The 72089-nt window shown below is 44.5% G+C and overlaps 1 protein-coding gene across 1 annotated transcript; it reads left to right on the forward strand.

Moving 5' to 3' along the window:
• The first annotated feature begins 3693 nt into the window (after positions 1–3693).
• LOC143988082 (uncharacterized) lies at positions 3694–48586 on the forward strand. The gene is made up of 8 exons (XM_077487348.1): positions 3694–3806; positions 16418–16516; positions 20583–20865; positions 21423–21589; positions 25626–25911; positions 26175–26353; positions 36933–37215; positions 47300–48586. The coding sequence occupies exons 2-8, from the start codon at positions 16462–16464 to the stop codon at positions 47463–47465; spliced, it is 1419 nt and encodes a 472-aa protein (XP_077343474.1). The 5' UTR covers positions 3694–3806; positions 16418–16461; the 3' UTR covers positions 47466–48586.
• Positions 48587–72089: the final 23503 nt, after the last annotated feature.

The following is a 72089-nucleotide window of genomic DNA, read 5'->3' on the forward strand; positions in this document are numbered from 1 at the left end:
GTCCTAAGCCGACACATCCTAAGGAGGTGGCCCTCCATTCCCTGAACGTGGTCCGGGCTCTAAGGGTATATCTGTTTGCCATGGCTCCCTTCCGGAAGTCAGATTCTCTGTTCATTTCGGTGACTGGTCCACAATAAAGGCTGGCGGTCTCATCGACCACCATTTCCAGGTGGATCAAGCTGATCGTGGTCCAGGCTTACGCCTTGAAGGGGCAGATGCCCCCCTTTCCTGTCACGGCCCATTCCACCAGGGCAATTCGGACCTCTTGGGCCTTCCGACATCAAGCGTCAGTCTCCCAGTTGTGTAAGGCGGCAACTTGGTCGTCCGTTGACACTTTTACAAAGTTCTACAAAGTTGATGTAAGCGCATCCTCTGATGCCTGCTTTGGCCGCAAAGATTTGCAGGCGGCAGTGTAATGTTGCAATTTACACTATTTCTTCTTGTTACAGAAAGTTACATTTTGATTGCCAATGCATTCTGATGCATATGTTGACTGCAAGTTCTGATGCGGTTGGTTCAGATGGTGACTCCTCCGTTGGGGAGCACCTCTGGTTGTGGGTGTAGTTAAGTTTGCTGTTCCCACCCCTCGTTATGACACTGCTTGGGGACGTCTCTACGGTCAAGATTAATGGAGCTGTGTCCATCATTGAATGAAAGAGAAAATAGAATTTTTGTACTCACTGTAAAATCCTTTTCTCTGAAGTTCATTGACGGACACAGCAACCTCCCCTCCTATTCGTTTACGTTATACTGTTGGTTGATGTACTGAGCTGCAGGAAGGAGGCTGAGGGGTTATTACCAGAGGGACCACCCCCTGGGCGGAACTGTACAGTTCTGTTGTTTTTAATATGTATTACATGTTCTGCCTAGTCCTCTCCTGAAGGTGGCGTAATAACACTACGGTCAAGATTAATGGAGCTGTGTCTGCCAATGAACTTCAGAGAAAAGGAGTACAAAAATCCTATTTTTTCATTCAGCCCACTGGGTTGAATGAAAAAAAAAAACTAATAGTGTGTACTAGTCTTAACCTGTGGACTTTTAGCACTCCATGAGTCTGTTCCACTAGAGTCTTGGCTTGCGGGAGTTGGAGGGGGAATCTCCAGGGTCACTTTCTTCCCCATCTTCTTCACGCCATTCTGTCACATTGCTAAAGAGGGAACTTTGGTTTTAGGAGCTCATCTAGGTTGCAGGGCAATCTTGCCAGTTACCTGTGGGACAGTTCCATCTTGTCCTTCAGCCTGTAAAACAAGGGAGACCTCGTAGTCTGAACACAGCAGCAGTGAGCTTCCTCGCACCCAGTAATCCTGCAAGAGGAGCTCCAGGAGCCTGGACCTGGAGACTCGAATTGACACAAGACATGTCTCTAAGTGTCACTAAGAGCCTCACAGGGAACAGTTCCTGCCAGGGGCTCCTCTCCTCCCCTAACCCTTCCTACTTCCCCACAGCCCTGCATCTCCCGTAACCTTCCAATCACAGTCCCACTACTCTCCTCCATTAACCCGCCCTCACAGCTCCGCCGCTATCCACCACTGGCCTCATACACACCTGCCACCCACCTTGTGATGACAGGACTGGCATCTGCTCAGTGACACCCGAAGCTGCGCTCCTCTCAAATTTGTAGAATAGAGTTGATTGCTTAGCCTGCAGTGGACCCAGCATACTGGGTATGGGGCGGCGGCACTGCCCCCCTAAAAAATGCCTCCCAAGGCAAATGCCTTGTTTGCCCCATGCTAGATATGTCACTGGCTTTAATCCTTCTTGATAGCCACAGCCTAACCTGAATCATTACAATTAACCACTTGCTTACTGGGTACTTAAACCCCCCCTATCCAGATCAATTTTCAGCTTACAGCGCTGATGCACTTTGAATGACAATTGCGCGGTCATACAACATTATACCCAAATAAAATTTCTTTTGGTGATATTTTATCACCTGTGCGATTTTTATTTTTTGTTAAATTTTTTTAAAAAGACTGAATTAAAAAAAAAAACATTTTTTTATTTTGTTATACAATTTTAAAACAAGTAATTCTTGTCTGTCATTGATGTACGCTAATGAGGCAGCAGTGATGGGCACAGATAGTTGGCAGTGATGGGCACCGATAGTTGGCAGTGATGGGCACTGATTGGTGGCATTGATGGGCACTGATCGGTGGCACTGATAGGCAGCACTTCTAGGTGGCACTGATTGGCACCACTGGTGGGCATTGATAGGTGGCACTTGTGGGCACTTTCAGGTGGCAATTATGAGGCATAATTGCCTCTTCCATTTCGGGACCAATGTCCCTTTAAGGTGAGCCGGTGATTGGCTTTTTTTTTCTCCTCTGCTGTCAGCGTGATGATCATGTGATCAGCTGTCATTGAAGCTTTCACCACCCCAGTGTGAAAGTAGCCTTAGTTTAAGTAAGCATATATAGTGGCAAAACTTAAGAGTAGAGCGCCATGCGACGGCTGTTGGTGGAGTAGGAACTTTCCAGCAAAAAAGTATTTCCCTGCATGCATAAAAGGTGGCCTAACAAATGGCTTAGCACAATGACCCATAACTAGATCCTCGAAAATATTCAGTAAAAGTTGTTTGGGATACAATTTAAGGGTTGAATCAGAAGCCTTGTTAATATCAGCCAGGGTTGTCTTCCATAGGGAGTGGAGAGAAGACCATACCATGTGCAAAAAAGACACTTCTGGCATATCACAGGGGGGGCAAGATAAGGGGGTAGAGGGTAGATGCCCGTCAACCCTTGGGCTCACGGAAAAAGTCTGATACGTAGCCTAGGAGTTAGCACGCACGCCAAGAGATCCTCCCCCTGGCCACAAGTGACGTCATTCACCGCCGGCTGGTCCGTGCATGTGAGACGCATAGAGAAGGACAGTGTATTTGTAACAAGCAGGCTAAATGAATGCCTGTTCAGCCCCACTGCAAGCCATTATAGGGAGCTTGAAAATCGGGAGAAGAGGCAGCCGTGGAGGCTCTTGACCCTAATGCCATAACAACATCGGCAATTTGTGAGTGTGATACTTGGCTTTTAATTTATTGAATTTAGTAAACATTAATGCACTAGGGCTGGTGTGCGCTCTCTCTTGCTCTGTACTTCATAAATGCCTTAATGGCATCCCAAGTGATAGAGAGAGGAACCAAGCGGTCCTGATCATTCCAAAAATGAATGATGTCACTCCTGTACAGCACATCAACCCTCGAGTTGGAGAGACAAAACTGGGGCATGGTTTTAAATACCACGTGGTAGTATGGAGACGTCCAAAACCATAGAAAGGACAGATCCCCCTCCCCCCATAAACTATATCATGGTTTCATAGTAGGCAAGTGTCATAGTAGCGGGGTGTCACCACTGTCAGACATCTGTGAAATAGCATCAGAGAGATCAGAAGTTGGGCCTGCCACAGCAGAAAGTCTGTCCATCTCAGGGACCATATTAAAGCGACCAAAGATTAAGATATTATCAGTAGACCCTCTCAGAGTTAATGTTAAATAATTAATGTGATATGCCTGCTCTAAATCTCAGTCAAATATAGCAAAAAGCCACAACAAATATTCACTACAGAGGAATTGTGTAACCGGTATAGCAATTGTGGCACGAGAATCATTTTAATCAAACTGGTTCTGCCCAACAGGAAAATCCTTAATACAAACAGTTAGGTGTTGACAGCTTTATATTTCCTTGATTGTTATGTGTGATTATGGCAGAAGTATGGGTGGCACACCGGTCTGGAAAGCTATATAAACATTGAAACATCAGTTCCCTCAGTAAACAGGGCTCGGCAGCAGGTAGAGAATCCCAGGCTGATTCAAGGTAATGATGATGTATCTCATACTTTGTTCCAACATCTACTGTATGATTTTTTTTTAATTACTGGGAAATAATGCATTGTTTTTTTGTACATTTTCTCTAAGAGCACCTACATTGTGGGTGATTTACTAAATAAGTAAAGGATATTCACTTATCAAAATGCATTGTTACTTAGATTGAGTGAACACAGCTTTACTTTATTTACTAATCATGACACAGCTTCACCTCATTCACTAAACTAAAAGTGAGTATATGCTTTACTACATGCTCTATTCTTTTAATAAATCAGCCCCATGGAAAGCAGCAGATCTATCTACCTATCTATCTACCTATCTATCTATCTATCTACCTATCTATCTATCTATATATCTACCTATCTATCTATCTATCTATCTATCTATCTATCTATCTATCTATCTATCTATCTATCTATCTATCTATCTATCTATTTATTTATCCTATGTTCAGCTCTAGGACTTCTCCATAACCGCTCACATGCCATGAAACTCCCTACCCCAATATTTTCTGTAATGTCCTGATCTCTCCACCTTTAGGTGATGCTTGAAAACTCTATTCAGTGAAGACTACCCCACCTCCACCTACAAATTATTATTATTATTATTATTATCTCTGTCTTCCATCTACCTAGGCTGAATATAGCATCTGCCTAATTCTCAATAGGATATTACACTAAAATGTGGGCATTATATTATATTTATATTATATTAGTATATTATTTATACTGTGGTTATACTATACCATTGCTTATGCTGCTGGTTTTCAAAGATTGTTAGCTGCCGCCGGCTTAGAAGAGGTTGCTGCAAGATGGTATCAGAGTGTAGCTTGATAATATAAAATATAGAGAGCAGCTGAGCATGTGCAAAGCAGGGTTGCCAACTGTCTGTAAATTTACAGACAGTTTATAAATATCAGACAATCTACAAGCTGCCTGAAATATCTGTTACGGATGGAGGCTGCCCAATTAGTTTTCGCCTAACTTTGGAACTGTGCATGTGTAGTTCAGAAGTCAGCTTGGTTTGGACAAGCTTGGGCTAGAGGAGGTCACTCAGGTCAGGTCAATGACAGTTCCCAGCCAGAAAGGACACACAAAGTCTGTGGGGGGAGGGAGTGAATAATACATTATGGTAAGGGGGACACTGATATAAAGGTTTCTCCCCCTTATATCACTAACCTTATTGTATCTACTCTGTGGAGGGAGTTCTGTGGTCACCAAAGTTCCCCCCCCACATAACAGTTTCCGATGTGCCCCCAGTAGAGTGCTCCCTTACATCAGGTGCCCCCAGTAGATTGCCCCCTTACATCTTGTGCCCTCAGGATAGTGGTTCCTTACATCAGGTGCCCCCCAGCAGAGTCCCTCCTTACATCAGGTGCCCCCACTACAGTGCCTACTTACATAAGGTGCCCCAATAGCGTGCCTTCTTACATCAGGTATCCCTACTAGAGTGTCTCCTTCCATCAGGTGTCCTCATCAGTGTCCCCCCTTCCATCAGGTGTCCTCATCAGAGTGCCTCCTTCCATCAAGTGCCCCCAGTAGAGTCCCTCCTTACATCAGGTGCCCCCAGTAGAGTGCCCCCTTGGATCTAGTGTCCACTGTAGAGTGCCTCCTAGGATCAGGTGCCCCCAGTAAAGTCCCTCCCTACATCAGGTGTCCCCAGTAGAGTCCCTTCTTACATTAGGTGTCCCTCCACACATCAGAGTTGCCCCCTCCCTATACTCACAGATCGCACACTCTGGAAAGAAGGCAGCTCCTCCTTCCTCTCTACAGTTATGTGAAAAGTCACATGGCAAGGAGAGAGAGGAAAAGGACAGCCTGTCCTCATTTCTCTATCGTCCCTTGCAGGTCAGAGGGAGGAGAAGTCTAATCCTCTCCCCAGCTATCTAAGGGAGCCGCAGTCTGGTCTGAATAATGTGTCTGGGTTTCAAGTGAACTGAAAGTTCGACACATGATTCAAAACATGAAATGTCCAGGTGGATCCCGGACAGGTGGCAATCCTAGTTTGTAGTGTCATGGCTAATTGATTCCCCCATGTCCATGCATTCACTCACATACTTTATCTCGTCCCTATTTGCCAATGGGACAGGCAACTTTTTTTATTTTGAGTCACACAGTGTCCAGTCAATGCCTTGCCATTTCTATGTGTTATATCACAAATATAGGAGTGCTAATGTGACAAAGACACATCTCTTTTCTTCGTTGCTGTCTGCTTGAGTTAGTTTCAGTTCTAATTATCAATTTTCACCTGCAGAGCAGCACTAGACTAAGAGACCCAGGGAATGTCAAATATGTTGTTTTTTCACAGAAAGTGTCAGTTCTTACACTACAGAGGTCATTCATTAACCTGTGCAGTGCCATGCTGCATTCCTCATGCTTGAAAATAGACATAAATTACTGGCACAAGAATGTTAATATTTACATTATTATAGACGTACAGGCCAACAAATGACCCCATCAAACTACATCAATGCACATTTATGCAGGTGAAAGACACAAGGCACAAATGCTGCAAACTGCAACCACCATCCATTAAAAATGATCAAACACAAAATTAGCTTTCAGTATAATGCCCTGTACACATGGTCGGACATTCCGACCACAAAATCTGTCTGACGGATTTTGTCCGAAACTGGTGTTGCATACACACGGTCGGACAAAGTTGTCGGAAAATACGATCGTTCGGAACGTGGTGACGTTCGGTGCATACGACGGGACTATGTAGACGCTAGTAGCCAATAGCTTTGGTCTCGTAATTTGATCTGAGCATGCATGGTACTTTGCCCCTCGTAATTCTCTACAAACGATCGGAAAAAGTCTGGTCGGATTTTTTTTGTCGGAAAAATTCAAAAAAGTCTGATAGAGCCCACACGTTTTCCGACAATATAATCCGATCAGACCTTTTCCGTCAGAATTCCCGACCGTGTGTACAGGGCATTACTGTATTATACATCTGCACCTCCATTAATGTGGTGTACCTCATTCAAAGCAACCAATGCAAATAAGAATGTTACATTGCTGAGACAGAACATTATTTACAAAAAAAATCTACAAAGACAGGGAAGATGATCAGTGCTCACCTGATCATTTCTCACAACCAGACCACTCTGGTGCTTTCTAGCAGACAACATGTTGCAGTCAACAGAAATTCAAGGTGAAACCTATTGCAGAAGCTTCTGCCAGGGCCTTGGTCAAAATGGCGAGGATGGCACAAAAAATGCTGCAACTTCTAGAGAGTGTCCTTGGATCCCAGAAGCAGCCACAGGGATAGTTCTGATGCCCCCGACCAATGCCACCACATGTTTTGTGTAGTGGAAATTTGAAGTTGTGCTCCAAAAAGAAAAAAAACTCCAAACCACCTCAAAGCAAATTACCAAAGGGAACCTAATCCACCTAACACAACTACATGGTTTACACATACCCTTACAATCAAGAATCAATTAAATTGTTGTCCATTAGGTATGAGCCGAACACCCCCCGGTTCGGTTCGCACTAGAACTTTCGAACGGACCGAAAATTCATACGAACTTTAGAACCCCATTGAAGTCTATGGGACTCGAACGTTCAAAATAAAAAGTGCTAATTTTAATGGCTAATATGCAAGATACTGTCCTAAAAAGGGTTTGGGGACCTGGCTCCTGCCCCAGGGGACATGGGTCAATGCCTAAAATGTTTTTAAAAATGGCTGTTTTGGCGGGAGCACTGATTTTAATGACGATTAAAGTGGAAAAAAAAGTGAAATATTCCTTTAAATATCGTGCCTGGGGGGTGGCTATAGTATGCCTGTCAAGTGCCACGTGTTTCCCGTGTTTAGAACAGTCCCTGCACAAAATGACATTTAACGGAAAAAAAGTAATTTCAAACTGCTTGCGTTTTTAATGTAATATCTGGTTCCGGCAATATGGATGAAAATCATTGAGAAAAATGGCATGGGTAGCCCCCCCTGCCCATTACCAGCCCCTTTGGGTCTTGTACGGATATTAAGGGGAACCCCGTACCCATATTAGAAAAAGGAAAGACGTGGGGCCCCCAGGCCCTATATACCGTATTTATCGGCGTATAACATGCACTTTTTTCCCCTTAAAATCAGGGGAAAATCGCGGGTGCGTATTATACGCCGATACTCCGCGATTTCCACACACTTTTTTGGGCTCTGGGCGGCTTTCAGCCGCCCAGAGCCCTTCTCGCGGCTTTCGGCCACTCTCATACCTTCTCGCGGCTTTCGGCCGCTTCGGCCCTTCTCGGAGGCTTTCGGCCGCTCTCGGAGGCTTTCAGCCGCTCTCGGACCTTCCGAGAGCGGCCGACAGCTGCCGAGGTCCGAGAGCGGCCGAAAGCCTCCGAGAGCGGCCGAAAGCCTCCGAGAAGGGCCGAGGCCAGCCGAAAGCTGGCAAGAACTTCCGGGTGCCGCCGAGATACACGGGACATCTCGGCGGCGCCATTTTTAAAAACATAAGCGGACAATCTGCATGTCAAGGCTCAGGCTGCAATGAGGACAGGCTTCATGACAAGGCTGCAATGAGGACAGGCTGCATGACAAGGCTGCAATGAGGACAGGCTGCATGACAAGGCTGCATTGAGGACAGGCTGCATGACAAGGCTGCAATGAGGACAGGCTGCATGACAAGGCTGCAATGAGGACAGGCTGCATAACAAGGCTGCAATGAGGACAGGCTGCATGACAAGGCTGCAAATGACGCTGACGAGGCTTCAGATGGACACTGATAAGGCTGCATTGATGGGCATTTAAATGTAAGATTTTTTTCCTTAAATGTCCCTACTAAACGTTTTTTCCACAAAATTCCCTCCTAAACTTGGGGTGCGTGTTATACGCCGATAAATACGGTACTCAGAACAGCAGTATAAACGGGCCCTGCTGTGAAATATTATATCAAGAATTGTAATTACATGCCCCTGTTAAACAGGGGCTGAAAAATTGGGCTGCTGGCACTGGTGCTGGTGCCACGACACTGCAACCTCTCCCATATACTCTAGTTGTGGTGCAGGAATGAGCCCTGCTGCAAAGCATTGCATCAAAAATTGTAATTAAACGCCCCTGTTAAACAGGGGCTGAAAAATTGGGCTGGTGGCATCACCTAGAACCAAAAATGTTCTTCCAAGATATCAGCGGAGGAGGAAGAGGATAGACAGTCAACATAACAGGACAGTCAATCAGCAACAGCATAGGCAGTCTTGAAGGGATGTGATATTTCCAAAAATATTATTCGGTTACATCAGCTTCAGGTGCTTGGTAGCTGTGGGTGATCCAAGACTGATTCATCTTTATGAAGGTCAGTCGATCAACCGAGTCGGTGAACAGGCGCACCCTGTGATCGGTAACAAAGCCACCAGCAGCACTGAAGGTGCGTTCCGAAAGAACGCTGGATGCAGGACAGGCCAGTAGCTCAATTGCATACTGTGCAAGCTCTAACCAGTGATCCATCCTCAAGACCCAGTAAGCCAGAGGATTTTCGGTGGGAAAGGTGTCCAAGTCTGATCTTGCCCCTAGGTATTCCTGCACCATGTAAATCAGACGCTGGCGATGGTTGCTGGAACCGATCATACCTTGGGGCTGCGGACTAAAAAATTGTCTGAATGCATCGGTCAGACGGCCACCTTCTCCACCGCTCCTTCTGACCGATGCCTCAGCAACACGTTGTCCAGGACCAGGAGTTTATAACCTCCCAGTCTCTGGGAACGCGTTGCACAGACCTTTCTGCAAGGCCTCCCGGAGATGTCTCATCCTCTGCTCCCTCTGCGATGGCAAGATAAGGTCGGCAACCTTACCCTTGTACCGTGGATCAAGTAGAGTGGCCAGCCAGTAATGGTCCCTCTCCTTGATCTGAAGAATACGAGGATTCTTCTGCAGGCTTTGCAGGATCAGGGAGGCCATGCAGGTAGGTTAGCTGAGGCATTCGGTCCGGAGTCCTCTGGGTCACTAAGGACAAAATGATCCGCAGCTACCTCCTCCCAGCCACGTACAAGTCCACGGGTTTCTTGGGACTGTAAATCATCCCTACAAGACTGCTGCTGCTGATGCTGAGTGCCAGGCTCCACCTCCATGCTGACACAATCCTTCTCCTCCTCCTCCTCCTCCTCTTCCTGTGTGATGGGTGGGACAGCAGGAACACTGTCTGGATAAAGGGAGCCTTGAGAGGCAAGGAAGTCCTCCTCCTTCCTGCCTCTGTTCTGCCTCAAGTGCCCTGTCCATTATTCCATGCAGCGTATGCTCCAATAGGTGGACAAGAGTTACAGTGTCACTGATGCATGCACTGTCACTGCTCACCTTCCTTGTGGCCTCCTCAAACGGTGACAGGACAGTGCCTGCATCCCTGATCATGCCCCACTGGTGTGGTGAGAAAAAACTGAGCTCCCCTGACCCTGTCCTGGTGCCGTAGTCACACAGGTACTCATTGATGGACCTCTGCTGCGCGTGCAGCCGCTGCAGCATGGCCAACGTTGAGTTCCACCTGGTGGGCATGTCACATATAAGGCGGTTCTTGGGCAGGTTCAACTCCTTTTGGAGCTCAGCCAGCCGAGCACAGGCATTAAATGATCAGCGGAAATGCACACAGACTTTCCTGGCCTGCTTCAGGACATCCTGTAAGCCCGGGTACCTGCCCAAGAACCGCTGCACCACCAGGTTAAGGACGTGAGCCACACAGGGCACATGGGTCAGTTGTCCCTGTCGGAGAGCGGAGAAGAGGTTGGTACCATTGTCGCAAACCATCATTCCTGGCTTAAGCTGGCGTGGCGTCAACCACCTCTCGGCCTGCCCCTGCAGAGCTGACAAAATATTTGCCCCAGTGTGGCTCCTGTCCCCCAAACAAACCAGCGCAAGCACGGCATGGCATTGTTTTGCCTGCGTACTTGCGCAGCCCCTTGAATGCCTACAGAGCACCGCTGGTTCCGAGGACAGAGCACTGGAAGAGGCCATGGAGGAAGAAGAAGAGGAGGGGGTGGAGGAGAGAGGTGTGTCACAACCAGTAGTAGCATTTTGGAGGCATGATGGCGGAACAACCTCCAACACTACTGCACCTTGTCCTGCATCCTTCCCAGCTGCCAGAAGAGTGACCCAATGGGCCGTGAAAGACAGGTAATGTCCCTGTCCATGCCTGCTGGACCATGAGTCAGTGGTAATATGCACCTTACCGCTGACTGCCCTGTCCAGTGAGGCAAGGACATTGCCTTCCACATGCCGGTAGAGAGCCGGAATTGCCTTCTGTGAGAAAAAGTGGCGTTTGGGGACCTGCCACTGAGGAACCGCACATTGCACAAACTCACGGAAGGGGGCCGAGTCTACCAACTGAAAAGGTAGCAGTTGAAGTGCTAGCAATTTAGCCAAGCTAACATTCAACTGCCGCTGGGCATGTGGATGGCTGGTAGTGAACTTCTTTCGACGGTCCAGTAGCGGGGGCAGGGAAATTTGCCTGCTACAATCGGACGTGGCTGTACTGCTAGCAGAGTGCCCGCAAGCACTTGGCTGTGACACACCTAATTCTACACCTTCATTCCTCTCAGCGCAGGTTTCAGAGAGGACTGAAGGTCTAGTGGGGTTGGAGATCCCAGCTGATGAGGCGCAAGGAGAGGTCCGCTTTGTTCTTTGGTGTGGGTCTTTGAGGTACGCTTGCCAACGAGCTGCATGGCAGGTCAACATATGTCTGGTCAAGCATATGGTGCCCAAGCGGCTGATGTTTTGGCCACGCGAGATACGCTTGAGACATATGTTGCAAATAGCAGCGGTACGATCTGATGCACTCATCTCAAAAAAGGCCCACACCAAAGATCTTTTAGAATAACGCACAGAGGCAGCGCCCTGCACAGGCGGAGCTCTGCGGTGTGATTCAGTCGGTGTGCTGCCCCTAAGCTGGCCTCCTCCTCCTCCTCTCTCCTACCAGGCACCCACGTGGAGTCAGTGCCCTCATCATCCCCTCCCTCTTCATTGCTGGAGCAAACCTGGCAGTATGCTGCAGCTTGTGGAACATGACTGACAGATTTCTGTCCTTCTTGAGCATCCCCTCTCTCTGCGCTCACGCTACTGCCTTCCTCTAGCTGAGTATCATCATCAGAGCCTACAAAACACTGGGTATCCTCCTGGAGCATGTACCCAACAATGTGCTCAAAGAGTTCAGGAGACTCCTCAGGAGGACGTGGTGCGTCTAGGGAAGGAGTTACTGATGATGACATTGAGAGGAGGGAAGACGATGCGTTGGCAGCTGCTTTGCTAGAACCCTGAGCCTGGGTGAGAGAGGATGAGGAGGATGAAGAGGGCTTGGTCATCCACTCTACCAGGTCTTCGGCATGATGCGGCTCAACATGTCCAGCTGGCGAAAAGAAGCACATGCGTGTCCCATGGCCACTTGCTGATGATGACGATGCACCGCGTCCACGATCAGCACTGTTGTCTCTAGACACAGAGCCTGCTTGCCCTCTTTTATCAGCTCGCGCCTGTCTGCCTCTCCTTGTTGGCCTTCCAGACATGGTAATGGCCTGAAGGGAGATGGGAAAACCAGCAATTGGGTAGTGTATATTGTGCTGGAGGCACACAACACCCACTAACTCCTGCAGCAGATGGCTCTAGAGAGAAGAGAAGAGCTATATAGGTGGATATAACGGTGTATAACGATGTATACTGCGGTCAGGGCACGCAGACAACACGCACAATCTCCTACAACTGACTGCAAGCTCTATTACAAAAGAGCAATATAGCTAGCTATATAGGTGGATATAACGGTGTATACTGTGGTCAGGGCACGCACACAGGCCTTCCAGACATGGTAATGGTCTGCAGGGAGATGGGAAAACCAGCAATTGGGTAGTGTATATTGTGCTGGAGGCACACAAAACCCACTAACTCCTGCAGCAGATGGCTCTAGAGAGAAGAGAAGAACTATATAGGTGGATATAACGGTGTATAACGGTGTATACTGCGGTCAGGGCACGCAGACAACATGCACAATCTCCTACAACTGACTGCAAGCTCTATTACAAAAGAGCAATATAGCTAGCTATATAGGTGGATATAACGGTGTATACTGCGATCAGGGCACGCAGACAACAGGCACAAACTCCTGCAGATTGCTAACAGCTCAATTACAGAAGAGCAAGAACGCAAAATCGGCCGATAATGAACGGTGTGTACTGTGTTGAAGGTACACAGAGAACACCCACTAACTCCTACAGACGCCAACACACTACACAAGGCCACCGCGCTGGCGGCCTTATATAGTGTGGGGTGTGTATTACACAGCCTGAGCTATGATTGGCCACAGGCATCCTGCCTGTGGCCAATCATGGCTCTCCTTGCTGCCGGCGCTGTGATTGGCCAAGCATGCGGGGTCACAGTGCCTGCTTGGCCAATCATGAGCCAGCAATGCACTGCGATGGCGCAGTGCATTGTGGGCCATGAGCGCCACACGAATTTGGCGCGAACGGCCCATAATGTTCGGTATTCGCCGAACGGGCGAACAGCCAATGTTCGAGTCGAACGTATGTCCGACTCGATCACGAAGCTCATCCCTATTGTCCATACCTCAACTCTGGCCTTTTTTAGCTAGCTGAGTTTTTTTTTTTTTAACTATAAGTTTTTATTGAACGATTTTAATTAGTCATAGGGACAGAAAGTAAGGTGAAATCTTCTTAACAGGGGCACATACAGCAAAACAAACATTACAGGGGTGTTAACCCTTCCCTATGCTATCCAAAAAACGTAAAAAATATTTGCTACCAACATTACCGGTTCCAGATACCAGAAAGAGGGAGATGGCTTAATCACAGACTGTTTGGTGTTGAGAGGACTCTAGCCGCAACTTGCTTGCCTACTTCAAGGGATGAGGTCACCTTACCTTAGGGTACAATATGGATACATATGCTTTGTACTGTGGGATCCAAATAAACCTGATTGCTCCAATGCAGGATCTTTGGGCCCCAATGAATCAACTGTACAGTGGAAGGGGTTTGGAAAGACTGAAGAAACTTTAGCTGCCATTAAGGTTTCGGGTGCAGTGACACTTTGACACTTGGTTACTGTTTGTTTCTAACCCCTACACCTTAATACCCAAACTTTTAGCTATTTTCTATTCTGTTGAAAAAAGCTGGATTGCCTATAAACAACATTAAATTTAAAGCCCTTAATATTTTCCTACACTAAATGACTGCACACTCTTTACAACAAATTCTTTAAATTTCAATGTGTTCCTGACAAATTGCAGTACCTTGGTGTTGACTTTATTACCTGTCATTGTTTTCTGCAAATTACTCATCCATGATCAACAAAATCAAATTCCTTCTAAATGCATGGAGCAAATGTTGCCTTTCCTGGTTTGGATGGATAGCAGCAGTCAAAACTGATTCAGATTCCTTTTCAGGTTCTTCCAATACACATCCCTCATACTGTACATCCTTTGAATAGTTGAGACCCATGTATGGTGTTTCATTTGTAACCAAAAAAAGACTACAACAATCACGAGTGGTTTGGGAATCCCTAATTTTTCAAAATATAATCTATTGGCACAATCAAGTCAAGTAACATTATGCCATGCTATTTCTGACCTTCTTTTCTAGGTGAGTATAGAAGCTCTAAAATTTGACCACCTTATGCCCCGTACACACGAGCGGACTTTTCGACATCCAAACTCCGACGGACTGAGTCCGGCGGACTATCCGATCGTGTGTGGGCTGCAACGGACTTTAGCGAAGCTAAAGTCTGACGGACTTTAGAAATGAAGCATGCTTTAAATTTTCCCGACGGAACTCCGCCGGACCCGGTCCCCTTTGAAAAATCCGCTCGTGTGTGTGCTACTCTGACGGACTAAAACCGACGCTAGGGCAGCTATTGGCTACTGTCTAGGAACTTCCTACGTCGAATCCAGTCGTACGTCATCACGTTCGACTCCGTCGGAGTTTGGTGTGATGGTGTGTGGTCAAGTCCGTTCGGTCGAAAAGTCCGCCAGAACTCCGTCGGAACTCCGGCGGAACTCCGGCGGAACTCCTTTGGAGGTCTGTCAGACTTAATCCCTCTCGTGTGTACGGGGCATTAGAATACACATTATGTGGCTGTTTCCAAGGGACAAACCCTGTTACAACTATCTTCCTGAGAATTTGAGATTCTATTATATTTTCTGGAAATCTTACATTTGCCCATCTCTCACTTTTATCTTACTTATACAGTCCTCCCCTTCAATGTATTGATTCTCATGAATACTCAAGGCATTAGATTAGTTCTAATAACACACGTCAGCATTTCTGAACCACAATCGTCCTATTACACCTGCATACCATATAAACTTCGATGTTGGGCTGACCCACACATTATTCCCTGCTACTAAGCCCCTCCTCCAAGACACTATTAAACGCATGCCACAAAATAAGTTGACATTGGCTCTTCTTTGTCTGATGAAATGTTAGCATAGATATGGTTCATCACCAAATATGGCCATAAAAACATGATTGCACTCTAAATCATTTTTAAATTCCTTTCAAGGTGGTACATAGTTCCTTGGTTGCCTTGAACTGTTATGTACATCTGGTGGTATTAACTGATGGTACAAGCACTCTGGTCCAACATGCATCCCAACTGTCATGAATGGGACTGGCTGCACAAGGGATGCATGGAACACCTGTGTATCCCTGTGTGAGCAAACATGGCCTTCACATGCTATACTGAATGAATGAATGCACTACTTGCTTTAACTGGTTCCTGACCACACTATAGCCAAAAGACAGCTACATCGCTGTTCTCCAATCCTGGAAGGACATCCATGGATATCCTCCCAGTGCGTGCATCAGGCGTGCTCTGTAACTGCTGTGTCCTTTGGACACAGCTGATCACAGATTGCGGTAAAGGGCCAATAACAGCGCCCCTTTACCATGTGATCAGCTGCGTCCAATCACAGCTAGTCACATGTAAACAGACCTGCCGGTTATCAGGATTACTTTCCCCACATGCTGTCTGTGTGAGGAAAGGGGAGCTGATAACTGGCAAGTCTGACAGGGCACAGCGAGTACATTGTTTACACGGATATTCAGGGCACTGATCATCAGTGTAGCCCCATCAGTGCCAATCAGTGCCCATCAGTGCAGCCTTACCCCTGCCCATCAGTATAGCCGCATCAGTGCAGCTTCATCAGCGCACATCAGTAAAGAAGAAAAAATTACTTATTTGCAAAATGTTATAACAGAAACGAAGAAAGTTTTTTTTTTTAAAAAAAATATTATTTTGTTTAGCAAAAAATGCCAGTGTTGATTCAATACCACCAAAAGAAATTCTGTCTCGGAAAAATTCAAAAAATTTCATAAGGTTACAGTGTTGCATGACCCCAAATTGTCATTCAAAGTGCGACAGCACTGAAATCACTGAAACTGGGCAGGAAGGGGGTGAAAGGGCGAGGTATTGACGTGATGAAAAAAATAAATAATTGATGTAATAACGATTACAGAGCTGTATCTGTCCCCTTTTATGTACCTGGAGTTTCGCTTTAACAAATTGGTCCTATTGCAATTCTTTGGTTGTCTCTATTATGGAAAAGTTCAATGTACACAGGACAGGATATGAAACTGAATCATCTAAATTTTTCCTCCTTCATGTGACTTCATTATTGTTCAGGTATACTCACCCATGCCAGTAAAGAACAAGCGTCTACAGGAATCATGATTTGGTTCACTTGCGCCTTCTTGTGGACACTGGCTGGCAGCACTGAGATTTGTAAGTACCGTAATCCAAATAATTATTTATCTTGGCATGCCTAGAAAAAGAATACATGGAGCATCATACCAGGCACATGTGTTAGCAAATATGAGTTTTTTCAGGAGCATGGTTCTGCACATGCCTACATTTTGTTATTTGTAAACATTGTCCTGCTGGAAAAACTTGTTGAAAGCACTTACAGATTTGGCTGGAGAAAACCAGGAGGTCCATCAAGTCTAATTTTCAGATTCCAGAGACACATTTGGACAGCAGCAACAGCATTGTTTTTTTTTTGTTTTTTTTGTTCAAAACGTTTTTATTAAACAGTTTAGATATACAATTTATACGTGCATGGCATTTTTTTGGCTATACAGAAGTCATACGTATAAAAAAAAAAAAAATTATAACAGTGTACATTGAGCGCCAGGGTTTTCCTGGCCGAAAATAAGGTTTCATGGAGGAATATCTTGGTAAATCTATCAATGTCTTCTTCTGGAAATATCCCCAGTACCACAGTGCTTTGGGTCTAGGGTAAGTGGGGAGCCCATAGTGTCATGTAGAAAGTCCACCACCTGCTTCCAAAATCTCTGTATCAGGGGGCATGCCCAGATAAGGTAGAAAAAAGTGCATGACTCTATGTGACAGAGTTGGCAGGTGGAGTTGTTGTCTCTCTTGTATCTAGCAATCCTGAGGGGAGTGAGATAAGCTTGGTGTAAGATAAAGATTTGGGAAAGCCTATTGGATAGCTTAGGGGACACTACTTTGCAGGTATCTAGTGCCTCAGTCCATTCTTCGTCCTCTATCTGACACACCTCCCTCTCCCATCGAGATTTGAGGCCATATGCTATTTTAGTGGATGACGGTGTGATGAGCATATTGTAGAAAGTGGAGATCAGCTTTTGTGGGTCTGTACCCTTGACCACAGCCATGAGGGCATTAAAGATAGGCTGCGGGAGGGACTGCGGTAACTGGGAGTGTGAATTAATTACATAAGACATCAAAATGTTTCATTTCTCCATTTGAGAGTAGGTGGTGTAAGTAGAAGATTCGCCGGGATCCCCAAACCCTTGGGTCAGGAAGCTGTAGGAGGTGTGGAGCAGCAGAATTGTTAGACTGGGAGAAGGGTGCCACTAGGTGTACTAGCAGATTTAGATAAACTAATGCCGCGTACACACGATCTGACTTTCCCGCAGACTTGGTCCGGCGGACAATCCGCCTGACTTTGCAGCGCAGGTCCGCCGGACTTTCCGAATGAGCAGACTTGCACACACACGACCACACACGAACGGACTTTCCAGCGGACTAGGTCCGACGGACTTCCTGCCGGACCTTTGGCGGAGGTCCGACGGACTTTCCAAATGAACGGACTTGCCCACACACGATGGACTAAAGTCTGTTCATTTTGAACGTGACTTCAGGTACGACAGGACTAGAGAAGGAAGTCAATGTCGCCACTTTCATCAGCGAGATTGACACCTTTCGAGCCCCGTCGCCTGGTATCGGTTTTAAGGGTAACCCCCTACGCTGGAAAAACGCCATGGGGTCCTCCCAAAGTCCATACCAGACCCTTATTCGAGCACGCAGCCTGGCTGGTCAGGAAAGGGGGTATGGACGAGCGAGAGCGCCCCCCTCCTGAACCGTACCAGGCCGCATGCCCTCAACATGGGGGGTGGGTGCTTTGGGGAAGGGGCCCCCCACCCCAAAGCACCTTGTTCCCATGTCGATGAGGACAAGGGCCTCTTCCCAACAGATCCTGGCCCCCCACCCTATGTGAATGAGTATGGGGTATATCGTAACCCTACCCATTCACCTGGGGGAAAAAGTGTCAATAAAAAAACACATTAAACACGTTTTTAAAGTAGTTTATTAGGCAGCTCCGGGGGTCATCTTCCGTCTCCAGGGGTATTTTTCCGACTTCGGGGGTCTTCTTCTGACTTCTCCACGCTATCCGGTTCTTCTCGCCAGGCTCCTCCGCTATCTTCTGCTCTTTTGCTAGCAGAGGAGCCCGGCTTTCTCCTTCGCCGTCTTCTTCTTCCTTCTTCTGTTCTTCCGATGTTGACACAATGCTCTCTCCCACTGTAATGCCGTGGACACGGTGCGAGTGATTTATATAGCCATAAGGGGTGGGGTCACCATGTGACATCACCCGGTGACCCCCCCCTATGCCTATATAAGTCGCAGTGCATCGTGTCCACCGCATTACAGTGGGAGAGAGCGTCGTGTCAACATTGGAAAAACAGAAGAAGGAAGCTCCTCCACTAGCAAAAGAGCGGCAAAACAGCAGAAGATAGCGGAGGAGCAGTCGCCGTCTTCTTCTTCTTCCTTCTTCTGTTCTTCTGATGTTGACACAACGCTCTCTCCCGCTGTAATGCGGTGCACACGGTGCGTGGCGACATATGGGCATAAGGGGCGGGGTCACCAGACACGCATCCGCCCATTCCGTGCGGGAGAAACCCTGACAGAGGCCCTTGTCCTCATCAACATGGGGACAAGGTGCTTTGGGGTGGGGGGCCACAGGGTGCCCCCTTCCCCAAAGCACCCACCCCCATGTTAAGGGCATGCGGCCTAGTACAGCTCAGGAAGGGGGGGCGCTCGCTCGTCCTCACCCCCTTTTCTGGCCGGCCGGGCTGCGTGCTTGGATAAGGGTCTGGTATGGACTTTGGACCCTTAAAACCCATACCAGGCGACGGGGCTCGCAAGGTGTCAATCTCGCCGATAAAAGCGGTGACATTGACTTCCTTCTCTAGTCCCGTCGTACCTGAAGTTACGTTCAAAATTAACAGACTTTAGTCCGTGTGTGGGCAAGTCCGTTCATTTGGAAAGTCAGTCGGACCAGCAAACAGACGAGCGGACTGTCAGAAACCATGAATCAGACTGAGACAGAAGTACAATCAAATCACACTTGTTTATTAATAAAAATAAAAAGGTAAATGGAAAAAGCGTAGTCAAGCATAGCTAGAGTGCAGTAACCAGATTGGGTAGTCAGCCAGTCCAAAGTTCATTAACCAGATCGGGTAGTCAGCCAGGCCTGAAGTCAGGGATCCAAGGAGAGCAACTGCAAGCAGGATAAGGAGCCAGGAGGAATGTCAGCAAGCCAAACAAACTGCAGGAGATGGTTCCTTGTGATGTGACCAACGCAAAGGCAGAGGAGAAGTGAGCTGGAAGGCTTTAAATAGGCACGTCAGACGAGCATCATTGGGAACAGCTGGTAACTGTGGAGAGAGAAGAGAGCTGGCAATTAGCCGACAGCTGAGCAGCCAGCCCAGAGGAGGAAGGGCTAAGCCAGCCCTGACACAGACCTCCCAACAGGAGCTGGGTCAGGCGGACTTTCAGCGGAAAGATTTAAAACATGTTTTAAATCTAGGTTCACCAGACTTTGAGGAAGAAAAGTCCGCTGGAGCCCACACGCGATTGAATTGTCCGACGGATTCTGGTCCACCTGAAAGTCCGATCGTGTGTACGGAGCATAACAAATTGAAGCCAAACTCCAGCTAACATTTTATAAGCAGTTTCCTTTTTGGATTAAGGCTTTACATGAATGAATAAAAGCTGATTATTGAAAGTACCCTTATCAGTGATAAATGGTTTCCTTGTTTATCTCAACCCCGTAATTGCTATATCAGAAGGACAACTTATGTTAAAAAAACAACAGACTTACTGGCCAGATTACCAGGTGAAAATAAAGAAAATGGAAACCTAAAAAATAAAATGAATGCATCTATCACATCTAAGAATTGGTAAGCTGCAATATAATAAATTCTTGCTTTTGGGTTTAATAGTGCTTTAAGACCTTTGCCTAGTTTGTGTGTGCACAGTTTTAAAATCTCTTAACAGACTCTGATGATTGACTGACTGACTAGCTATCAACAGATCAAGCCCCTACATAAGAGGGATGCTGAGGTCCTAAACTACTTGAACATGGACCACTAGCTTCTGTAGTTTACTTCAATAATATTACTGAAAACTTGCAATTTACTTAAATGCTTATAAACATTTCTAACCTCTTTAAATCCCCAGTAGAAAAACAGTAGAATTTTAAAAATTACTTTGGAAATCTTATTTGATTATTTTTCTGTTTAACCAGATAACAATGTTGCCCTTCAAAGCCGCTCTACTCAGTCTTCTACTGATTCTTTAAGCTCAACAATAAATGCCATTGATGGAAATTTGGATCCAAACTTTTGGCAAGGGTCTTGCTTCTCTACTAAGTTTGAGGCTTCACCTTGGCTCAGAGTGGATTTATTGGCAACTCATAAAATATCCCACATAATAATCACCAACAGAGGGGACTGCTGTGCAAATTACATTGATGGAGCAGAAATTCTTGTAGGAGACTCGCTGGACAACAATGGCAATAACAATCAAAAGTATATTTCATATTTACATTTTTCCCACCATTTCCCTCATCCTTTTCCCGTCTCTCATCTACTCTTTCTCCTCTTCTCAAAACCTTCTCCTCTTGTCCTTGCGTTCTTCTGATGATTTCTTATTTCCTCTTGACTCTTGCCTTTTTATCCTTCTCCATCTCCTCTCTTGTCCAGCCTCTTTTCATCTCCCTTCCTCTTCTCTCAGTCCCCATCCCCTTTCTTTGCCCAACTGCTCTTTTTGTCCATCTTCTCTCTTCTTCTCCTCTTTCTCTATTTTACCTTCTCTTCCCTTTCCCCTATCCCTTCCTTTCTATTTCCCTTTCCTTCCCCTTTATTTTATCCTATGTCCTCCTTTCAGCTACTTATCTTCCCACCCTACTCCCTACTCCTCTCCTCTGGTCTTTACCATCCTGTCTTTTATTTCTTTTTCCATATTGTTTTTTTCCCCCTCTCATCTTCTCTACTACTAATTTTGCTTCCTTTTGGAAAAATAAAACATGGCCAACAAACTTTTTATTCTCCACGTTTATTGTAATGCTTTTTTTCTGTGTGTGCAGATGTGCGACAGTTTCATCAATACCACTGGGTGGCAGACAGACTTATAATTGCTCTAATATGAAGGGACGATCTGTGAATTTGATCCTACGGGGCAAAACGGGGTATCTCACTTTATGTGAAATTCAGATCTACGGAGTACCTGTGACCGAGGGTGACAGAATTGCAAGTAAGTTGGCCAAAGTTGTACTTTCACCTCACAATCAGGTGATTTTTCTTTCATTTTTTTGTCAAGCCTTTAGCACACAAAGTGGGGCAAAAACCCCTCCAGTGAGGACACAGCCTGCAATAAAAATCTGTAGTGTAGCACTTACTCTCAACAAAGCTGCTAAAATGGTATGGGCCTGGACATAAACCTGAGTCCCCTGGCAATGACTTTTGCTGGACAGCACCCTGTATTATCCTTTGAACAACCCTGCCTTGTTTCTTGACTTCTGCTGAGCCTTGAACTCTTTGTTCCTCCCATGAACTTCCTTATTTAAGCCATGTCTCTGCACTTCCTGTTTGGCAGATTATTCTGTAACGATCAGGGGTCAGGCTCAGAGACCAGTAGCTATAGCAGTAGGGGGACTCCCACCAATCAGCAGGATAGGTATACAAGCAGGTCACCCTGGTGGATGATGCAGGTCCATCTGAGGTATGGAGTCTAAATAGTAACCGGTGTTCACCAGAGCTCCTGATGGTGGAGATGGGTTTTGCTGTGTGTTATTACCAGGTCGACGGCAGGGCAGACAAGAGCGAGATATTGGTTGGATAGTGCATAATAATCTGACAAACAGGAAGTGCAGAGACCTGGCTTAAATCAGGAAGTTCATGGGAGGAGCAAAGAGTTCAAGGTTCAACAGAAGTCAAGGAACAAGGCAGGGCTGCCCAATGGATCAGACAGGGTCTTGTCCAGCATCTCAGGTAGTTCAGTGAGAAGAGCCATTTCCAGACACAGAAGGGGTCCCAGGTTCATCTCCAGGCCCTGACAACTGCCTTCCTAATAGTGACCCACCCTGTAGCTGCACTTAAAAACCCAAAGACCTGCCATTTGTCACCACCAGGATTTATTGGTTATAAAGTGTATTCACTCAATGTGTGAAGAGAGGGCATTGGGCACAGGATACAAGAACAAAAAAAAAAAAAAAAACAACAAACATATCTTATCTTTACATATTAGCAAACTCACAGTGGTTTATTAAGAGAGCCTTCTTCAACAGCAGAGATGATTGTGGCACTAATACTTTAGTAACAGCCCCCCAAGAAAAGATTGGCCCTTTTGACTCTCTAACAGCACAGTCCTTGAATTGTTGAATTTTTGAATGCGGAAACATAAATCCCCATACAATGTCCTCCATCAGCAGCTTCTTCCAAGCTGTCCAGGACACAATACAGCACAGCAAACTCCTCTGAAGATGCTCCAGATGGGCAGCTATCTTCCTATTTCTTGAGCCTCTACCACAGGCCAGGTTTGTATTCTTCAGGCTAAGGTTCAGACCCCTAAGAGAACAAAATTATTTTCATTGAGAGCTTCCTCTCCTGGGCAAAGGCCTAGAAGGCAAAGACCTAACCCTAGAAGAAAAACATGTTTTTATAGGAAATTGGGGAGGAAAAAAAATAAAAATTTTTGGGATAAAAAATAAAAAATGAAGGAACCTTCACACAAAAGACCTCAAAGAAAGGTGTAGGTTCAATTGGACTTTTTAGGCAAGAGAGACCTAACCCTGCTAGGCGAGCACAGCCTTAGGTGGCAAAAAAAAACTTCCAAAATATTTATACTCTCTCTGAGCCCACATCACTGGAATAAACCCATCAGTGACTGGGTAAGGCAGAATAAATATTCATAACCCATTATGCAGAATAAACAATAGCAGCAGGCAGAAGCAATCAATGCCCTGGGCTTTGGTGTGGCCCATTGAACACCAACAAACAAAGCTGAGGCTAACTACATCCTAGATCCAAACATAATGAATTTAATAAGGTACACTCCAGCTTAAGGCACTGTCTCTAGACTAGTAAATGTTACATGTGCACTATGAATTAAACATTAAAAATAAACATGCATAATAACAATGAAAAAACACAAGGTGGAAGTTGTGTCCAAAAACAAGGTAGGCAAAAGCCAAAGAACTAGTCACCAGTATTGCCTTTGGTCTCCTTGCAAATTTTGTGCATTACTGACTTACCATGTCTTGTTGTGCACCACGCCTCTGTGTGGAAGGGGAGAGCTTGCTGAAACAAGACTCTGCTACTTCATATCAGAGCTGCCCCCTGATAATCGGTGGAGGAATGATTAAGAAACATCAGGAGAGGTTCAGAAACCATATATCTACAAGGATAAATGAAGAAGGGATATCCTTTTCAGCTCCTCAAGTATAGCTTCCTCTCCAGCAAAGAAAGCAGTGATCAGTGTGGTACTGACATTAGCAACTCTCACTCCAAATTCCCTGACACTTGCAGTCAGAGCCAGCAATGCCTTAGATGATCTTATACTGCTGTTCTTACGGGTTTGTAGCTACAGAACAGGGTTGTCTAGGCAAGGGAAATAATTCAAGACAAAAGGTATTTTTTTCGGGGTGCTGCTTAGGCACAATCATCATTTCTATATGTTCTCTATAACAAAGCAAATTTGTAGTGTTTGAGATCTTTTGTAGTGTAGGCCAAATGTAAAGCTTACCTACTGTATATTCAAAAGTTAAAAAAGAGTAAATCTCAAATGGAGAGATAGACAGCAATAAAAACAGTCAGGGGTTTCAAACTTACCCCATTCCATTGGCAGGAAATGTATTTATTGCAGTTATGTCCCTGTTTATTGCAGTTATTTACCCTTATTTCCAGTCCCAGTGATCATGTTGTAACTTGGACAGGAAATGAGGGGAAGACTCCTGAACAAGTTCACAGGCATCAACAAAACCCTGACTGAAGTTCTATCCTCTCATTACTTATTTAAAGCTAAAAAAAAAGATTTTGGTATCTGGTTTATGTAAAGTAAATTGATAACACATATTTATATATTTTTGGAAAAGGTTAATTAATGTATTCAGTTTTGAGATCATACACAGAGAAAACTAATAAATACAATGATCATAAGAGATGATTGCCTACAAATTGAAGTTATAAGTCCAAAAATAGGATGCCAATGGCCAGTTTAACCACTTCAGCCCCGGAAGATTTTACCCCCTTCCTGACCAGAGCACTTTTTACAATTTTGTGCTGCTTCAATTTAACTGAAAATTGCGTGGTCGTGCGACGCTGTACCCCCCAAAAAAATCATGTCCTTTTTTCCCCACAAATAGAGCTTTCTTTTGGTGTTATTTGATCACCTCTGTGTTTTTTATTTTTTGTGCTATAAACAAAAAAAGACCGACAATTTTGAAAAATACATTTTTACTTTCTGTTATAATAAATATCCCCAAATCATATATAAAAAAAATGAATGTCTTCCTCAGTTTAGGTCGATATATATTCTTCTACATATTTTTGGTAAAAAAAAATAAGTGTATATTGATTGGCTTGCACAAAAGTTATAGTGTCTACAAAATAGGAGATAGATTTATGACATTTTTATTATGATTTTTTTTTTATTAGTAGTGGCAGTGATCTGCGATTTTTATCGGGACTGTGACATTGCGGGAGACAGATCGGACACTTTTGACACTATTTTGGGACCATTGACATTTATACAGCGATCAGAGATAAAAATAGCCACTGATTACTGTATAAATGTCACTGGCAGGGAAAGGGGTTAAACATTAGGGGGTGACCAAGGGGTTTGGGGCAATTCAAGTGTGTTCCCTCAGCGTGTTCTAACTGTAGGGGTGATGGGGTACCACTGACATGACAGAGATCGATGTTCCCGATGACAGGGAACAGTAGATCTCTGTCATGTTACTAGGCAGAACAAGTAAATGCCTTGTTTACATAGACAGTTCCCTGTTCTGCCTCTCCTTGCCATGATCGTGGGCCGCTGATGGACATCGAGTCCGTGGGACCAGCGGGCACACTCCCGCGGAGCACGGCAAGCGCGCACCCGCTATCCTGCTTTTGCGGACTGAAGTACAGGTACGTCAGTTTGCACAGGTGTGCCATTCTGCCAATGTATAACAGCGTGAACTGGTCGGCAAGTGGTTAAATAACTTTTCTTTAAGCCCAGTATTTCAGTAGTAACAAAAAGATCAATACAGCTTGGCATCATGTAATTATTTAATCTCTTTTTTAAACAGATAAGAATCTTGCCCTTTATGGCCGTGCAACTCATTCCACAAATGTGAATGCTCTGAGCTCAGCATTGAATGTCATAGATGGCAATACAGATCCAATCTACAGCCAGGGGTCTTGCTTCTCTAGTGCCAACCAGCTTTCACCTTGGTTTAGAGTGGATTTGTTAGCAACGTATGAAATTTCCCACATTATGGTGACTAACAGAGGAGACTGCTGTGCTCAGTACATTAACGGAGTAGAAATACTTGTCGGAGACTCCTTGGCCAACAATGGGAACAATAATCCAAGGTGAACTCATTCTTCCCAAAACCTTTCCTACTCCTCATCCACTTTTCCTCCAGCCTCTGCTCTGTTTTCCCCTTCCTCCTCTTCATCTATCTTCTATTTCTCTTCCTACTGCTCATGAACTTATTTTTTCTCCTCCACCTCCTTCTCCACTTTTTTCCACCTTTAACTCCTTCCACTTCAGTTTTCATTCCCTGCTCTCCTATTCTAGTTTAATTGTCTCCTTTGTTTAATAGTTTTTTTTTTTATAAATCCTTTTGATGCAGATGTGTTCAGATCACTTCAATACCACTAAGTGGCACTAACACCTTCCGTTGTCCTAATATGAAGGGACGATATGTGAATTTAATCCTGCGTGGAAAAACAGGATACCTCACATTTTGTGAAATTCAGGTCTATGGAACACCTGTGCCCAACGATGAACACTTTGTCTGCTTAAGAAAAGGTAAACATGAAGATGCAATAGTGTAATATAAGGACCCCAAACATCAAACAACTGCTGTGACACCGGCCCCTACACAGGAGTGTAGTCCATATACACTATATTACTAAAAGTATTAGGATGCCTTTTTTTTACACGCACATGAACTTTATTGGCATCCCAGTCTTAGTCCATAGGGTTCAATATTGAGTTGGCCCACCCTTTGCAGTTATAACAGCTTCAACTCTTCTGGGAAGGCTGTCCACAAGGTTTAGGAGTGTGTCTATGGGAATGTTTGGCCATTCTTCCAGAAGCGCATTTGTGGGGTCAGGCACTGATGTTGGACGAGAAGGCCTTGCTTGCAGTCTTTGGTGTGATCGTATGTACGCAAGACAGTTTCAGCAGAACTCCATCGGAACTCTGTCAGAAAAATGGGGAAAACTGGTCGTGTGTACGCAGCATTACCGCTAGAAATCTTCTGGATATATTTTTGCAGATTATCCCAAAACAAGCATTCCCCATGAAAGGGGAATCTGGCCTAATGTTTTTTGCACAGAGCATCAGCTGACCAATGCTTTAGCCAGAGAATCTTGTGCATGTGTACCAGCAGGAGTGCAAGGTGGGAAGCTTGCTGAATTGAATCATTAACAGCATCTACCGCAAAACATAAGGCCTTTGGTAGGTCCAACCAATCTCTGGCCTGCTCAGCAGGGGGGATCTTAATCCCCTGCTTCATCTAATCCTTTAGGAACTGACACATACCAATAGCTGCCACCGCAGGTTGGGTTACAGTGCCAGCCATAGAAAAGGAAGCTTTAAGCAGAGACTCCAGCTTCTTTTCAGCTGGGTCTCTAAACACCTGAGCATTGTCTACAGGAAAAGTCAGATTCTTATTCATGGAAGAAATGGCTGCATCTATTGCTGGCACACGCCATTCCTTGGTGAATTTCTCCTCCATTGGATAAAGAAGGGAAAACTTCTTGGGGGGAGTAAACAACTTGTCTGGGTGATCCCAGTCAGCATACATACGTTTTTCCAGTAAAGGATGGATCGGGAAGGTATATGCGGCCTGCGGGTATTTTAATGACCCCAAGGAGGGGAGGGAGGATTCGGCCAACTCAGAGGAGGGCAGTTTGTATGCTTTGTGCACAACTTCAGTATAGCACTGCACCTGCAATCTGAGGACCTGAGACGAGGACGGGATCCTTTACTCATCCCCCAACTCATCTGACTGCTCCTGATCCTGGTCCCCAGAAAGATCAACATCGTCATCTTCATCAGATTGTTGGTCGTCTGAAAAGGACCTCAAAGCAGAGGAAGAGGATATACCCTGCTTTCTGCTTCTTTGTGAGGGTGCTGAAATTAAATCAATTAACCTCTTTTCTAGAGCAACCAGTGCTGCTGAAAAAGTCTCTTCAGTGACATGGGAGCTACCAGGTTGGGAGAGGCTGCAAGACCTGACAGGGGCAATGGCTCATCCTGTGCAGCTGCCTTAGGTCTCTCAGGGGAGGCTGGTATCATGCAGGCCCTTCTAGAACCCCTAGATCCAGATTGGTGACACCTTAGTGGTCCTTTTTCCTGCCCCTGAAGTCCTTCTACTGGGAGACATAGTCCTTAACCAGTTGCCGACCGCCGCACGCCGATGTACGTCGGTACAATGGCACGGGCAGGCATAAGGACATACATGTACGTCCCTTGCCTCCCACGGGTCGGGGGTCGGTATTCGTTCGGGAGCGATCCCGGATGAGGGGACGGCCATTCATTCATGGCCACCCCCTCGCGATCGCTCCCGACGAATAGAAATCCCCGGTGACATCACTTCCTCTCCTGTAATGTAAACACAGGAGAGGAAGTGATGTATTCTCTCCTCCGTGTCGGTATTTTTCGTTCCGACACGGAGGAGAGCGGATCAGTAAGTTGCACCAACACTCTACACACACAGTAGAACATGCCAGGCACACTCACACCCCCCCTTTACCCCCCGATCACCTCCCCAATTACCCCTGCCCCCCAGTCACAGTGACACCAATGTCATTTTTTTTTTTTTTTTTGCATTGGTGTCATTTGTGACTGTAATAACTGTTAGGGCAGTTAGAGTTAGCCCCCTTTAGTTCTAATGTACCCCCCTAACCCCCCCAATAAAGGTTTAACCCCGTGATCACCCCCCGTCGCCAGTGTCACTAAGGCTGGGTTCACATTGCAGCGGTTTATGAGAACGAATGTGATTCGCACCGCACTGCAGTGCAAATCACATCCGATCTCTGTGCGATTCGAGTTCAGCCATTCGCCGCACCCGCCACACCCGCCGCACCCGCCGCAAATTCGCACGGGACCCTTTTTTTGGCCCGCAGCAGAATCGGATCGCATGGGTGTTCACACCATGCGATCCGAGTTTGCAGATCGCACTGCGATATGCGAACTGATCTGGGGGTGTCAGTAACATTTCACTGACACTCCCAGCAGTTCGCATAGGGCAGTGTGAACTGCCGCCGGGAGGCATGCGATGCGGGAACCCGCCGCGGATTCGCGGCGTTTCCGCATCGCTCCAGTGTGAACCCAGCCTAATAAGCGATCATTTTTCTGATCGCCGTATTAGTGTCACAGGTGACGCTAGTTAGGCAGGTAGGTATTTAGGTTCGCCGCAGCTTTTTATAGCGCCAGGGACCCCCATATACTACCGCATAAAGCCCCCTGATTGCCCCCTAGTTAACCCTTTCACCAGTGATCACCATATAACTGTTTCAGGTGACGCTGGTTGGTTAGTTATTTTTTTATAGTTTCAGGGCACCCGCCATTTATTACCTAATAAAGGTTTAACCCCCTGATCACCCGGCGGGTGTCATTTGTGACTAATAACTGTTAGGGCAGTTAGGGTTAGCCCCCTTTAGTTCTAAGGTACCCCCCTAACCCCCCCAATAAAGGTTTAACCCCGTGATCACCCCCCGTCGCCAGTGTCACTAAGGCTGGGTTCACATTGCAGCGGTTTATGAGAACGGATGTGATTCGCACCGCACTGCAGTGCAAATCACATCCGATCTCTGTGCGATTCGAGTTCAGCCATTCGCCGCACCCGCCGCAAATTCGCACGGGACCCTTTTTTTGGCCCGCAGCAGAATCGGATCGCATGGGTGTTCACACCATGCGATCCGAGTTTGCAGATCGCACTGCGATATGCGAACTGATCTGGGGGTGTCAGTAACATTTCACTGACACTCCCAGCAGTTCGCATAGGGCAGTGTGAACTGCCGCCGGGAGGCATGCGATGCGGGAACCCGCCGCGCATTCGTGGCGTTCCCGCATCGCTCCAGTGTGAACCCAGCCTAATAAGCGATCGTTTTTCTGATCGCTGTATTAGTGTCACAGGTGACGCTAGTTAGGCAGGTAGGTATTTAGGTTCGCTGCAGCTTTTTATAGCGCCAGGGACCCCCATATACTACCGCATAAAGCCCCCTAATTGCCCCCTAGTTAACCCTTTCACCAGTGATCACCATATAACTGTTACAGGTGACGCTGGTTGGTTAGTTATTTTTTTATAGTTTCAGGGCACCCGCCATTTATTACCTAGTCTCACTAGTGTACCCCTAAATTTAGGGGTGTCTACTTTCCAAAATGGGGTCATTTGGGGGGGGTTTGTGCCATCTTGGCATTTTATGGCCTTCAAAACTGTAACGCCCTTAGAAAGCCTGAAGGTGGTGCTTGGTTTTCGGGGCCCCGTACGCGGCTAGGCTCCCAAAAAGTCCCACATATGTGGTATCCCCATACTCAGGAGAAGCAGCAGAATTAATTTTGGGGTGTCATTTCACATATGCCCATGGCATGCGTGAGCAATATATCATTTAGTGACAACTTTGTGAAAAAAAAAAAAAAAAAAAAAAAGTTTGTAATTTTCCCGCAACTTGTGGCAAAATATAAAATATTCCATGGACTCAACATGCCTCTCAGCAAATAGCTTGGGGTGTCTACTTTCTAAAATGGGGTCATTTGTGGGGGTTTTGTGCCATCTTGGCATTTTATGGCCTTCAAAACTGTAATAGGTAGTGAGAAGTGAACTCAAAAATTTACGCCCTTAGAAAGCCTGAAGGCGGTGCTTGGTTTTCGGGGCCCCGTACGCGGCTAGGCTCCCAAAAAGTCCCACATATGTGGTATCCCCGTACTCAGGAGAAGCAGCAGAATTTATTTTGGGGTGTCATTTCACATATGCCCATGGCATGCATGAGCAATATATCATTTAGTGACAACTTTGTTAAAAAAAAAAAAAAAAGTTTGTAATTTTCCCGCAACTTGTGGCAAAATATAAAATATTCCATGAACTCAACATGCCTCTCAGCAAATAGCTTGGGGTGTCTACTTTCTAAAATGGGGTCATTTGTGGGGGTTTTGTGCCATCTTGGCATTTTATGGCCTTCAAAACTGTAATAGGTAGTGAGAAGTGAACTCAAAAATTTACGCCCTTAGAAAGCCTGAAGGCGGTGCTTGGTTTTCGGGGCCCCGTACGCGGCTAGGCTCCCAAAAAGTCCCACATATGTGGTATCCCCATACTCAGGAGAAGCAGCAGAATTTATTTTGGGGTGTCATTTCACATACGCCCATAGCATGTGTGAGCAATATGTCATTTAGTGACAACTTTGTGTAAAAAAAAAAAATAATTTTTTTTTTTGTCATTATTCAATCGCTTGAGGCAAAAAAATAAAATATTCAATGGGCTCAACATGCCTCTTATCAATTTCCTTAGGGGGTCTACTTTCCAAAATGGGGTCATTTGGGGGGGTTTTGTACTGCCCTGCCATTTTAGCACCTCAAGAAATGAGATAGGCAGTCGTAAACTAAAAGCTGCGTAAATTCCAGAAAACGTACCTTAGTTTGTAGATGTGACAACTTTTGCGCAAACCAATAAATATACAATTATTGACTTTTTTTTTACCAAAGACATGTGGCTGAATACATTTTGGCCTAAATGTATGACTAAAATTGAGTTTATTGGATTTTTCTAATAACAAAAAGTAGAAAATATCATTTTTTTTCAAAATTTGCGGTCTTTTTACGTTTATATCGCAAAAAATAAAAATCGCAGAGGCAATCAAATACCATCAAAAGAAAGCTCTATTTGTGGGAAGAAAAGGACGCAAATTTTGTTTGGGTACAACATTGCATGACCGCGCAATTACCAGTTAAAGCAGCGCAGTGCCAAAGTGTAAAAAGACCTCTGGTCATTTACCAGCAAAATGGTCCGGTCTGAAAGTGGTTAAGCAACAAATCAGAGGTACTACAAGTGCATTAACTGCTGAGCCTAGTCCAGCAAATAAAAATGCCTGCTAATGTGCACAGCCTAATGCTGAGTAGGTGCCTTAGTATGCCTGTATCCAATCCACACTTAGAGGTGCTTACGTGCCCCAAAGCTATCTTCTGTGTCTTCACTGCTGGTTTACAGGCTCTCAACATCTGGGGCCTTTTAAATGATGCTGCCTTGCACCTGCGCAGTAGCAGGCTGTGTAACTAACACGTGCACGCTCACAGGACCACGCCCCCTCCCTCCTCCCTGCCATCTCTGAAGAGAAAAGCGCACTTAGGGGGAGCGGCGTCAGGCTGGGAAGATGGGGAGAGAGGACCTGACTTGGGGGGACCGCCATGAGACCCTGGATAGCTCGGGGCCCCCCTTTGCAACCATTCATGGCAGAGCCTGCAGCTGAAGATGTAAGCAGATCCACAGACTGGTTACACTAAGCTTCGTCCTGGATGGCATGTAAATAAGAACAAAAAAACATGTAAACAGTGCTGCGCAATATATTAAATGTCCATATTCAATAGGAGACAATCCAAAATAGTGCAAGTGGATAGATGAAACGCAGATTGATAAGTCTGATATTCAGTGATCCCTCCACCACATAAATAGATGGCCTCTCGTCTCCAACATTCAACCTCACACAGGTCACTATGCGGTAAATCAATGGTTAAACCCACAGGTCCTTTGTGACTTTGTGACTGTTTGGCACCTGGTGTTATTGATCCACTTGCTTGGCTCTAGCGGGAGTCCCTGCAGGCGCTGCCGGACTGCAGAGGTGGGGAGGCTGCAGCAGGAGGAACTGCGGCCGTCGCCATCGACAGAGTAAGTAAGAACACCAGGTATGTCAGTATACTCCCTCTAGTGACAGAAACAAAAAATACATGCTACTCACAGAAGTGAACTCTGAGATTTTTTTTACAGGATTGACTTCACTTACCTTATCCCCGCCACAGGATTACTGCTGGAGACCAGACAGATCCAGCCTTCAGCCATCACGGTGGACTTTGTTGTGCCAACCTTCAGGGTTCTGGCTTCCTATTTACAGGAGCCTCTTCCCTGGACCCATAAAGCACTCTGCCAGAAAAAACATTTGGGCACTTTTAATACGTGCAACAAAGTGCTGGATCCCAGACTCCAGTCCTCCTAAGAGAGACATTATAGGCAAAACCTCACTCTTCTGCGAGGTCCGGGTACCACCCATTTTGGCATTGTGTTTGGCCTTATTGGATGGATTCGATTGCGTAACTCAATAACCCCCACAGGGGCCCTCAGTAGAGCTTCTTCTTAGCAGATGTTTAACCGTGACCAACACCTTATACACTGGTGAAAGGGGAGGTACTCTCCGTAGGGGAGGGGTTATATAGAGGGGAACTTCCCTTGTAATTAGGGTGTGCCAGTGTCCAATCACCTGGTGGTGAACCATATAACCCACCACTAACCAAACACTGCCATGAAGACCAAGGAACTCTCCAAATAAGTAAGGGACAATGTTGTTGAGAAGTACAAGTCAGGGTTAGGTTATAAAAAATATCCAAATCTTTGATCCTTAGGAGTACCATCAAATCTATCATAACCAAATGGAAAGAACATGCCACAACAGCAAACCTGCCAAGAGACGGCCGCACACCAAAACTCACAGACCATATAGGAGGGCATTAATCAGAGAGTAATACAGAAAAATATATGGCTCCTGCGCTATTAAGGAAAAACAAGCAAATAGATCACGTCTAAAAGGTACTGCACACACCGTATGAGCCAAACAAATCTCATAAATCAGTGAACACGAATAGTAAAATGGTGTTGCGCTCCCAGCGTGAAAGTGCTCAAAAAATAAATAGACAATTAAAAATTATTAAAATTCATGTGATGAGAATCCAAAATAATAAATCATTCAATTCATAGAAAGATATTCAGCTATTGACAGCCTCAATAAATTAACAGTGATCCACTTGAATCAAAACAAGAATATGCAAAACGTGAAAAAACAATTGATGAAAAGAAGTGAATAAATAAATTAAAAAAGATTAGGATAATCAATAAAACTTAAAAATATATACATTTGTGAATATCCCAATACACAGTGAAGTAGGGTCACTAAGGTGAAAGTCCATATAAATAGTGAATTAAAAATCCTCCAAGCAGTAGTGAAGAAACATCATCACACATATGTGGCAAATAGTGTCTCAGTTGAAGTCACGTGACAGTGACGTAACGCGTAGGATAGCAGACGGACACCGGAAGTGATGTTCACATAGGAGCAGGACCGCTCAAACTGATTAAATGTGCAGTAACTTTGGAAATAATGTGAGTAGCCTGTGTTTTAAATAAAATTGTTTCATTTTATACGAACTACTACACCATGGCTGGCTCCGTTCTTGTCTTTTGAATATACCTCTAAAGTTACCCTCCATATCAAGTGCCAGGATAGGAGGAGTAGTGTGATACCGGACCCCCCTTCCTTCTCCCCCTCCTCCCTCTCAGGAGTTTGTGTTTATGCTGTTCACCTTACAGCTGTAAGATAATTATCTAGCACACTCACAGGTCGGTGGACACTTGGATATCACGCACTGGACACTATTTGCCACATATGTGTGATGTTTCTTCAATGCTGCTTGGAGGATTTTTAATTCACTATTTATATGGACTTTCACCTTAGTGACACTACTTCACTGTGTATTAGGATATACACAAATTTATATATTTTTAAGTTTTATTGATTATCCTAATCTATTTTATTTATTCACTTCATTTCATCTATTGTTTTTTCTCATTTTGCATATTCTTGTTTTGATTCAAGTGGATCACTGTTAATTTATTGAGGCTATCACTAGCTTAATATCTTTCTATGAATTGAATGATTTATTATTTTGGATTCTCATCACATGAATTTTAATAATTTTTAATTATTTATTTATTACTTGAGCACTTTCACGCTGGGAGCCAAACCATTTTACTATTCTCATTAATCAGAGAGGCAGCACAGAGATCTAAGGTAACCCTGGAGGAGCTGCAGAGTTCCACAGCAGAGACTGGAGTATCTGTACATAGGATGACAATAAGCCATACGCTCCATAGAGTTGGGCTTTATGACAGAGTGGCCAGAAGAAAGCATTACTTTTAGCAAAAAACAAAATGGCACATTTTGAGTTTGCAAAAAGGCATGTGAGAGACTCCCAAAATGTATGGAGGAAGGTGCTCTGGTCTGATGAGACAAAAATTTTACTTTTTGGTCATCAAAGAAAACGCTATGTCTGGTGCAAACCCAACACATCACATCATCCAAAGAACACCATCCCCACAGTGAAACATGGTGGTGGCAGCATCATGCTATGGGGATGTTTTTCAGCAGTCTGGACTGGGAAAACTGGTCAGAGTTGAGGGGAAGATGGATGGTGCTAAATACAGGGATGTTCTTGTACCACTCTGTGTGTGATTTGAGGCTAGGATGGAGGTTTACCTTCCAGCAGGACAGTGACCCCAAACACACTGCTAAAGCAACACTTGAGTGGTTTAAGGGGAAACCTGTAAATGTGTTGGAATGGCCTAGTCAAAGCCCAGACCTTAATCCAATAGAAAATCTGTGGTCAGACTTAAAGATTGCTGTTCGCAAGCGCAAACCATTCAAGTTGAAGGTGCTCAAGCAGTTTTACAAGGAGGAATGGGCAAAAATCGCAGTGGTAAGATGTGGCAAGCTCATAGAGACTTATCCAAAGTGACTTTGAGTTGTGATAGCCGTAAAAGGTGGCTCTACAAAGTATTGACTTTAGGGGGGTGAATAGTTATGCACATTTACTTTTTCTGTTATTTTGTCCTATTTGTTTGCTTCACAATAATAATAATAATAATAAAAAAAACATTTTCAAAGTTGTGGGCATGTTCTGTAAATTAAATGATGCAAATCCTCAAACAATCCATGTTAATTCCAGTTTGTGAGGCAACAAAACACGAAAAATGCCAAGGGAGGTGAATACTTTTGCATGGCACTGTATATTGATCACCCAGAGGGGATTGTTTTTTTTCTGAATAAAATTGAGCTACTGTGTAAATGCTACTGACAAAGGACAAGCCTAGGTCCTACTAAATGACTTAGTTTGTAATTATATATATATATATATATATATATACATGGGCGTCCGCAGGTAGGGGCATGGGGGGTCAAGTGCCCCCCCCTGGAATCAGGGAAGGGATCTTAAATTCAGCACAGTTGTGTCACTATCAGGGTACAGGCTCCGTTCTTTCCCTATTGGCCATAACCGAGGGCCAATCAAAGGAGAGTAGGAAAGGAAAGCATCATGGGACATGGGACATTACTTATCCTAGGGACTGTACTATGTCTGTAGTCTCTGACCATGATAATGTGATAATGACATTGTCAAAAAGGGGTCGTGCATGGGTGACCCTAAAATGATGCCCCCCCCCCTGAAAAAAGTTCTGCGGACGCCCCTGTGTATATATATATATATATATATATATATATATATATAAATATATACTACAGCATTCAGTTTTCCATGTGTATGTTCCTGAAGAATGGATGAATCCACAAAATGCATAGAGCAATTATATGCCATGTTTTTACACCAACTATATGTTTTATTGATTTAATCATCACTTGTAATATGTGATTTGTATTATTAATGGATAATTGTCATTGCTGTATGTTTATCCTTTGAACAAAATATATTGGTTTTCTTGGTGTACTCATGATTACCCTCATGTAACTTATCACTGAATTCCAATAAATTCAAACTTTTTACACCTGCCTGCTTCATTTAGAGTCCCAACCCCCAGTCCTCCTGTTTGTTTCAATTAGATATGGATGGAGGCAATTAACCTTACCCGGTCACCACCTCATTTAAAGTCCCAACGTTTTTTCTTTTCTTAGTTGATAATATGGTGAATATTGTGATATAAAGTAAACTGTTTGAAAGCCTGAAGTTTGAACCCCAAAGACAGATTGGCTGCACTGACCTCACTTAATGCTTATTTATTCTGGGTTAGTAATGCTGGATAAACTAAATGTTTACATCAGCATGACAGACAATTGGCTAGTGTTTCCAGATACAGATCAGCAATTGCAACCTCCATATTTGGACTTTGTATTAAAAAGAAGATTAATGTAATGTTGTTTATTCACAATGATCATGGCTACCAATAAAAAAGTGTGCTTATCCTTATTTTCTTCTGAAGGCATGTAGTTGAATAAGTATTCATAGTTAACAGAAATTGTCTTTGAAAGTGCTGTATATTAGCTGTAAGATAGTCCAAACATCTATAAAGGTGCCTGGATCCTCTCTAAATATTTTTTCTCCTTTCAACCAGATAACCTCGCCCTTCAGGGCCGCGCAACTCAGTCCTCAACTTTTGAATTTTTAAGCTTAGGAATGAATGCTATAGATGGGAATGCAGATCCGATATTTGGTTCCAGGTCCTGCTTCTCTAGTAAAAATGAACTGTCACCCTGGTGGAGAGTGGATTTATTGGCAAGCTATAAAATATCCCATATAATGATCACCAACAGAGGGGACTGCTGTGCAGAATACATTAATGGAGCAGAAATTCTTATTGGAGACTCACTAACCAACAACGGGAACAACAATGCAAGGTAAGCTTCTACCTGCCCGAAACTCTTTCCAAATTTTTATTTTTTTTCACTTCTTTCTTCATTCTTTCATGTCTACTGCTTTCCCAAAGCTTTTTCTTTGCCCTATCTTTCTTGCCATCCATCTTGCCTCTTTCTCTTCTATCTTCTTTCATATTCTTCTTTCTTTCATATTTCTAGTCTTGTTGTGTCCCACCTGCCCTTTCCTCAACCATATCTTTCTTATTTTCTTCTTCCTAGTCTTGTTATGTCCCCTCCCCTTCCATAATTTTCTTCTAGTTTTCTTCTTCTTTGTCCTGTTTGTATGTTACTTCTTTCTATTTCTGTTGAGACCCTTCCTTTTCTACAGTATATCTTTCTTCTTCTGTTTTTTGTTTAGCTTTTCTTGTTCTGCCCCTCCCCCCTTCCATACCCTTCTATTTCCATGTTTCTTCTTCCTAGTCTTGTTCTGGCCCCTCCTTTTCCATAACAAAACATGCACTAATGGAAGGAGAGGCAGACCAAAGGATAAAAGAGTCACAGCCAATGTGTTTCCGGGGGTCAGAAAAAACCTCCCCTTCATCAGAACTACAATAAAACACAAAATAAAATAAATGTTAATGCGACTAATACAATCATACGTCTAACAATCATAGATTTCATAGAGTTATGATTGTATCAGTCACATTTACATTTATGCTACAACACCAGGGTGCGTATCCCACCTCACAAATAAACTATTGAAAAAGTGTGTGAAAGAATGTATTGTGTTTTTATAAAGGGGTCACCTCAAAAAATGTAAGATGATAGATTACCACGGTGGCCCCAATCTAACCTGGGGTCTTTAATACTGCAAATATCTTTCCTGCTCCTAGTCTGAACAGTATCTCTCTGGCTGTATAAGAGAACTATCTGATCTGCTGGCTTTGCGGCAATCTGTGTATCTGCAGGAGGCTAACTTCAATAGCCTACCTGTCAATACAATAGATAACCTGACAGATACCTATAAACTGTTTATAGTCTGATAAATAGATATCTTTCAACAGTTCTACAGCTCAGCTCAGATAATTGTATCATTGGTGCCCGGTAGTATCTGCTTAGTGTCTTCTATCAAATCTAAAGCTCTGCTCAAGCCAATCTGTCTATAACGGTAGTTCTACAAATGCTACCTTATTATAGATCATATTCCCTCTCTAATGACCATTCTTCATCTCTCATCAAACCGAGGTGCTATACCCCACTCTAGCCATGTATACCCACAACTTAAAAAACTCCCCAAATAACCTGTTTCGCTTAAAATAAAGTTTTGTCAGGGTTAAAGTGCAAAAAATAAAAGAAAGGCCGTGCATATCGCTCAAAAATAACGTGGGCGGTAAAAAAATTATTACCACGTGTCAAATCATAAAATGCCCGATTTGTTTGTTTTCTCTCCTATTTATAGACAACACCTCAAAGATGGCCAATACATCTGTATGTATACATCTGCATGCAACGTCATTTGCATATTGGTGTAATTGCGAATCTATATGCATAATCGCGTAATTGCCTTCACGCATTCGCAACGTTGTTTAATGTCATCTTGTGGAGAGATAGGAGAAGGCACCCTGAGTTGTGTAATAAGAATGTATATGTTATATGAATATTATACACCAACTCAAAAATGTCAGAAAAAGTGCATAAAGAATATTTTTTTAATTTTATTTTATTTTATAAAACCATTATCTTAATTTAATATATTCTTAATTATTCATACATATAGGTATCTAAATATATATGTATTTTATTTACAGGGTATCCAGGTATGAGCTGCGCAGCCTTTTTCATTTTTAATATTGTGTACAAAGGGTAAAAAAGAAAAACCTTCGTTTAACCCATGAGTTGCTCTTGAATTTAATCAGAAGATCCATCTTGCCTCTGCTTTTAACAGTCTTGTCCAGATCCCCTTTTCGAGGACCCTGTTTAATCTGCTCAATCATCCAAAATTTTAAATTAAATAATTGATAGGGATGAGCCAAACACCCCCCGGTTCGGTTCGCACCAGAACTTTCGAACGGACCCCAAATTCGAACGAACTTTAGAACCCCATTGAAGTCTACGGGATTTGAACGTTCGAAAAATTAAAAGTGCTAATTTTAACGGCTAATATGCAAGATACTGTCCTAAAAAGGGTTTGGGGACCTGGCTCCTGCCCCAGGGGACATGGGTCAATGCCTAAAATGTTTTTAAAAATGGCCGTTTTGGCAGGAGCACTGATTTTAATGACGATTAAAGTGAAAAAAATGTGAAATATTCCTTTAAATATGGTGCCTGGGGGGTGTCTGTAGTATGCCTGTGAAGTGCCACGTGTTTTCCGTGTTTAGAACAGTCCCTGCACAAAATGACATTAAACGGAAATAACGCCATTTAAAACTGCTTGCGGTTTTAATGTTATATCTGGTTCCTGCAATATGGTTGAAAATCATTGAGAAAAATGGCATGGGTAGCCCTCCCTGACCATTACCAGCCTATTTGGGTCTTGTACGCATATTAAGGGGAACCCTGTACCCATATTAAAAAAAGGAAATGCGTGTGGCCCCCAGGCCCTATATACTCAGAACAGCAGTATACAGGCGGTGCAAACAAGACAGGGACTGTGTAGGTTTGTTGTGTTAAGTTGAATCTGTTTGTAATTTTCAACTGGTACATTTTTAAAGTGTAGCTCCAGTCAAAAAAACTATTTTTAAGCTTTTTGGAAAACATAGGGAAGGGTTATCACCCCTGTATAATTTGTTTTGTCGTCCATCTTTTTTCATCTCACTTGCTGTTGTCTCCTTCCGTTTGCAAGTAGGAGATGTTTGTAAATTGGATGTTTGAAAGTAGGGGCTATATGCTCTGCAGAAATGGCGGAACAAGGTGTTGGTTTTGCCACAACATTGTAAGCCCTCAAAGTGACTCTTGGTGGGCGCTGGAGCGCCCTGCTGTGAACGATTATATCAAGAATTGTAATTACATGCCATTGTTGAACAGTGGTAGAAAAATTGACCTTTGGTGGTTGTGGTGCTGGTGTCACAACACTATAAGTCGTCACCGTTACTCTGGGTGGGCACAGGAAGGGGCCCTCCTGTGAAATATTATATCAAGAATTGTAATTACATTTCCCTGTTAAACAGGGGCAGAAAAATTTGGTCTTAGGCACTGGTGCTGGTGCCACCACACTGCAACCTCTCCAATATACTCTAGTTTTATTGCAGGAATTAGCCCTGCTGCAAAGCATTGCATCAAAAATTGTAATTAAACGCCCCTGTTAAACAGGGGCAGAAAAATTGGGCCTTAGGCACTGGTGCTGGTGCCACCACACTGCAACCTCTGCCATATACTCTAGTTTTATTGCAGGAATTAGCCCTGCTGCAAGGCATTGCATCAAAAATTGTAATTAAACGCCCCTGTTAAACAGGGGCAGAAAAATTGGGCCTTAGGCACTGGTGCTGGTGCCACCACACTGCAACCTCTCCCATATACTCTACTTTTATTGCAGGAATTAGCCCTGCTGCAAAGCATTGCATCAAAAATTGTACTTAAACGCCCCTGTTAAACAGGGGCAGAAAAATTGGGCTGATGGTATCAACCAGAACCAGAAATGTTCTTCCAACATATCAGCGGAGGAGGAAGAGGATAGACAATCAACATAACAGGACAGTCACTCAGCATCAGCATAGGCAGTCTTGAAGGGATGTGATATTTCAAAAAAACTTATTCTGTTACATCAGCTTCAGGTGCTTGGTAGCTGTGGGTGATCCAAGACTGATTCATCTTGATGAAGGTCAGTCGATCAACTGATTCGGTGGACAGGCGCACCCTGTGATCGGTAACAAAGCCACCAGCAGCACTGAAGGTGCGTTCCGAAAGAACGCTGGATGCAGGACAGGCCAGTAGCTCAATTGCATACTGTGCAAGCTCTGGCCAGTGATCCATCCTCAAGACCCAGTAAGCCAGAGGATTTTCGGTGGGAAAGGTGTCCAAGTCTGACGTTGCCCCTAGGTATTCCTGCACCATGTAAATCAGACGCTGGCGATGGGTGCTGGAACCAATCATACCTTGGGGCTGCGGACTAAAAAATTGTCTGAAAGCATCAGTCAGACGGCCACCTTCTCCACCGCTCCTTCTGACCGATGCCTCAGCAACACGTTGTCCAGGACCAGGAGTTTGTAACCTCCCAGTCTCTGGGAACGCGTTGGACAGACCTTTCTGCAAGGCCTCCCGGAGATGTCTCATCCTCTGCTCCCTCTGCAATGGCAAGATAAGGTCGGCAACCTTACCCTTGTACCGTGGATCAAGGAGAGTGGCCAGCCAGTAATGGTCCCTCTCCTTGATCCGAAGAATACGAGGATCCTTCCGCAGGCTTTGCAGGATCAGGGAGGCCATGCAGCGTAGGTTAGCTGAGGCATTCGGTCCGGAGTTCTCTGGGTCACTAAGGACAACATGATCCGCAGCTACCTCCTCCCAGCCACGTACAAGTCCACGGGTTTCTTGGGACTGTAAATCATCCCTACAAGACTGCTGCTGCTGCTGCTGAGTGCCAGCCTCCACCTCCATGCTGACACAATCATCCTCCTCCTCCTCATCCTCTTCCTGTGTGATGGGTGGCACAGCAGGAACACTGTCTGGATAAAGGGGGCCTTGAGAGGCAAGGAAGTCCTCCTCTTCCTGCCTCTGTTCTGCCTCAAGTGCCCTGTCCATTATTCCACGCAGCGTATGCTCCAAGAGGTGGACAAGAGGTACAGTGTCACTGATGCATGCACTGTCACTGCTCACCTTCCTTGTGGCCTCCTCAAACGGTGACAGAACAGTGCATGCATCCCTGATCATGCCCCACTGGCGTGGTGAGAAAAAACCGAGCTCCCCTGACCCTGTCCTGGTGCCGTAGTCGCACAGGTACTCATTGATGGCCCTCTGCTGCGTGTGCAGCCGCTGCAGCATGGCCAACGTTGAGTTCCATCTGGTGGGCATGTCACATATAAGGCGGTTCTTTGGCAGGTTCAACTCCTTTTGGAGTTCAGCCAGCCGAGCACAGGCATTAAATGATCGGCGGAAATGCACACAGACTTTCCTGGCCTGCTTCAGGACATCCTGTAAGCCGGGGTACCTGCCCAAGAACCGCTGCACCACCAGGTTAAGGACGTGAGCTACACAGGGCACATGGGTCAGTTGTCCCTGTCGGAGGGCGGAGAGGAGGTTGGTGCCATTGTCACAAATCACCATTCCTGGCTTAAGCTGGCGTGGCGTCAACCACCTCTCGGCCTGCCCCTGCAGAGCTGACAAAACATCCGCCCCACTGTGGCTCCTGTCCCCCAAACAAACCAGCACAAGCACGACATGGCATCGTTTTGCCTGCGTACTTGCGTAGCCCCTGGAACGCCTACGAAGCACCGCTGGTTCTGAGGACAGAGCAATGGAAGAGGCCATGGAGGAAGAAGAAGAGGAGGGGGTGGAGGAGAGAGGTGTGTCACAACCAATAGTAGCATTTTGGAGGCGTGGTGGCGGAACAACCTCCAACACTACTGCACCTTGTCCTGCATCCTTCCCAGCTGCCAGAAGAGTGACCCAATGGGCCGTGAAAGACAGGTAACGTCCCTGTCCATGCCTGCTGGACCATGAGTCAGCGGTAATATGCACCTTACCTCTGACCGCCCTGTCCAGCGAGGCAAGGACATTGCCTTCCACATGCCGGTAGAGAGCCGGAATCGCCTTCCGTGAGAAAAAGTGGCATTTGGGGACCTGCCACTGAGGAACCGCACATTGTACAAACTCACGGAAGGGGGCCGAGTCTACCAACTGAAAAGGCAGCAGTTGAAGTGCTAGCAATTTAGCCAAGCTAGCATTCAACCGCTGGGCATGTGGATGGCTGGGAGTGAACTTCTTTCGCCGGTCCAGCAGCTGGGGCAGGGACATTTGCCTGCTATAATCGGACGTGGGTGTACCGCTAGCAGAGTTCCCGGAAGCACTTGACTGTGACACACTAACACACTACACACACTGACAGACTAATTCTACACCTTCATTCCTCTCAGAGCAGGTTTCAGAGAGGACTGAAGGTCTAGTGGGGTTGGAGATGCCAGCTGATGAGGAGCAAGGAGAGGTCCGCTTTGTTCTTTGGTGTGGGTCTTTGAGGTACGCTTGCCAACGAGCTGCATGGCAGGTCAACATATGTCTGGTCAAGCATGTGGTGCCCAAGCGGCTGATGTTTTGGCCACGCAAGATACGCTTGAGACATATGTTGCAAATAGCAGCGGTGCGATCTGATGCCCTCGTCTCAAAAAAGGCCCACACCAAAGAACTTTTAGAATAACGCGCAGAGGCAGCGCCCTGCACAGGCGGAGCTCTGCGGTGTGATTCAGTCGGTGTGCTGCCCCTAAGCTGGCCCCCGGAGGGCATCCTGCCTCCTTGGACATGTGCCTCCTCCTCCTCCTCCTCCTCCTCTCTCCTTCCAGGCACCCACGTGGAGTCAGTGCCCTCATCATCCCCTCCCTCTTCATCGCTGTAGCAAACCTGGCAGTATGCTGCAGCTTGTGGAACATGACTGCCAGATTGCTGTCCTTCTTGAGCATCCCCTCTCTCAGCGCTCACGCTACTGCCTTCCTCTAGCTGAGTGTCATCATCAGAGCCCACAAAACACTGGGCATCCTCCTGGAGCATGTATCCAACACTGTGCTCAAAGAGTTCAGGAGACTCCTCGGGAGGATGTGGTGGGTCTAGGGAAGGAGTCACTGATGATGACATTGAGAGGAGGGAAGACGATGCGTTGGCAGCTGCTTTGCTAGTACCCTGAGACTGGGTGAGAGAGGATGAGGAGGATGAAGAGGGCTTGGTCATCCACTCTACCAAGTCGTTGGCATGTTGCGGCTCAACATGTCCAGCTGCCGAAAAGAAGGACAAGCATGTCCCATGGCCACGTGCTGATGACAATGCACCGCGTCCACGACCAGCACTGTTGTCTCTAGACACAGAGCCTGCTTGCCCTCTTTTATCGGCTCGCGCCTGTCTGCCTCTCCTTGCTGGCCTTCCAGACATGGTAATGGCCTGAAGGGAGTTGGGTAAAAAAGCAGTTGGGTAGTGTATATTGTGCTGGAGGCACACAACACCCACTAACTCCTGCAGATGCCTTTATTATAGAACACCAGAGATAAAGGGGTATATACAGATGTATACTGTGCTGTGCTGGAGGCACACACAACTTCCAATAACTCCTGCAGATGGCAAGTGGTCTCAAATATAGAAGAGCTATGTAGGTGGATATAGCGGTATGTACTGGGTACAGAGCACACAGACAGCACGCACAAGCTCCTAACACTACTGACTGCAAGCTCTATTATAAAAGATAGATCACTAGCTATATAGGTGAGGTGAATATAGCGGTGTATACTGCGGTCAGGGCACGCAGTCAACAACCACTACACAACAGCAAGATCGAAAATCGTCCGAAAACGATCGGTGTGTACTGTGTTGAAGGTACACAGAACACCCACTAACTCCTGCAGATGCCTTTATTATAGAACACCAGAGATAAAGGGGTATATACAGATGTATACTGTGCTGTGCTGGAGGCACACACAACTTCCAATAACTACTGCAGATGGCAAGTGGGCTCAAATAGAGAACAGCTATGTAGGTGGATATAGTGGTATGTACTGGGTACAGAGCACGCAGACAACAACCACTACACAACAGCAAGATCGAAAATCGGCCGAAAACGATCGGTGTGTACTGTGTTGAAGGTACACAGAACACCCACTGCTTCAGACACCAACACACTACACAAGGCCGCCGTGCTGGCGGCCTTATATAGTGTGGGGCATGCACTACATAGCCTGAGCTATGATTGGCCACAGGCATCCTGCCTGTGGCCAATCATGGCTCTCCTCGCTGCTGGCGCTGCGATTGGCCAAGCATGCGGGGTCACAGTGCATGCTTGGCCAATCATGAGCCAGCAATGCACTGCGCCATCGCAGTGCATTGTGGGCCGTGAGCGCCACACGAATTTGGCGCGAATGGACCAAAATGTTCGGACTTCGCCGAACGGACGAACAGCCGATGTTCGAGTCGAACGTATGTTCGACTCGAACACGAAGCTCATCCCTAATAATTGATCACTGTGTCTTATATTGTGCCAGAGTTCTTTCTCTTTTTAGAGTTATGTTACTTATAAGCTCCAAGACACGTAGTCTAAATTGGCGAATTGTCTTGCCAATATATTAGCGAGAACATGGGCATTGAGCAGCATAGATAACTCCTTCTGAGCTACAATTAAAAAATAACTGTAACTGAACCATATCATCATTCTTAGGGTTACAGAATTCCTTGATCGTGGGGACATATATGCATATTGCATATTCCACCTTGCAATGGCCGCATTTGAAACAGTCTTTTGGCTGTTCAGGCAGCCGGGTAGAATGTCTTTTAGAGAGAAAAAGATGGCAGTAGCAGAGTCTGCTACTGCCATCTTTTTCTCTCTGATATGCTGTATTACCCATCTTGGAAATGTGAGTTTTAGCCATATTTTTATTAAAGAGTTTTTTAAAAACGTTATTATGCCATGTTGGCTTTATTTTTTCATTCCCCATGCCTGAGTTGTTGTCGGACTTGTACTTGAGGAATTCTTACTTCATCTAGTCGTTTGTTGGAGTCGCAAATGCCATGATCGGTATATCCATTACACTGGCTGAGATCACAAGCTTTGTTTGACCCCTGAGGCGTATGTCTACTAGGGTCATTTAGATCTGGTAAGCTCGTGCCCTATAAGGTGGTGGGATCGTCACAGGGTGAAATACTATTCTCTTCGATCACAATACCACAGGAATTTTTGTTGTCATCACAATACATCCGGATTGATAAATTGCATGTTTATCTGGACTATATGCACATCTATGAACTTTATTACTGTGATCATTCATTTACAGTTTTTGGTTGTCTTATCACTGGGATAATTATTTATACAGTTTCTATACAAATATTGTTTGTTTATACACATATTTTGATATTTATTTTTTGTCTATACACATATTTAGAGGTCACTTTCTATGTATTTTCAAATTTTTGTTACTTTGTAGCATCACCCCTGTCTCTTTGGGGGTTATTATTTTTTTCATGTTTTAGTATACATTATAAAATTAAGGCATTGTTAGACCCCTTTCACATTATTGTGACTTCAAAGTTGCATGATTTTGGCACGATTTTTTGACAAAATTTTGGCACGATTTCTGGGAATGCCTGTGTAAACTTGAGGTATATGGACCTCAACTCGCATGAAAGTCAGACCAAAGTAGTACAGGGACTACTTTGAAGTCAGCATGACTTGAAATTGCACATATATAAATGGTTATCATTGGAAATCATGGGGAACAACTTGTCATGCGACTTTGCAGTCCCAAGTCGCAGGACGAGTTGCACAAGTGTGAAAGGAGCCTAAGTGGAAACATTTACATTTACATCATATTATTATTTAATATTTTGTTATTTATATTGTTGTGTTTTGTTGTTGCCCTTATGAAGAAGGATTTTTTTCTGACTATTTTTTAGTATGCATAAATGAATTTGGACTCTTATTATTTGGTCTGGTGCTCCTTCCATTAGTGCATGTTTTACTTCTGGTGACATGTTGGGGTACCCACTGAAGGGTAGCCTTGTTTGTTGTGAGCAGCCAGTGAGCTCTCTGAATGTTTTTGTCTTCTCACTACTTTATACGAACTTACATCAAAGTCCCAGCACCTCTTGGATGTTTTTTTTCTTCATTTCCATATCCATCTTCTATTTTTTGTTTTCCTGTCGTTGTTATGTCCCTTCCCTTCCTCTACTTTTTCATATCCTTCCTTATCTATTTTTCTTCTTCCTGGTCTTGTTCTATACATTCCCATTCCATAAACTTTATCTTCTACTTTTCTTCTCTCTCATCTTCTTCTGTCCCCTCCTCTTCCATTGCCTTTTTCGGCTACCTTTTCTCCTTGTTTATTCTGTATGCTTTTCTTTCTCCTTTTCTTACCTTTATCCTTATACCTTCTACTTTTCTTCTTCCTAGTCTTGTTCTCTTTTTTTCAATTCCCTCCTACTGCAACAACTCTGTTTACTGTTTTTTCAGATGCGCTCAGATTACAGCAATACCACTGGGTACTACTTTGACCTTCCATTGTTTTGATATGAAGGGCCGCTATGTGAACATTGTCCTACCTGGAAAAACAACATATCTATCATTTTGTGAAGTACAAATCTACGGTACACCTGTGTCAGAATGCTCCGCCTGCTAAAAATGATGAGGATCTATAATATAAATACAACAATATAATCAGCTTTGGGTGAATGCAGGAAGGTAAATTAACCTCTCAACTACTGGAGACTCTAAAAACCCCAGGAGGATATCTTCCCCCAAAGACCTTCGGTCCACCACTGATGTAGCCAACATAGAGTTAAGGTCTCTGAGGGAGAATCTCTCCACTGCTACAAATAGACACATTTATATTTCCCTAAATATAGGTAAAAATATTCATCAAACAAAATGTAAATAGTAGGAACTGTAAGGTACCAGATTTTATCTTGTGCGCCATAACCAAACTGCTGTCAGTGCCACTGGAAACATCCCATTAAACCTTCTGAATCATTTGTATTTTCCAGCCTCACAGAACACCTGGGCATAATGATTTTTTACTCAGGTCACAAGCACTGCATTATAATATAAATAAAGTGCAGCGCTACAATAATTAATAAAAAGTGACAATAATTATTAGCATAAGAGAGGGGAATAATGAAAACCTCATTCATGTATACAAATGAACACAAATAGTGAAAACAATAATAAAAATGAAAAAATACCATTAAGCAAAGTCCAACAATTATCAAAGCATGTTCTCCTCTGTGCTCTGTGATAGATAACAGACAAGTGTAGAAAACTGTGATGCTTATCAAGATTGGCAGCAAAACGAGACCATAATCCACAAGCCAAACAGCATATTGAAGCTGCTTACCAGATAACACTGGCCACTAAACCATAGGTGGTCAGAACAAACACGGGAAATTAAGACCTCCCTCCAACCTTTAAAAGTGGAGGAGGCAACAGCAGTAGAGGAGGCAGCAGACAGAATTCGCACTAGGTGCTTTGCATTGAAGCTATTACATACTATAGAGGGATATGATCTGTTGACTTTTAATTTCAGAGGCTTACAACCACTTTAACCACCTCAGAACTGGGCACTTTTACCCCCTTCCTGCCCAATCCAATTTTCAACTTTCAGTGCTAACACACTTTGAATGACAATTGTGCAATCATGCAACACTGTACCCAAGCTAAATTGTTATCATTTTATTCACACAAATAGAGCTTTTTTTAATCACAACTGGGTTTTTTATTTTTTGCAAAATAAACAATAAAACACTGAACATTTTGAAACAAATGTGTTTTCTTTGTTTCTGTTATACAATTTTGCAAATAAATAATCTTTCCTTATAAATCTAGCTCAAAGTGTATTATGCTACATTTCTTTGGTGAAAATAATCCAAATCAGTGTATATTATTTAGTCTATAGGAAAGTTATAGACTCCACAGGCTATGGGATAAATATCTGAAAATTGATCACTCCTGATGTACTGATGGCCTATCTCATTTCTTGAGGCCCGAAAAATGTCAGGACAGTATAAATACCCCCCCAAATTACCCTTTTTGGAAAGTAGACAGTCCAAGGTATTTAGTAAGAGGTATGGCAAGTTTTTTGAAGCTGTCATTTTTTCTGTCCGAATTTTTTGGAAAAGGAAGAAATAAAAAATCATTTTTAACATACTGTCACCAGTGCAGTACAGTGTTATCATATAACAGGTGTGGCGGTAATCAGGGACACTGACTGTGACACAAAAAAAAAACATTTTTTTTATATATATGTTACCATAGTAACCTTGTACTACCCTGAGGAAGTGATCAGGATTTTTTTTTTTTACGGATTATTTTACGCAGTTAGTTTACACATAGCAGTGCATTACATTGCTATAAGCAAGCATTTTAATGAATGAAACTGATTCATTCAGTCTGTTTTGTTTTGATTAGCTGTGATTGGCCAGAGCTAATCACATGGTACAGATGGGCTGTGATTGGCCCTGTCTTTACCATGTGATCACACTGACCAATCACAGCTAGCAACACAGTTGTATTTAATGGATGGCATGAAAGGAAGCCATCTATTGTTTACAACTCTCATGTGACCTTCTGTGATACATCACGTTAATCAGTACTTGGATCAGTCATCAGACCCATGAACGCGGCCGGTAAAAGATCATGCTCCTGCCCAGCTTCGCGGCTGCATGATTAGTGCATCCTGACAGGACGTCCTATGACACCCAGTCAGGATAACCAAACCACCGCTCAGCTGTCTATTTGATATTGGCTGGCGCAGAAAGGTGTTAAAGTTACAAATCAATAATAATCCATGTTTTTAATTTTCTTCTTCAATCAAGTCATTATAATACTGAAAATAAATAATAAATAGTACTAAATTCATAAATAATATTAAAGTGGTAGTAAACTCTAATTTTCTCTTTTTATAATAAAGTTTACCTGTAGGTTAAATAAATATAAGCCCTGTCAACGGTGGAGGACTTCGTTTCAAGGTAAGTCTCTCATATGCATCGATGCATACTAGGACATTATGTTTCCTTGCAGGTGGAAAACATTTTTTTTATGCGTTTACTACCACTTTAATTACTTATTATAAGTATTTTCACAGTTTGTACATGCTCTTGGGAAATTTTTGAGGCGGTTCTTGGGCAGGCTGCATTCCTTTTGAAGGTCAGCCAGCCAAGCACTGGCATTATATGACCGGCGGAAATGCCTACAGACTTTCCTGGCCTGCCTCAGGAGATCTTGTAAGCCCGGGTACCTGCACAATAACCACTGCACCACAAGGATGTGAGCCAAACAAGGAACATGGGTCAAGTGTTCCTGTCGGAGGGCGGAGAGGAGGTTGGTGCCACTGTCGCAAACCACCATTCCTGCTTGAAGCGGGCATGGTGTCAACCACCTCTGAACCTGCCCCTGCAGAGCTGCCAGAATCTCTGCCCCAGTGTGGCTCCTGTCCCCTAAGCAGACCAACTCAAGCCCCGCATGGCATCTTTTTGCCTGAGTGTTTGCATAGCCCCTAGAACGCCTACGGAGCACCGCTGGTTCCGAGGGCAAATCTACACAGGAAGAGGCCATAGAGGAAGAAGAAGAGGATGGGGCGGAGGAGAGAGGTTTGCCAGAATCACCACTACCAGCATTTTGGAGGTGTGGTGGCGGAACAAGCTCCAACATTACTGCACCCTGTCATGTATCCTTCCCAGCTGCCAGCAGGGTTACCCAGTGTGCTCTGAAAGAAAGGTAACATCCCTGTCTATGCCTACTGGACCATGAGCAGCGGTAACATGCACCTTACTGATGACTGCCCTGTCCCACGAGGCCAAGACATTGCCTTCCACATGCCAGTAGAGAGATGGAATGGCCTTCCAAGAAAAGAATGGTGTTTGGGAACCTGCCACTGAGGTACTGCACATTCCACAAATTCTCAAAAGGGGGCAGAGTCTACCAGCTGAAAAGTCAGCAGTTGGAATGCTAGCAATTTAGCCAAACTCGCATTCAGCCACTGAGCATATGGATGGATGGGACCAAATTTATTTTGACAGTTTAGCAACTGGGGTAGGGAAATTTGCCTGCTACAATCGGATTTAGGTGTACCACTAGCAGATTGCCTCCAAGTACTTGGGACACCTAATTCTACACCTTCGTTCCTCCCAGTGCAGGTCTCTGAGAGGACTAAAGGTATAGTGGGGTTGGAGATCCCAGCTGATGAGGAGCAAAAAGAGGTCTGCCTTGTTCTTTGGTGTGGGTCTTTTAAGTACTATTGCCAATGGACTGCATGGGAGCTGGACATATGTCTGGTCAAGCATGTGGTGCCCAAGCGGCTGCTGTTTTGGCCACGCTTGATACACTTCAGACATATGTTGCAAACATCAATGGTGTGATCTACTGAACATGTCTCAAAAAAGGCCCACACCAAAGAACTTTTGAAAAAATGCACAAAGTCAGCAGCGCCCTGCACATGTGGAACTCTGCGGTGTGATTCAGCCAGTTGGCTGTCCTTAAGCTGGCCCCTGGAGGGCATCCTGCCTCATTGGAGATGTGCCGCCTCCTCCTCTTCCTCTCTTCTATCAGGCACCCACTTAGAGTCAGTGACCTCATCGTCCCCTCCCCTCTCGCCACTGGAGCAAACCTGGCAGTATGTTGCAGTTGGGGGAACATGACTGCCAGTTTCTTGTCCTTCTTGGACACCCCCCTTCTCTGGGCTCATGTTACTGCCTTCATACTCAACCTGGGTACCATCATCGGAGCCTTCAAAAAGCTGCACATCCTCCTGCAGCATGTACCCAACACTTTGGCAGCTGCATTGGCAGTCAAACTTGTCTTAGCCTGGGTGACAGAGGATGAGGACGGCTTTGTCATCCACTCTACCAACTCTTCTGCATATTGTGGATCAACACGGCCATCTGTCGAAAAAAAAGGACAAGTGTGCCCCACAGGCACGTGCTGAGAATGCAACGTGTCCATGACCAGCGCTATTGGCTGTAGATGCAGAGCCTGCTTCCCCTATTTTAGTGGCCTGTGAGCATCTGCCTTTCTTTGGTGGCCTTCCAGACATGCTGTAAAATTGGATTAGCCACCTGACGTTTACTAAAATTACACCAGGAATGGCCTGCAGTCAGGTATAGGCTTGGCTAGACTAGAATGCAGTGGATGTTTATGTAGGAGACTCTATATATATCTTTATGCACTGCAAATCACTGAATCGCCTGCCTGCCTGAAAGTGTCATTGAAAACGTACACCAGGAATGGCCTGTAGTCAGGTATAGGCTTGGCTAGACTAGAATGCAGTGGATATATATGTAGGAGACTGAATATATATATATATCTTTATGCACTGCAGATCACTGAGTCGCCTGCCTGCCTTTGAATACGTACACCAGGAATGGCCTGTAGTCAGGCATAGGCTTGGCTAGACTAGAATGCAGTGGATATATATGTAGGAAACTATATATATATCTTATGCACTGCAGATTACTGAATCACCTGAATGCCTGTCTGAAAGTGTATCTGAAAACTTACACCAGCAATGGCCTGCAGTCAGATATAGGCTTGGCTAGACTGGAATGCAGTGGATATATATATGTTGGAGACTGTATGTATATATATATATATATATTATGCACTGCAGATCACTGAATCACTTGCCTACCTGAAAGTGTATTTGAAAATGTACACCAGGCACTACCTGCAGTCAGATATTGGCTTGGCTAGACTAGAATGCAGTGGATATATATATATGGTGGAGACTGCATATATATTTAATGCACTGCAGATCACTGAATCACTTGACTGCCTGCCTGCCTGCCTGCCTGAAAGTGTATTTGAAAACGTACAACAGCAATGGCCTGCAGTCAGATATAGGCTTGGCTAGACTAGAATGCAGTGGATATATATATATATATATATATATATATATATATATATATATATATATATATGTTAGAGACTGTATATATATTTTATACACTGCAGATCACAGAATAACCTGCCTAGCCGGCTTGCCTGAAAGTGTATTTGAATATATATATATATATATATATATATATATATATATATATATCAATCAGCATTTAGCTTGCATTTTCAAAGATTAAAGGGGTTGTAAAGGTAAAAGCATTAAGGTGAAAAAACATCTGACACTGCCTGCGCCCCCAGTCCCCCCGTTTTACTTACCTGACCCCTCGAAAATCCCACCCTCGTCCCCGACGTCCTTTCCACCATTCAGCCTGGCCGCTGATTGGCTGAAGTGGATGGATGGAAAGCAGCGCAGCCATTGGCTGCTGTCAATCACATCCACTGAAGCGGAGCGCCGGGGGGCGGGGCCGTGTGATACAGCGAGCGGCTATAGGCGCCGGCTGTATCACGGGAGCGCACCCGCCCGCAGATGCTTCTCACCATGTGAGCTCCCTCGCATGAATGTGAGAAGCACCTGCAGGAGGAAGCCGAGACAGCCGCCGAGCAGGGCCAGATTAAGCGCATCATAGGCCTGGTGCTGGGGATTTTGGTGGGCCTTTTTCCGGAAACAAAATGAAAATGCAAAAATGTTTTGCTAAAACAAATTGAATATACTCTCACCAGTAATATCAGCCGTGCTGCTTCAACAACAGCAACATAGGGCGGGGGTGATTTTTCGGGCAAATGGCTGGTGTTAGCACTTAAAATCATCCTGACACTATGCTTGATATGGCGTCAGGATGATCAAATTCCATTATTTCTATTACTACATTTTTAATATATAGTGAAATAGCTCACCATGATGCAGAATCAGTGGGAACCTGAGCTTGTCACTTCCCACCAGATGCAGCGTGTCACTTGCCACCATTGCCTGCCGCCAGATGCAGCATGCCAGATGCCACCCGCAGCCTACCACCAGATACATTGTGCCACTTGCCACCAGCAGGCTGCCACCAGATACAGTGTGCCACTTGCCACAAGCAGCATGTCACCAGATACAGTGTGCCACTTGCCACAAGCAGCATGCCACCAGATACAGTGTGCCACTTGCCAACAGCAGCCTGCCAGATACAGTGTGCCACTTGCCACCAGCAGCCAGCCACCTGATACAGTGCCACTTGCCACCCGCAGCCTGCCACCAGATACAGTGTGCTGCTTGCCACCAGTAGCCTTCCACCATATACAGTGTGCTACTTGTCACCAGATACAGTGTGCCACTTGCCACCAGCAGCCTGCCACCAGATACAGTGTGCCACTTGCCGCCAGCAGCCTGCCAACAGATACAGTGTGCCACTTGCCGCCAGATACAGTGTGCCACTTGCCATCAGCAGCATGCCACCAGATATGGTGTACCACTTGCCAACATCAGTCTGCCACCAGATACAGTGTGCCACTTGCCACAAGCAGCATGACAGATACAGTGTGCCACTTGCCACAAGCGGCATGCCAGATAGTGTGTCACTTGCCACCAGATACAGTGTGCCACTTGCCACCAACAGCATGTCACCAGATACAGTGTGCCACTTGCCACCAGCAGCATGTCACCAGATACAGTGTGCCACTTGCCACCAGCAGCATGTCACCAGATACAGTGTGCCACTTGCCACCAGCAGCATGTCACCAGATACAGTTGCCACTTACCACAAGCAGCATGCCACCAGATACAGTGTGCCACTTGCCACCAGCAGCATGTCACCAGATACAGTGTGCCACTTGCCACCAGCAGCATGTCACCAGATACAGTTGCCACTTACCACAAGCAGCATGCCACCAGATACAGTGTGCCACTTGCCACCAGATACAGTGTGCCACTTGCCACCGGCAGCATGCCACCAGATACGGTGTGCCACTTGCCACCAGCAACTTGCCACCAGATATGGTGTGCCACTTGCCAACAGCAGTCTGCCACCAGATACAGTGTGCCAGTTGACACAAGCAGCCTGCCACCAGATACAGTGTGCCACTTGCCATCAGCAGCAAGCCACCAGATATGGTGTGCCACTTGCCATCAGCAGCAAGCCACCAGATACAGTGTGCCACTCGCCACCCACAGCCTGTCACCATATACAGTGTGCCACTTGCCACCAGCAGCCTGCCACTCCCTCCAGGACTCTGCCCGGATAGATAGAATAGAGAGGGCCTGCATAGTCAATCAAATCCCTGGAGCCCCCACCTCTCCTGAGCTGGGATGGTATGGCTGTGTGTATGTATGCCAGGAGTATTGATCAGACCATGTTGTAAAAGGGGGGTTGTGTGTGCAAGCCTTTGGGGTCACACTGGTGTGCTGCAGTCGGTTGCACTGCTTATGTATCTGCAGTTTTATCTGCAGTCCTATTGATTTATATCAGGTTGCAGGTTTTTTCTGCATTTTCTGACAAAGCGCCAAAGATGCAGCATGCAGGAATTTTGGTGCGCTTTCAGAAAATGCAGAAAAAACAAACAGCCTAATAGAAATCTATAGGACTGTGGGTAAAACGCAGGAAAACTGTGGATACACTAGCAATGGGCCAAAACACAGAAAATCAGTGCGAACCCACCTAAAAGCACAAGGGGCCAAGCACTACCACAGGCTGATGACACAATTCTAAACACTTTGGCTGCAGTTATAACAGCTACTGCTGGAGAAAAAAAGTAAAAAAACAAGGGTAAGGGATATAAGAGTCCAGTCACGGAGTTCACATTTGGATGGTCCCTGGAGGCTGATCACTCACAGATATCCAGTTTACCTTCTATCTGCCGGCGTTGTGTTCATAATTTCCCACCCACACGGCTCCTTCACTGCACAGACTTCACAGAGGGAGAGGGGAGGGGAAAGGCAGAGCCAACTCAGCCTCTCCCATTTGTGTAGGGGGGAACTGTGCACTGTGACATTGTAATAACCACAGTGAGCAAACACAGATGCAGCCAAACTCCCCTACATTTACACACAGTTCTGTCCCATAGAAGTTTATGGACAGAAGAAAATCGGGCTTATGCTGCAGGCTGTGCGGGCCGATTTTAAGACAGGGGCTTGGAGCTGCAGCTCCATCAGCCCCTATGTTAATCCGGCCCTGCCGCCGAGGGACCCCAGAAGAGCAGGTTCGGGGCCACTCTGTGCAAAACGAGCTGCACAGTGGAGGTAAGTATAACATGTTTGTTATTTAAAAAAAAATAATTCACTTTACAATCCCTTTAACTGAAAAACCTGAAAGTAGAAGAAATTTGTGTTTTTTTCTACCAAGAGCACTGGCGTTTTCTTTTAAGCCATTGTGGACCCTTAAAATGTAAAAATGCTATGACATGTTGAAACACAACCTTTAAAGAACTGTCTTTGCAAAAAAATATGCTCTAAATAGATGTAATCATAGTATTCAGTTTATGAATACCTTTAAAATAATCAAATATACCCTTTAAAAGCACCCATGGCAGTGTCCTAACCCCTTTTTTATTGATAGCAGCAAAATAAACATAAGCCCTCCCATGCCTAAACATATAAACTGACATGGGGGCTCCTCTAAAGGTACTCATAGTTAAATGATATGTAAACCTTTCTTTAAAAAACAAAAAAAAACAAACACAAATGTAACATTATGGTAAGTGCTGATGACAAATATGTTGGTCTCCCAGTTATTCTCCTATGCTAAAAAGCAGCTACTGTACATAAAATATTAGCTCATGTTCAAAAAACTTAAATTTCCACCAACAGCACACTTGCTTTCCAAATGCCAGATAATTTAAGATAACATATATGCCTGGATTTACCATCATTTTTATAAATATGCCCTAATATTTGATCAAAGGTCAGTGTGTGGCCAATGTATGTTCTTTATGGTTAATGTATCATCTTAGAAAGGATAAGAGCATTTTTTTTTTGCAGTAATCCTAGTTACCATTCTACCCAATAGAAAAAAATCGACAAAAAGATTTGAATATTTTTTTATAGCCTAACCCTGACTTGTACTGCTCAACATTGTCCCTTACTTGTTTGGAGAGTTCCTTGGTCTTCATGGCAGTGTTTAGTTAGTGTTGCCTCTTGCTTAGGTGTTGCAGCCTCTGGGGCCTTTCAAAGGTGTGTATATGTAATGACAGATCATGTGACACTTATGCCGCGTACACATGATCAGACTATCCAGCGGACTTAGTCTGGCGGACAAACCACCGTAGAGTCCGCCGGACTGTCTGAACGAGCAGACCTCCCCACACACTGGACTTTTCCTCCGGACTATCCGCCGTACTTTTGAAATGAACGGACTTGCCCACACACATGCAGAAAAGTCTGTTCATTTTGAGCGCGGCTCCAGGTAGCTGGGACCAGCAAGGGAAGCGTCGCTGGCCCCGTCACCTGGTATGGAGTTAAAGGGGAAGCCCTATGCTGAAAAAGCTGTGTGGGGTCCCCCCAGGTCCATATCAGACCCTTATCCGAGCATGCAACCCGGTCGGTCAGGAAAGGGGGTGGGGCTCACGGATTCTGATAAGCCCCCTGCCCGCAGACCCCGACAACCAATGGCCAGGGTTGTCGGGAAGAGGCCCTTGTCCTCATCAACATGGGGACAAGGTGCTTTGGGGTGGGGGGCCACGCACCCCCCCTTCCCCAGAACACCCCCCCATGTTGAGGGCATGCGGCCTGGTATGGCTCAGGAGGGGGGGCGCTCGCTCGTCCCCACCCCCTTTCCTGACCGGCTGGGTTGCGTGCTCGGATAAGGGTCTGATATGGACCTGGGGGGACCCCCATGCTGTTTTTTCGGCGTAGGGCTTACCCTTTAAGTCCATACCAGGTGACGGGGCCAGCGACGCTTCCCTCGCTGGTCCCAGCTACCTGGACCCGCGCTCAAAATGAACAGACTTTTCTCCGTGCGAGAAAAGTCCGTTCATTTCAAAAGTACGGCGGACTAGCACACACATGGCCATATTGTCGCAGGACTGCGAGTCTGGCGGACATATTTTGGTGCAAAACTACTTTCTTAGTCCGCCGTACTTTTGGGTAAAAAAATGGGGGACTCGAGTCCGCCGGACTTTTCCACTGGATTGTTTGATCGTGTGTACGCGGCATTAGATTGCACACAGGTGGACATCATTTCACTAATTATGTGACTTCTGAAGGTAATTGGTTGCACTAGAGCTTTTTATGTTAGGATTTGGAATATGATGAGGACTTAAAAGATGCATATAAGTACTGTAGGAGTAGAGCATTCAGTTGTGGACATCTCCGACATCTCTTCTGATATTTTGCAGATGCATTTGCTAATTATCAGTCTTTGCTACTTGTACTGAGTACTATACTATATGAGTAAGGGGAGAAAATTTTATTGTCACACACTTTAGCAAGCAGAAGTTGGACGTCCCTCAGGAAGTTAGACAAAACCATTAATAGTTGTTTGTGGGTGCCAGCACTAAACAATCCTAGGTGTCTTGTGGAGGAAATCTTAGCACATTAGCAGCCCAATCATTTAGAGTAGTGGTCTCCAAACTGCGGCTTGGGGGCCAGATGCCGCCCTGTGCTTGCTTTTATCCAGCCCTTGGGGCACTATTTTCATCCACTGATACCAACAATGGATCATAACTCCTCTCAATGACATCAACAATGGGGCCCAATGATAGGGCACAAGGGCTCTCACTGGCACCAATGATGGGGCGCTATTCCTCCCACTAACACCATTAATGGGGCATTGTTTATTCCTACTAATGTCAGGACCTTTTCTGCTCCCATTGGCCACAGTCCAGCCCTCCCTTAACTCTGAAGGACAGTAAACTAGCTCTTTGTATAGAAAGTTTGGAGACCCCTGATCTAAAGTAACTAAGACACCGTTGTTAGGGGGATAGAGACCTTCTGTAAAAAGTCATAGCTAACTTGTGCTCTTAGAAATGTGGATGTTAAGAAGCTGCTAGCCTAAGCCCTTGTACACACGGTAGGAAATTCCGACGGAAAATGTCCGATAGGACCGTGTTGTCAGATAATCCGACCGTGTGTGGGCTCCATCAGACTTTTTCCATCGGAATATCTGACCAACAAAGTTTGAGAACTGGATATAAAATTTTCCGACAACATGGTCTGATCGTTTGTAGAAAATTCCGATCGGACAAAGTGCCACGCATGCTCAGATCAAATTACGAGACCCAAGCTATTGGCTACTAGCCGCAACGTAGTTCCGTCGTAACAAACAAACGTCATCACGTTCTGAACGATCGGACAACTTTGTCCTACCGTGTGTATGCAACACCAGTTTCGGACAAAATCTGTCAGAAAAAATTAGACGGATTTTGTTGTCGGAATGTCCGACCATGTGTACAAGGGCTTAAGCTAGCCAAAGAAAGTCATAAGAAGATCCATTTAATAGAGAAGAGGCCGTATAGTGTAAACTGGTAGGGGAAACTAAGAAAACAGAGTACATATTGAAGGCCTTTAGTAAACTGTGGAATAATTCATTGACTATATAATCACAATATATACAATGTATATATTTTATTATTTTTATACATAAGGATCACCAAGGCATGGTTTTGAAAAGCACCTGTCACTTTAGCTTTAATTTTGTGCTGTGAAGAAAGGACTATATATGATCACAGCACATTCATCCATGTTTGCATATGTGTGTTGTCAGCACTTGTACACCCCAGTGTATGCACGGAGCACTTGACACTTTAAACACGTTTAGCAATTTGATGTTTCTTATTTTCAGAAATTACATTGGGAGTATAATATAGGGACACACAGACAGTTACACGGGGCATGTAATTATTGCACCCTAGAACAGCACCACACATACCTCTCACCATTTAACACCTTCTTACAATTAAACCGCTCTGCAGCATTGATTTCAATGACAATATTTTATTTCAGAAACAGGCAGTTATGTTAGCTTTGAATGTGCATCACTGAATTATTATAGTGATTTTTTAATTAATATTTTTAGGGGCAGTATAAGACAAATAAGAATATTGCTATATACAAAAATAGATGCTAGCAATAATGAAGGCAACCACACAACAAAGTTCTGTGTTCTTTAGAATTGCTTCTGACAATGTAGTAATCATCTTCTCACTGTAATAGAGTGGTGATCATCTTCACTTTCCTGCAGGCAGACTTTTTACAAGATGGACTGAGCAGTAGTAATTTGTGTAGAAGTAACATTGTTAATACAGATGGACTTTTCTTGAAGCTTGCTGACTGTGTCCATTAATTCATTTATACTGGGGGAAACAAAAGTGTAATTCAATTATATGCCACAACATAACGACCATGAAACCAAGAAGTGCTAGACACAGCTCGAAAGTGGAGAAATCAATAACTTGTCGAGTGAATGTCTCTTCACCAACACTGGTAAAGGTAACACAAGCTCCAGTATTTAATTGAATTTAAAATCTGTTACAAAGGACAGAGTAAAAAGTTGAAATGTGCTGACAACTATAGTCGGCTCACTGACAGAATACTGCATTTTGATGACAAAGTGTTTAGGGTGTTAGAAATACAGATTCTAGAATATTCTTGTGTTTCCTTAGTCTGTTATCAACAGGCAATCTATCAAGCATCAGCAGTTATAAAATTTGTGTAAGCAAGGATAGATCACATGATCTCATCAACTGCCACTTTACAGAAAAATAAAGTAGCCTAGTGTTACTCATAGCACAAACAATAAGTGAGACTAGAGAATGCCAGAAAAAAAACCCCTTTAAACTAAACAAAATACAGAAAACATTTTGTTCCCATTTGTCTAATAAAATAATCTGGGATATTTTCCACAATCCACAGCTGCAATATTCCTCTTTATTATTGTATCCTTTCATATGGCTCACAACATCAGTGCAGTACATAAATACATGACAGAAGTTCTAACCTTTCTCTACACTTTCAAAATTAAAAGAAAAAAAAAATCTGGTTATTCCTGGTCTATATGCCTTTGCAACAACAATTTGTGCTTTTGTATTGTGCACGTCTTGAAAAACCTGCAGTAATGATTGTGTGTGTGTTCCATATTCCAGATGACCGTGTAGGGAATGTGGCAAACTAATCTCTAATATAAATAAATAAACCTATGCCAAGTTAAGCAGTAGAGTAATCTATCAAACTGGCAAGGTTTGTTTCAAAGCATATACTTTTGAGTCCCTTAATTGTAATCTGATTTCTATACTGGAGAGTTATTTGTGTTTATTTTCTACAGAAGTGGCAATGAAACCACTTGCTAAATTTTGTATTAGCTTTTTTTCTGCTGGGAAAATGTTTGATCAAACCTCTTGTGCTCATTATGTTGTCCAACCCGTTATGTTCAGGTCACCTGACATTTGTTTTCCCTTTCTTTTTTTTATCAATATAAAATTCATGCTTATGATGTTTATTTTCTAGGCAATGCATGCATAATTAATTTTGCAGACATAATCCACATGAACCACAAACCTAATTCGCAGTAAAAATACAGCAGTTCCGATAATGGATACCTTTACAGCCTTAAAATCAAAGTGATTTTATACTGAAATGTATCAATGAAGTGTGCACACAGGGTTTTTCATCAATAATTGATTCATGTTCAGTTTGGCATTTTAGGTATCATACAACTAAAGCATTCTGGATTTATACAAGTTGCGTTATTTAAAGAATTGCCATTTAACCAGTTCCGGACCAGCGCACGCCAATGTACGTCGGCAGAATGACAAGGGCAGGCATATTGGCGTACAGGTACGTCCAATCTTTAATGCCGCCCTGCCATCACGAGCACGCCGCCAGCGGCGTGCTCGCGTGCTGGTCGGGGCCCCCGTGAGTCCGGTCGTGGGTCCCGCGGACTCGATCGCCATGGGCATACCCCACAATCGTCTCACGGGGCGGCTGAACGGAGAGATGCAGCATCTCCCCGTTCTGCCAAGCAACAAGTGACGCTGATCTCTGCTCCATGTGATTGGAGCAGAGATCAGTGTTCACTAAATGAAAGCCCAGCCCCCAACAGTTAGTAACACACCCCTAGGAACACTAATGCCCCGTACACACGAGCGGACTTTTCGACATCCAAACTCCGACGGACTGAGTCCGTCAGACTATCCGATCGTGTGTGGGCTGCAAGGGACTTTAGCTTCGCTAAAGTCTGACTGACTTTAGAAATGAAGCATGCTTCAAATTTTCCCGACGGAACTCCGCCGGACCTGGTCCCCTTCGAAAAATTCGCTCGTGTGTGTGCTACTCCGACGGACTAAAACCGACGCTAGGGCAGCTATTGGCTACTGTCTATGAACTTCCTACGTCGAATCCAGTCGTACGTCATCACGTTCGACTCCGTCGGAGTTTGGTGTGATGGTGTGTGGTCAAGTCCGTTCGGTCGAAAAGTCCGCCAGAACTCCGTCGGAACTCCGGCGGAACTCCTTTGGAGGTCTGTCAGACTTAATCCCTCTCGTGTGTACGGGGCATTAACCCCTACACTGCCACCCACTGGTTAACCCCTTCACTGCCACTGTCATTTACACAGGAATCACTGCATTTGTATAGCAGTGATTGCTGTATAAATGACAATGGTCCCAAAAATGTGTCAAAAATGTCCGATGTGTCCGCCATAATGTCGCAGTCACAATAAAAATCGCTGATCCGCCGCTATTACTAGTAAAAAAAAAAAAATTATTAATAAAAATTCCATAAAACTATCCCCTATTTTGTAAACGCTATAACTTTTGAGCAAACCAATCATAAATCGCTTATTGCGATTTTTTTTTACCAAAAATATGTAGAAGAATACGTATCAGCCTAAACTGAGGGAAAAAAATGTTTTTTTATATATTTTTGGGGGATATTTATTATAACAAAAAGTAAAAAATAATGTTTTTTCAAAATTGTCGCTCTATTTTTGTTCATAGCGCAAAAAATAAAAGCCGCAGGGGTGATCAAATACCACCAAAAGAAAGCTCTATTTGTGGGAAAAAAGAACGTCATTTTTGTTTGGGAGCAACATCGCATGACCGCGCAATTGTCAGGTAAAGCGACGCAGTGTCGAATCGCAAAAAGTGGTCTGGTCTTTGGCCAGCAAAATGGTCTGGGGCTGAAGTGGTTAAAAAAAAAAAAGGATATAACTTATATCATTGCTACAGAAACTGGTTGTAATTTATTCGTTTTTACTATTCCATTTAAATCTGAATCCATGACAATACAATAAAGTTGGTAGACAAGATTTCCAAATATATTTATACCTTACTTCCTCGTTGTACTCATTGGAAAAGATTTCAGCAATTGCACCAGAATACCCTGTCTTACAGGAGAAGTACAGCCAAAGCAATTTTGGCTATATTTGCTCCAGAGCTGTGCTCTGTCTGTCCATTCACATACAGAGCGTGGCTCGGCCCTGCTCCCACTCTTTCCTCATTGGCTCACTGGCTGTGATTGACAGCAGCAGAACCAATGGCTTCAGCTGCTGTGTGAGTCAATGAGGAGAGAGAAACTCAGGAGAACTGTTGCTCTTATGCACATTGCTGGATCGAGATGGGGCTTAGGTAAGTGTAAGGGGGACGTAGGGGGCTGCACCTAGAAGGTTTTTTACCTTAATGCATAGAATCCATTAAGATAAAAAAAACCTTGAGCCTTTATAACAACTTTAAAAAGGCTGACTGTTTGAATATAGGATTGAGGACGTGTGATACTAATTACAAAGAACAGTTTAAAATATCACTGATCAATGATACAATAATTTATAATCTTTTCTAGGGGTAACAACTAATCTGTTTAGACCATTTAAATTTTTTTTTTCTTTGTGCTATGACATACCAAAGGCATGCAGGTACATTGAGACAATTGTGTTTTTCATCACTTTTCAGGAATGAAGCATTGTTTCAATGAGCTGTAAGGGTACCAATAACTTTGTCTGTAATATCTACATCTGCAGATATTTAAATATACCTCACTTGCACAAGAAAAATACTTTTATCAATTTTAGAAATTGCTTTTGTTTAACACATATACTGGAATATAGGTTAGTGTTTTAAAGACTAAAAAAAATATACACTCAAAAAATATAAATATATTCACACAGACACTGAGGGCTGTACACCTTGAATGGCCCACTTTTTCCCTAGCCGGTAGGTGCTGCATGCAGGCAGCCCATTATAGGATGCAGCGGCTGCACAGACACAGACTCTCATCTGATTGTGACATGCCTGTGGATGAACCGCAAACACGTGCGGTCTACGTTCATGGTATACGGGCCTCAGCCCCATGTGAACAAGGCCTGAAACTCATTCTTCATTCTTTGCTTTACTGTTGTGAGGTAGCATGAAGTACAAAATGGAAAAGCATGTGTCGCAGGCAGCTACAATAGGAACATTGCCGCAAGCTTCAAATTATAATAGAAAATAATATTTCATCAAAAAGCCCAGTAATTTTTCCATTTCTAATAGAAGAGAAGCAGGCAGTGGCAGCTGGTGCAAACAAACAGAAAAATTATGAAAAAAAACATCAATTGCAGCCTTACTGTCCCCATTAAACGCAGCCACTGTGCCATCAAACGCAGCCACTGTGCCCATCAAAAGCCGCCACTGTGTCCATACGCTACCACTGTGCCCATTAAAGGCCGCCACTTTGCCCATCAAAAGCCGCCACTGTGTCCATACGCTATCACTGTGCCCATTAAATGCTGCCACTGTGCCCATCAAGTGCTCCCACTGTGCCATCAAATTCTGCCACTGGGCCCCCCGTCTGTCTGGCACTTACCCTATCTCGGTGGGGCAGCGGGTGACAGTGGTGGGTGGTATCCTCCATATCCTCAATGTCTTCTCCCATCTTCTCCTGTTTTCTACTCCCATCCTCTCCTACGATTGGTTGACTGATAGGCGTCCAATCACAGTGCCTGTTGTGTCAGCCAATCAGGTGATGGGTAACAGACCTATGAACCTGATTGACGGAAAGGCGGTTCAGTGTTAGGAAAGAAAATATTAATTTGCTTTTCTAACACAGCTGGTGAACTGCGTGGCGCTTGCTGTTTACCTTTTTTTAATGCCCATTACACCCTATGGCTCTAATTAGCTGCTTCAAAAACACCCCCCTGCCTGAATAGGGGGTGGCAGTGGCAGCCATGGATAGATTAATGCAATGCATGAACCTATTTATTGGTGATAGAGGGGGGGCTGGAAAGAGGGGGCAGCGCCCGTGCGCCCTTATGGACGCACCACCACTGCAAGCAGGTACCTTCTGTTGTAGAAAGTGTCTCCTGTATTTGAAACTAATTAAGTGCAGGGCTTTTCATTTCTTTTTAACCACCTCACCATATTCTTTATGATAATATATTGAAATCGAAAATAAAGGTTTTATTACTGGTATAAATTTCTTACAAAAGTTTTTGGATGGCATATAAAGTCACCCTATTAACCCTGTAGACAGTCCAATTGCTTTGTGAACCTGTACAATCAACATCATTTTGGAAAAATATATTAACGGTAAAATACAAATATTTCTCAAAAAGAAGTCATTTCAGCATTGGTGGGTGATTGGCTGATTACACAGACGTGCATTTATAAAGTATTTAGATGGCAAATTTGCTGTAAACTATCCAACAGTTACCCAAAAATTCTTGGGCAATATTATCCTATCCTGTGTAAAAGTGCTTAAGAACTGCTTTTCTGTCCATACAATTCTATAAGAATGCAGAATCAGTTGAATAAGGTCAAATGCAGAAGGTGGTCAACTGTACTCCCCTTGCCATACCCAGAGCACATTTATATTAACACATATTATTAACTCGACATGCTGGTTGTACCCAAGTTGATCGATCCATTTGGTACATTCAGCCCGTACATGGTTCAAATCTTGGCTGGTACCTGCTGAACCAGCCTAAATTCGAACCATGTATGGCCTGCCTATGTGTCTCTTCTCTGAAGTGCACAAATATAATCTTTGTAATCGTTCTTCAAAACGGAGGTCCACTACTTGTGTATTCATTTTCCTGCCATTCCCTAGACTCTTTTTAGTTTGAAGACATCCTGTCTGAGGATTGGTGACCAAAACTGAACTGCATATTCAAGATGAAGCTAAACCAGTGTTTTAGAAAAGGTGTAGAAGGGTAGAATTGGATTTACCTCTTAATTACATTGTATGCCTTTTTAATTCAAGTGAATATTCTGCTTGCTTTGTTAGCTGCAGATTGGCATTGCATTCTGTTGTTCTGTTATCTGTAAGGATCCCCAATCCTTTTCCATAACACTGGAGCTCCTCCCAAAGAATATCTTGACTGCACATTTTTAGCGCTCAAGTGCAAAATGTTACACTTTTCAATACGGAACCTCATTTGCCATGTCTTCTCTCCTATTTCCTGTAACAATGATGCATCCCGTGCCAAATTTAATTCCCTGTTTGGTAGCTGCAGGAAACACTGAATTTGAACTCTTAATTCTAACCTCAGCAACATTAATAAGCAAGTTAAACAGCACTGGCGCTAAGACAGCACCTTGGGGTACACCACTCACAAGCTTAGTCCATTTCGAGAATAAGCCATTGATCACTACTCTCAGGACACTTTCCAGTAACCAGTTTTCAATCCATATGCATACAGTTTTTTTTCTATATCAATAGACCTTATTTTACGAATTAAACGTATAAGAGGCAGGGGCGGATCCAGAATCTAGTCTTGGGAGGGGCACTGCTAGAAAATATGTTTTTTTGAGGGCAATTTATCGGGGAAATGGCTGGTATTGGCGCTTCAATCATCCTGGCACCATGGTTGTTATTGTGTCAGGATGATTGAAGCACATTATTTCTATTATTACATTGTTATATAAAAATAAATGGTTCAACTCACCATAATGCAGGATCAGTGGGAGCACTGAGGGTGTCACTTGCCACGTCGCCTGCCACCAAATGCGGATTGTCACTTGCCACGTCGCTTGCCACACACTGCGCATTGTCACTTGCCACACACTGCGCATTGTCACTTGCCACGTCACTTGCCACACACTGCACATTGTCACTTGCCAGGTCACTTGTCACCCAATGCAGATTGTCACTTGCCACATCACCTGCCACACATTGCGGATTGTCACTTGCCACATCACCTGGCACACATTGCGGATTGTCACTTGCCACATAGCCTGCCACACATTACGGATTGTCACTTGCCACGTAGCCTTCCACACATTATGGATTGTCACTTGCCACGTCGCCTGCCACACATTGCGGATTGTCACTTGCCACGTCACCTGCCACACATTGTGGATTGTCACTTGCCACATAGCCTGCCACACATTGCGGATTGTCACTTGCCACGTAGCCTGCCACACGTTGCAGACTGTCACTTGCCACATAGCCTGCCGCACATTACAGATTGTCACTTGCCACGAAGCCTTCCACACATTACGGATTGTCACTTGTCACGTCGCCTGCCACACATTGCGGATTGTCACTTGCCACATCACCTGCCACACATTGCGGATTGTCACTTGCCACGTAGCCTGCCACACATTGCGGATTGTCACTTGCCACGTAGCCTGCCACACATTGCAGATTGTCACCTACTGTGTCACTTTCCCGCTAAGGTGGTCTTTTGCTGTGTCCCAGAGTGAAGTTAGGCAGCAGAGAGATAATGTAATCTCTCTGCTGCCCACTGCTTCCCGCACAGTGAAGGCGGAACTGCAGAGATGCAGGGCAGTGACAGATGATGTCATCTCCCTGCTCCCCTGCCCACTGGCTTCCTGATTGGCCAGCAGCCCGCTCAAACACTGAGCCGCCCCTGCTGCCCCCCTCTCACCCGCCCACGCTGTCACCCGCGGAACCGCCCGCGCTGTCACCTGTGGAGCCGCCTGCCTGGAACGACACCCATGGAGCCGCCCGCCTGCACTATCACCCGCGGAGACACCCACATTCTCGGAGAGGGCAATTGCCCTTCTGCCCCCCCCGATCCGCCCCTGGTAAGAGGTACAGTTTTGAATCCCTTAGCAAAATCCAGATATACTGGCATTCCTCTATATAAATTACAACTCACTTCCTAAAAAAAATAACTGGTTGGTCTGAATAGAAAGATCTTTAATAAATGAATGCTAGTTGTTACTTATTATGCCAACAAAATCTTGGATTTAGTCCCTTGCCTTGTCAAATATTTCACGTTATTGATGGTAAGCTAACATGTCTGTAAGTTCCTGGCATACAACTGAACCCCTTTTAAACATTGGTACCACATTTACTTTGTCAGTCAGTTGGTACCATTCCAGTCAGTCAGGTGTCCTTATAAATTAGAAACAATGGAATAACTATAACAGAGCTAAGCTCTCTAAGGACTTGCAGGTGCAAGCCATCTGGTCCTGGTAATTTATTGACATTAAGTTCACCTAGTCGATGTTGAATTTGAATACTCAGCCACAGATGTACATTAAGTACATTCTTACTAGCATTAGTTTACTGGCCATCAAACCCATCTTTTTGTATAAACTAAAGAAAAAAATGTATCCTTATTACTTACGACTGACTCCTCATGTTCATCGTTTATGGGGCCTACGTGTTCTGTGCTTACCTTTTTTGCTTTAACCTCCCTGGCGGTATGATTCAGTCTGGTTTTAGGTGCTGAAAGCGGTACAATTATTTTGCATGGAAATTTGGTGTTTTATATTGTAGTCCTGTAATTCTTAGGAATAACTCTCTTAAATCTGTTCAAATAAGAGTCTAGCAGACATCCCGGGTATGATAAAGTCTATAATATAATAAATAATAATAAAAATTATTCAATAATGTAATCAAATCCTAAAACACTGAGAAAGGGACACTTTTTGGTTGCTATGGACAATCTCCAAATTTCAGGCAGAAAAAAACAGTATTTATAATATAAAAGTGCATGCAGGGCATTGCACAGACCACTAGGGACAAAGGGGGTGTGTATTTTTTAATACAGTACTGTAATCTGTAGATTACAGTGCTGTGTGTGTTTTGAGTCTTTTTACTTTTTTGAATTTGCCGCTGTTCTCTGCTCCCGTGCGCCGTAATGTCGCAGGGAACGGAGCTCGGCGGCATTCGGCACTGTGAATCGAGTGGAGGGCAGCTCGATCACACAGCGTGGAGGACATCGCTGGATCCAGGGGACAAGGTAAGTAACTCTGCCTGTGTCCTCCCCTGCATCCAGCGATGCGATCCCGAGTCTGGCTCGAGGTTACCTCTCCTGTTAGTGAAGTCCCAACCTGAGCCAGACTCGGGATTACCGCTAGGGGGGTTAATTTATATTTTTTCTTGGGGATTTTTTTTACTTTCTGTAGCAATATGTTTTACATATTCTTGTTTAGCTACCCTGCTTGCTCTTATGCAGCTCTTGTTACATTACACGAAGCTCTAAAATTATGGAGGTGTCCCTTCCAATTAATATATATATATTTTTAAAGACAGCTTGTTCTCATTAATCTGCCCTTTTGCAGTAGAATTGAGTCACATTTTATTTATGTATTTATATTTGTTGCCATTTGGAATGCACCGGTAAATGCAGTTGTTTAAAATTCCCTTAACCATTTGCTTACTGGACACTTAGCCCTTGTACACGCGGTCGGAGATTCCGTCGGAATGTGTCCGATCGGAGCATTTTGTCGGATATTCCGACTGTGTGTGGTCTCCATCGGACTGTTTCCATCGGAATATCTGTCGGACCAAATTTTAAAATGTTTTAAAAGGTTCCTCCCCTGTGTGTAGTGTGGCCCCATTTAGCCAGAGCCCAGAGGAAGCAAGACACCAGGGGGGAGGACACTTGTGCGCTCCAAGCCTCGCCTTAAAACCGGGACTTTCGGTCAGAGCAGGAAGGGGGCAGAGCATGCCCAGCGCGACCCTGGAAGGGGAAATAAAGCATGGAGGAGATGCTGGACCCATGCGGCTGTGGAGGCTGAAGGTTCACTGTCTTCTGGGATGGACAGGATCACCCTCAGACCAGATCCTTTATATCTGCCAAGGTGTCATTAGCCCTCCATAGGAAGCAGGTAATAAACCTACCATCCTTTTGTGACAACTCTAAAAATGAGGGGAAATAGAGATTCCATTGCTTAGATGTAAGGATATGCCTCCTATCTTAACTAGAAAGGGTTAGGAGATCCAATCACTTTGTAATCCTCCTAATCCTCTTGTCTGGGCCAAGGAAGGGACTTCAGGCCTCAAAACCCTCAGTCTCTAGGTGGATAAGGTAAGCCATTTCTGTAGCATACGAAAGCTCAGGTATCCCTGCACCAGCAAAGTTGAAAGCACACTCAACTAGAGCCCTGGCAACCTCCTGGGCAGAAAAAACGAGTCTCCTGGGAGCAAATTCGTAACGCAGCCACCTGGTCCAGCCAAGACACCTTCCTGAAGCACTACTGAGTGGAGGTCTTATAGCAGCAAGACCTAGCCTTCGGTTCAAAGGTGCTACAGGCACTTACTTGATTACCCTATCATGTGTTACCATCCTGGAAGGTGAGAAAACCGAAGGTTACTTACCGATATCAGTGTTTCTACAAACCTTCCATGATGGCAGGCCTACTTCCCGCCCTATTATGGGTCGAGGAAAGAGTGTATACAACAGGTGATAAGTGCCTAAGTGTCTAAGGACCCCTTGTGAATCACTTGTAGAATTACTTTACAACAACTGAGGGAAAAGCTGTGAACTGATTGTGTTTCCTATAGGGTGGAGCTTATCATCTTTCATGTGTTGCCGTCCTGGAAGGTTTGTAGAAACACAGTTATCAGTAAGTAACCGTCAGTTTTCTCACAGTTATACCCCACCACCTTTAGTATTTATCCTCTAACTCTAAAACAGAGTGTACTCCTAGATATAAACCAGCCCAGTCATGAACTGACTAGGCAAAATTCTCCACCAATTAAGAGTTCTAGCGCTTACAGTTTGTTTGCCAAGCTTGTTGCCTTTGGGAAGGTACATTTACATTTTTTGTTAGCATGTAATATTTTACCTTGCAATCTTGTGTAATCCCCTTCCCTCTTTTATATTACCCTCAACTATATTCAGTTTCTTAAAACCCTGTTCACTATATGGTATATTCTTGTATTCTTGTGACCCCCCCCCCCCCATGCCTTTTAAAATACCCTAGTTTAAACTAGTTTAAAAGATCCCTCAGCCTTAAAGCGTAACTCCACTTTTGTTGAGAAAAAAAAAATTCCCCTCTGGGTGACCTGTGTACATTGCAGTTTTTTTTTAAAGGAGTTGTAAAGGCAGAAGGTTTTTTTATCTTAATGCAATCTTTTGTGTTTAGCAGCCTCCCCAGCACCCCCCTAATTACTTACCTGAACCCCATCTCTCTCCAGTGATGTCCACGAGTGTCTAAGCCATCCAGGACACTCCTCCTGATTGTCTGAGACACAGCAGTGGCGCCATTGGCTCCCACAGCTGTCAATAAAAGTCAGTTAGCCAATCGGGACAGATGGGACGAGGCCGTGTCGGGGCTCCATGTCTGAATGGACACAGGGAGCTCTGACTCGGCTCCAGTGACCCCATAAGAAGCTGCTGGCTATGGGGGCATTCAATAGGAAGGAGGGGCCAGGATCAGCAAAGAAGGACTCGAGAAGAGGAGGATCTGGGCTGCTTTATGCAAAACCAACTGCACAGAGGAGGTAAGTATAACATGTTTGTTATTTAAAAGACAAACAAAAAACAAGCCTTTGCAATCATGTTGCTGTTTCCTATCTTTTGTTATTCTAAAGAAATTACAGTTTTTTTTCTCTGTGCTCCTGTGCTGAGTGAGTCTAATGGAAGTGGTTTCATAATTATCAACCAGCTGCTGTACCTGCAGGGCTCTAATGAGGAAAATTCCAGGGTCTGCATCCCTTTAGATGTAATTTCCTATTGGGAGTATCTCACAAAAAATCTAATTTTTGTTGCAGGGGATGCCAAAAATCTGACTTGTATCTTAGTGTAGATTTCTGGGAGAATCGGTGAGCCAATCACACAAGCAGGAAATTATGTTTCTGGGGGTTTTCTGTACACATTCTGGTGGAAGTATCAGAAGAGAAAAAGTTGGCCAGGAAGGAAATGGGAGGTGATCGCGCATTGATCAATTACTGGGGAGAAATTAGAAAAAAAAAGCGTTTGGGGCAGGCATAGCATGAGGTAATCAGAGACAGGGTGAGTATTGTTCGGGGGGAAGGGGGAAATTACTGAGGCTGGTAGATAAATATCAGTTTATACGCTTTATTCTCGGTTTTTGAAGGTGTGTTGCATCTGTTTGCACTAGAGATGACTCACCTCCTAGTAGGAAGCAGGCATGTACTGGCCATCGTGACTACTGGGAGTTTCCCAGTGGCTCAGTGAGCCGGTTTCAGCGACAGCCAGTGGCATCACTAGGGGATGGCTTTTGGGGCTATAGCCTCGAATATGGGGCCTCCAACCACAGGGCCACAGCCTACTACTGGGCCGTGGCCTCTCTGCAGCACGGGAGAGCC

The sequence above is a fragment of the Lithobates pipiens genome, unplaced genomic scaffold, assembly GCF_037356315.1.
Source record: "Lithobates pipiens isolate NorthernLeopardFrog02 unplaced genomic scaffold, aLitPip1_a1.2 Scaffold_18, whole genome shotgun sequence".
Taxonomy (NCBI): Eukaryota; Metazoa; Chordata; class Amphibia; order Anura; family Ranidae; genus Lithobates; species Lithobates pipiens.

Bases quoted from the DNA above. Each gene is read 5' to 3' on its own strand.
- LOC143988082 (XM_077487348.1), top strand. From the start codon at position 16,462: ATGATTTGGTTCACTTGCGCCTTCTTGTGGACACTGGCTGGCAGCACT. The intron at 21,590-25,625 runs GTAAGTTGGCCA...TTTTTTAAACAG, and splicing joins CGAGGGTGACAGAATTGCAA to ATAAGAATCTTGCCCTTTAT. The intron at 37,216-47,299 runs GTAAGCTTCTAC...CTGTTTTTTCAG, and splicing joins AACGGGAACAACAATGCAAG to ATGCGCTCAGATTACAGCAA.